Genomic DNA, 72,089 nt, shown 5'->3' on the forward strand with positions numbered 1-72,089 from the left:
TAGGCCTAACACTTCCTAGCTTTAGTAATCATGTCGTTAGTCTCTGGGCTGGTTTTTTGACGAACTCTGTCCTGATGTGCGCAGGGGCCATGCAACCTCTCTAAAGCACAAGCTGTCTTATGTCGGCCTCAGGGTCGGCAGGGACGTCGGGTGCCTTAGCAGAGTCACACGAGGGCCAGTGCACCAGATCCTGTCTGTAAAGACGGGGGAGGGTTGTATGGCCATCTGTACCACGGGGTGACAGAAATGTTCCAGAATCCGGCCCTCTGTCACATTGGGAACGGATTCGTGGTGGCTTGTGGTGACGCCCCTGGCGGGAACTTAGAGAGAGGCTGTCTTCTACCTGGGACCTTTCGTGAAGCTTGCGCATGGCCAATGTATTAAACCTGGTCCTCACGGGAGACGTTGCGACCGGACGACAGCATGTAAGCGTTGAGGACGTCATGATCATGCTACAGTCCCTCGAATGCGTGAGTAAGCGATTGGAAAAGGGTAGTGGTATCGGCAGTTTCTGACGAGTATGCTTTGCATTGTTGTGCGTATGACCGGCGTGGTACCCTTGGGGAAGCGAAGGATCGGACCACCTAGGCTAGACCTAAGGCGTCCCTCGATTACGTGCAGCAGGTGTAGGCTGAGATCGATAAGAGACCTTTGTCCGTAGGCAGTACTCATCTAGGGGGTGGGTAGCAATCCCACTTTATAATCCGAAACCGCTGTCGGGGCGTTCCCGAAAGTTTCTACGCTAGGGGAGCCTCTACACTCAGAGAGATAGAGTCGCCTTCTCTATCTAAGGAGTACGCGAGGGGGGGGACGGGCTGATGTATTTCGGCCCGTTAGCCCCTCGCGTGCGGCGTACGACCCGACGCACAATGCGGGCCCGACCATTCGGAGTGGACAAGCGGAGAGCGTGGCTACTGACCCTTAGGGGCCGGGACACCACTACACCAATGCTGCGGCGGTAACACTTTTCCGTCGTATGCAGAAGTGCGTCAGCTCTCATCTTGAGAATCAAAGCGTCCGATAAGGCCAAATAGGCCAGGTGCGGACGTTAAAGATCCTCTTGTCTTGTTGACGATGAGTAAATCGGGAACGCATGTCCTGATGTGCATTCCCATAGAACCGTGGATTTATTTTTAACCTTGTTTCATGATCTATGTTTTTGGTAGTTTGCTATTCCATAGTGATCAGAAATCATAGTCATGTTCCGCTGCTTCTGAAGCAACTGCTCAATCAAGACAAACTTAAGGTACATAGAGGACCCGGTTACAAAGAATTACAGCAATGGCAGACTAGTTCGTACAAGAAATCTGCAGTGTCCAGTTGGTAAACCAACTATCATCTATTACTGACAAGTCTAGGTTTTAACCCATTGTCTGTTCACTAGGTCACACGCTCGTAGCCTTATGAGCCTTCTCGGAACATTTTATTTTACATTTTATATAATAACATAAAAAATAACATTAAATTAAATTAAATGTCTGTATTCATTTTTATTTAAAAAAAAAAAAAAAGATTTTTGATAAACATATGTTGAATTACACTTTTTGGCTTAGGGCTAGTTAGTTTTCTTTTGAAATTAATTGGTTTGGACGAAGTTAAAAGAGTTTGGTTGTTTCAGCAAAGGAAACGGGTTTTCCGACTCGTCCGGTTTGTGTACACCACTCTGGTTCTAGGAGTTAATGAGCTCGTGGAGGAAGAGTGCATGTCTAAGAGTCGACTGCCGGCTGAATTCGACCGTTAAGGCTACACGAAAACCAAGGTCTTGGCCTTAAGGTCACAATCGGACACACTCGAGATTTGTACGTTTTATTCGATTTTGTTCTTAGGATGAATATTTGATCGCGATTTGTCCCATTTGGCACACTTCTCCATTACAAATCGACGAGACTCAACAAAATTTTTGACAAGAGAACCTTCAGTATCATCAGCCCATGGAAGTGCGTGTTAATTATTCAGCCAATCGATTAGAAATTCGTTTCGAACCAGGTTCGTGTTCGGTTTTCAAACGGCCGACGTCCATTGATGATACCCGAAACGCCATCGTTTACAAATAAACAACCGACGAGATTCGCATCCTGAAAATTATCAGTGTATTTTAAAATTTAATGCGCCACTGTCCGCTTTCGTATTTTAATAAATTACAAGCCCGATTTTCAAACGCAAATCTTTAATCCTGTATAATCAAGAGATACAAAGCGAAAATTTGACGCCTTTTAATAAAGTTTAATCGTTTAATATAACATACGGATCGTGCAGTCTTAACCGTAGTCTGAGAGTTCTACAGGGAGATATTTTAATCCCCTACCTTTTATTCTATCATAATCTAATTTAGACGATCTTTTCAGAAGTTGGAACGCAGAATATACCCCTACCAACTAAAAACATCCTTAGTTTTTGTTGTTCTACCATCAATTTTGACACGTCGGTATAAATAAATGTAAACACTGGATTTCGTCCAGTTTCGAAGCATGCGATGACTCCAGGTACTCATTTAACTCTTCTTGATCACGTTCAAACGGACTATGTTAATGTACCAAAAAAGGAAAGACCGGAATGATATGACGCGACGTTAGGGAAAGAAGCTGGGTGAGGCAAAACCTGCATCATCGTTACGGCTTATGGTAAATGTCGAGATGAAACTAAGAAGAAAGCAACTGTGCTCCATAAAACAGTCCTTCACGAAAATAAAAAATAATGTTTAGCAGGAAAAAACCGCAGTCAGATAGCACGACGTCAGGGTAATAAGCAGGGAGACGCAAGATCCTGTATCTTTGTCATGTCTTACGTTTAGATGAAACTAAGCCGAAAGCCTGTTGTTTCAAATAATTAAGAAATTGATCTCGAGCGAAACATGGCAGTAGGATAACGCGACGTGAGGGAAATAAGTAGGGCGAGGCACAAATGTGCATCCTTGTTAGTGTTTACGCCAAACGTTGAGATAAAACTAAGAGGAAAGCTGGTGCCTGTCATCTAGTGCTCTATGCAACAATCCTTAAAAATAATAGAAAATTAACAATTTACGGGGAAAAGACCGTAGTGAGATGGTGCCTGTCATCTAGTGCTCTATGCAACAATCCTTAAAAATAATAGAAAATTAACAATTTACGGGGAAAAGACCGTAGTGAGATGGTGCTATATCAGGGAAATATGCAGGGCGAGGCAAGAACCGGTGCCGGGTGCCTAGTGGTGCTCTCATCGACAAACTTTCACAAAAACCAACGATTAAAAATTGACAGAAAAAACCGCAGTAAGCTAACGCAACTTCAGGGAAATAAACAGGGCGAGGCGAAAGCCTGCATCCTGCATACCTAAAAAAAACACAAAAGGTTAAGATCAAAGAAAGCGTTATAAATGAAGTTTCAAGAGTGAAACCTGCAGAACCACTCCCGATAAATGTAATAACAGGTCTGTATGATTTCCACAGAGCGCTGTGAGAGCAGAGTAAATGCAAGATAGATTAAGCTGGCTGCATGATGTTATATACAATAATTGATGGTGCATGTTGGCCTGAGGTTGGTGAACACATTTTGTACTAGCAATGGTTCTCTTAATGAGTCTACTCTTCCTCACTGAAGATGACGAGATTTCGAAACGCATGTGATACATTAGCACAGGTAGGATAGGCATTCCACAATGATCAATATCGACCAATGCCTAATCGTTTTTATATAGTAAGCCACCATTTTTAAAAGATTTCCTTCAACGATTAGAGTCGTTTTCTATTTCATATGTGCATACCGGACAGTAAGAATGTGGTGGCGTGTTGGATCGTAATGCACAGGGCTTGGAGGGAAGAGGCTTGGAGGCTTCTGTAAAGTTGCTTTGGAGGATTGGACGCGCTCGTTTTTAAGCGCCGTAAGGCACTGTCGACGGACCGTGACTGTGGCCGGCCAGAAAATATGTACACCGCACGACCCTGATGTGTTTTAATGGTAGGTGAAGAGCAAGGTGGTTTGTCTGGTTTCGATACAATAAAAAATTATTTTTGGAGATAAAATTCGTACCGGACGGCCTTCTGGCTTTGCCGAAGTCTTATGAATGTTGTCAACTTACTCTTCTCCAATCCTTCTTCATTAAAGGAAAAATCTTATCGTATTTCCCGTCTTAATAGATAATAATCAGGAAATCGAGATAATACGCTGTTCTAGTGGGTCAAAAGAAGAATCTCAACGTAAAAGGTGGAGACAAAGGCATTGAAACGAAACCAACGGAAGAAAAACTAGACTACAATGACAATAATAATCCATTAAGCCTCTTGTTATATCATGAAAAAATTCACTAAATTCTAAACCTTCAAAATCTTATCACTAAACACATAAATAAAGAATAATATAATAACTTGACCTTTAAACATTTGAACGTTTTCGATCAGGCTTTTCATAGCTTGGACCTTTGAGATGATACTGGGACAGAAGGTGCTGTATTACTAGAGAGTTTCAACTAAGATTAACAGGCTACAAATCACGGATTATCCGCCATCGATGGGACTTCAAAATCATAAAATTTAATTGGTTCCTTCAATTAAGTCAAGATTAGATCGTTCATGAAGTGTCAGAGGGCAAAGTCGAACACCGAGTCAAAATCTGATCCGAAACTTAAAGGGCAACCGATTTTGGTTAAAAGTGGGTAATAAAAGAAAGTTTTTAGTCTCCATGGTTCGTAAAAAGGAAGCTCTGGTCAAACAGTCGAAATGAGTTTAAATGGAAGTTTTGTGGAAGACAGATGTACTTAATCCTTAAAAGAAGCCTCTCCTCTTTCTGTATTAGAATTTTCCCTTATTTTACATTACGCAGAAACGTTTTCTATAAAAAATTACGTTCAGAGCTTTATCGATCACCCAAATCCACGAACTTTTCGTAAAACGTCGAAACCTTCCATAGAGCCCAGCTGGACATTTTCCAGACCGATAAGACCCCGCAGAAACCCATCCATTCACCTGCTAAACTAACTTAAACTTTCATTTATCTTTATTTTTTAAATATCAGACTTTCTTCTTAGTTTCAACTCGACGTTTGCGTAAGCACTAACCATAGGCTATTGCCTCGCCCTGCTTATTTCCCTCACGTTCCATCTCACTGCTTTTTTCCTGTCACTCCTTAATTTATGGTATCCTGTACGTACGGGGAAATGGTCAAAAATGAAAAAAGTGTGGGATCTGATTTACTTATTTCTTTGGTCAAATCAGAGGGCTATGGAGGGGTGACGCTAATAGTGAGAAATAAGGACCAGAAAGAGAAAATAAGAAAAAGGATTAAAAAAATCTTTAAAATGGCCTCATTATGATGAGAGCAAATGGAAAAAGACAACGGCCTAGTACGTAGGCGAATGAAATGATTCAAGATCTTGCCTCGAAGTGCTTATAACCCTGATTTCGCGCCATCTTAATTTTTTTCTTTGTTTGTGGCATACAATTTATCAAAGTTTAATGAACTTTTCTTATATCTTTCCTACCATTGAACCGAAAACTTATTCTTAACCCATTCAGTGATGGATCTACGTTTTGGGCAGTTTGGCATGGCGCAAAAGGATTCAAGGCAGAACCTCGTCGAACCTTACTTGATCAATTGATCAAACTCCTCGATGCCCTTCTGCCCAGCGTGGTAATCGCTAGAAATATATAATGCTAGAAAGAAAAATCATAGGAATGCTCTTAGGACCGTCGACCCATTATGTTACCATTTACGCGATAATAGGCGGATCCAGGTGTGATGGGATGCGTATGGGCTGAAATCGGTTCTTGGCCGGACGTACAAGAAAAAAAAAGAAAACGTTTTGTCACCGTTCAGAGAATTGTCCTGCGGACGTGAATCACCGTATTGCAGACTATTCTTCCTTAACGTGCGATTTTGCCACTTTTAACTTACCAGTAATCTATGATTGCTCCTCCTACGATATGAAATAAGTTCTCATTAATTAATAGTTAATTTTATTATTATTATTACGTTAACCCCTTATATCTGTGGGAATTGTAGCGTGTTTCTTGCTGCAGGCTTAACTTTGTGCGTGGGGAGCTGCCTCTGCTCACACAATGGCGTATTACTTAAGACCGAATATATGAAACTGTATTTGTTGATTGTTTATTTTCCCCTTCATTTTCTTTGAGTTTCACTTTGACAGTTGTTGTCAGGAGGATGATTTCTAAGCGCGTCGAGTGCAGAGAAAAGGCACGCCTTCCACGAGTAGAATATCGAAACGGAAAAAGAGAAAGAACGGGCAAAATGCCACACGTCGAGGGACTTCTATTAAGATCTCGGAACAAATAAACAATGGCCAGCCGAGTCACTTTCGACAAGGCGAAAGTATTTTCTTTCTTTTTTCTTTTCTTCTCAAATGATGTGCAAATTGTAGCAATGTGACCGATTTTGTTCCACTCTATTGGAACGTGTCGTGCCCAGGAAGTGAACATCCTCATGAAGAAATCCCTCAAGAGATCTGTTTTGTAAGGTTGTAAGGTTTGTAATATATTATATTAATCTACACCCGCAACAATTCATGCAATAAGACGATGCAAGGAAACAACATAAGACCAAGGTGACTAACCAGGAGCTATGACTGCATAACATGAACCCATCTGTCCAAGGATGGATCCTAGGGGCATTAGGAGAGGTAATTTGGGGTGAAATTTGAAGTATCAAGAAGTTAGGCCAGTAATATCAGTGAATGCATCCAAAATCTCCAAAGCCTGAAGAAACACAACAACCTGATGATATCTTGGGTGCCAGGGCACAGAGGAATTTTGGGTAATGAGAAAACAGACTGGCCATTGTAGGACCTGCAAGACCATACATAGCCCCCGAACTTATACTTGGGATAACAAAAACGAATATAGAATCCTCCATCGCACAATGGATCCAAACTAAACAAAAGGAGAAGTGGATAAACTATAGCGGCGCTATACACAATAAATTTATGTTAAAACAACCCTCATCAAGACTTGCAAACTGTTGCCGTTAGAGAGGGCTACACTCAGAGGAGTGATAGGACTATTAACCGGTCACTGGCATTTGAGTAACACAACCGGGCACTGGCATCTACATAACGATGATCCCATCTGCAGATTATGCAATGAGGAGGAGGAAACCGCCACACATTCATATTCGAATGGAGATTTAACCTACCATACACAAAAAACTAGAGAATGGAATTGTAGCAGCGACAGTCCATGAGCTGATACTTCTAAAAAGAAGGATTGAGTCTATTGCACTGAACTAAGGAACTAGTTAGGTAAAATAAGCCAGAAGGCTGCAGTGCCTGGGGGGCACAAACCCCGTTTCCTAGTATCCTCATTACTATACCATATAGGCCAGTAACGTAATTCTAAGTGAAGAGTCTTGTATCTACAGTTCGTCATTTTAACTCGCGAACGTGGATTCCAGGCTGACCTTTTACCTAAAAGTTCCAAATATGCGACGTAATCTGCCTCAGGAAGGGGATTTTGGTTCAGACAAACGGGACGGTAGCCACATATATAGATTTAATTTATAATTATTCTTAATGGTTCTTCTAAACTAAGCAAGTGGTCTTGGCGGGATGGAACTGTTAGAACAGGTTTGCAGAGAGGGTTATTAAGAATAAATTAGAAATATTCCTATTCATTTTTGCGCAGTTTAGATTGAGGGCATATGGCCTTACAGATCCCTTTGGCCAGTTGGCCTGCTTGTTCATCACTGTCATTTTAAGGGAATCGTCTGTAATTGAGCAAATAAATACCTTTAGGTGCAACAACAAGACAATGAACAATTAAAAGTCAGAAGGTTAAAACTGAAGATGAATTTTCGTTGCACAGTTCACAAGAAAAGAATGCTATCGGGTCTCTAATTGTGTCTCGGGCACGGGAATAGGCTTGTTAAGAATCGTCTCTACGAAATTATTCATTTTAACGTTTATCCGAATTACCACATGGCCAAAGTCTACACGTCAAGCGTTTTGCAAGTCTTACAAGACAAGTGACAGGGGTCGAGGTAACATTGCTGACCGGCAAAGAATGGATTATGGCAATGTACGTGTCACAGGCCATTAAAAAATATTGTGTGACGAAACACAATAGATCCTCTATTTCATTTCGACATCTCTAACTTTTATTTGTTATAGTGTGGCCCGTGTTCATTTATATTTTGTAACATATAGGATGAACTATGTCTGCCATAATTAAGCCAACAAAAAAATTTGGACATGTGTCATTAATTGTTGAACAACCCTTTATAAAGCAAACAGACCAATTTTAATTATATGAATTTGAAGGGGATTTTCCTAAGTAGACCGGTTTGGGACTATTTAAACCTTATGTTTACCAACTGTTATATTGAAACTGCAAATGGTCAGACCCCAGAGACACTCGGACCCTGGAAAGGAAAAAAGTGATGAAACCGGTTCCGCGGTACCATCACTGGATGTCTAATGGCTTGTAGGAAAATGACTCAGACGTCATTCCTCCATTTGCAAAATCGCCCTGTGCATAATGGGCTAAATAAACCGTTCGAAACGGGCAACGATCGTTTCCAAGTCGTAACCTTATAACACTAGAAAGTAATCACAATACATAATGTAATTAGCATGAGTCGCGATAACGACTGTTGGACGTAATTTCTTTTCTGTTCCCTTTATCTGATGTAAAGGATTTGCGTTATTAGCCGAGAGTTGTTCTTAGCAATTTAATCTGGTTGCCTTATGCTAGTTTAGTGAAATTCAAAGATGGAGATGATGATACTATTTTGCGCCTTTTGGTTTATTGTACTATTTCTAGTTCCTTAGTTCAATTCAATTGACACGATTTTTCTTTTAAGACGTAGTAGTTAGCTACAATTCTTGGTACCCTAGGTTATTAGGAGAGATACTGAGCGGTTGATCTCACTCGAATATATGGGTGGCAGTTTTTTCCTCGTCATAGCATAACGTACGGGGTCATCGTTGGATATACCCATGTTGTTTAGGTGTTTTTTGCACATTTTTTTTTAAATGTCAGTGACAGGTATATAACCCTATCATTCCTCTATGTTTTACCCTGTCTAGCTGTGTTTGCCAAAGTGGTAAACTGGACTGCTGTGGCTAACTTTTTAGTTATTCAATCAGCTTGCAGCACTTCTGTATAAGTAGGGGCTCAGCCTGCTTAAAGCAGAATCGTCAACAAGATCTCAAACAACCTCACTATCGGAGCAAGCCGCAAGCATTAGCTAAAGTTAGCTAAAGCAACAAAGGTACTTGCAGCATCATCCGGCTCTTTGACACCAGTCTATTAAGAGGACCTGCAGCAAGTGAGGAGAATATGGTGCACCGAGAGAAGAGGACACCAGTTGGAATGCTGTTATGTTTTCTGATGAGTTGCGTTTCTATCTGTATAGTGATAACAGAAGAAACTGGAACTCACAGACAGAAACGCGACTCATCAGAAAACATAACAATAACCAATTAGTGTTCTCTTCTATGTGTTCGGTGCACCATATTCTCCTGACTTGCTAGTGGCAGGCTTTGCTGAAGGTCGTCTCAAAGGGGCATACAGTGTGATGCCAACTTTTACGAATCGTTTGTGTTGATAAGTCCTTGCCTAAACATTTTGTACTTCATTTAGAATCTGGCAGGCACTAAGGCAAAGGTTTCATCTTGAAGTAATGACAATATTTCTGTCTTCCCTAAGCATCGTTGAGATCTACTACTAGGCCTCCTATTGGCACTACCAGGCTAACAGAATCAGGATAAAGCCCGGGAGACCATGCTCAGAGAAACACCATCGGCCTCTGCGATATGTACTTGGTGACCTCAACAGACAAGTTTGATTATCAACAATCTACCAATTGAACAGGTTGACGAGGTGGCATACTTAGGACATTTGATCTAGGAACAAGTCTTCTTAGAAGAATCTCAATAACATAGAAAAATTATAGGGTCCTTAGGAATATATTCAAGTTGGCCAAGTCAAAAAAATATATAATTCAATAATTGCATGCTTGATATATCATATGCAGACCTGATCCGTAACGAAGAATGATAAGGAAGAGCTAAGAGTTGGTAAGCAATGGAGTATGGTAGGTGTAAAATTTAAAGATAAAATAAGAAATGAGCAATTAGGAAAAGGAATCAGTTGACAGGTTCAGCTCTACTCAAACGGAACAATACTGGTTAGTGACTAAATTTTGGTGGTCAAGTTTGGACACAATGTGTGCCAAATTCCAGATGAACAAATTGATGAATAATATTTTTTTTTAAATTGAATGTAATAATTTGGAATAAATGTTACTAGACTGTAACATGAACAAGTTAACGCATTGACCATACCAAACATAATTAAGCATATTTTGTGCAATTGTCATTTTAGACAGGCATTTTGTACAGTAAGTCAAAATGTGCATGAAAGAACCTGAACCATGGTGTGGTGACCACCCTCAGTTATGATGGAATCCACTAGGTTTCATCACCAATTCAGGAATGACCCCGCTCTCCGCTCTGCAGCTAATCAGTTAGGAACAATTCCATACATAAGCAGGGGGGGGGTCACTGCCCCACTGACTTGAGACTCATCTTCTCAATGAACTCTCGCTGTACACAGCAAACCAACACAGCAAGGACTCTCGCAACAACAGCCTCGTTCTCACCTTCTTGACAGCCGACTTGGCTACCTGCTGCACGACTCTCTTCTTCCGCTACCGAGTCAATGGACTCACTATATCTGAACACTGCCCCGGACCTCAACCATCGGCTCTACACACATGCACGCGCGTGCATACACACACACAACACTGACCCTTATCAGGGCCACCAAAACTTCCAGGCACTAAACATGTTATTACCAACAAAATTATAACACTCCTTATTACATTATCCTGGAGAATGATGTACACCAACTCAGATATCAGATCAATACCAGCTGGCACCCCACAAGGAAGTATTCTCAGTCCCATCCTGTATATCATTTATACCACTGATTTTCCTATTTAGCCCAACACCAACATTACCACTTAACAGATGTGCCTTAAACAATGATGTCCTCAGACCTCCTTAATCCCTCATATCGAGTGTTAACATTTGTTGGTTTCTCTTAACACAAGTCCTCCTGGTATACAGCTGACAATAGGTCTGTAAGTTTTTCATTTGGCCCTTTTTTTTGTTGGTGTTTTGTATTGATTGTTATATCTGTAAAACAATTACAATGGTAAAAATGCTGTAAGAACAAAATTGACATTAAAAACATGTGAGGAGAAATCACTCAGTGGGGAGCCTCCTTTAGAATAAATAAACAATTACCACTTTTTCAATTTTTCTTCATCACTACACTACAGCAACATGTGGCCAACAGTGTTTCAGTTGACAGGGATGATGGATGTATGGTAGTGGGACTGAGCTGACGGGCCTGGGCAATGGGACGTGTGGGAAGGAATTTTTTGTATTAGGCTTTTGCTACTTCTGGAACAACGGGAATATTAAGGTCTCAGTGTTTAGTGAGGTTTAATACCTAATAAGAAGGGTTAGCAATTTTTCTTAGGACTTTTGATTGGCATCTTTGGATGCGTTGGGAGTTAGAATGCTTGGCTGACCCCAAGGTTCCATGCAATAAGGCCACATAGGTTTGAGAACCATGATGTATATTAATCTTGTGTAATTAAGTAGAAGTTTGAACCATCTGTTGAGTAATGGTGATAACAGTTTGTAATGTCTGTTTAGTTCGTTTTGTTTTAGTCTTGTGTGTAGATTCCAATTAAGTCATTTGTCCAGGTGGAGTCCCAAGTTGCGAGAATATATTGAAGATGGTTAGCATTAGCCCATTGTAGATTGTTGACAATTCCACCATTAATTGTATAAAAATAAGACTGCAACTAGGTGGTTTACAATGTATGTAAAACTGAAAATCATCTGCATAAAGATGTTTGGAACGAGAAAGCAAGGAAGATATATTCTTTAGGTAGAGTGAAAATAACAATGGCCTAATGACTGAACCTTGAGGAACATCATTAAGCAAAAATCTAGAAGAACAATTACCATGACGACGTATTTAAATCTATTAGAAAAAAAGTAAATAATCGTAGAGCAAACAACTATGTAGAGGTCAGTTTGTTACAAAAAGTACTAGGACTGTTGCAAAGTTCTATGCCTAGAAGGATGTGTTACTTCGAAGAGGCTGATAAGGACCTAGGAGAGAAGACCTGCCACAAAATGACATTTTTTCTTCACTTATTTTTTCTAGTGTTAAGATAATGTGGTAGAGAATGCTGATTTCATGACATTTCTTAAATTGCTGAGAAGTATATAAAATGTCTAATAGTATCGTTTATAATTAATGTTAGATAATAGATGTTTATAAAATAATTTAAGCCTAAAAAATATAAAATTTTATTGATTTATTCAACTCCATTTATTAAGTCACATATAATAACAGTATGACTGAATATACAGTCATAAGTAAATCACTTTAGTAAATTGATCAACAAGGAAAGTTCCATTTCTATAAAACACTCCATCCAAAACTCTGACATTTGTTTGAACAAATGGTTCCTCTTTTTTTAAATGTTTTACCCTGTATTTTGTACCATAAGAGTTATCACAGATGAAGAATTCACCCTCATTATATATAACAGATGGAACAATGATTTTGTACCTTTTTTCTGGGTTATTTTCTTTAACAACAGTCTCAATTTGTGTGGTAGATTTCCACTTGACCAAAGGCCTGGTTGTCGACTTGACCTCCCAGTTTTCAACAGCTGGGGCTAATATGAAAAACTGGTCTGTTTTCACTTCTCTTCCCGTTGCAAATTCTAAAAGAGACCTAATCATATTATCCACAGAAGCACCAATAAAGCAAAATCCTTTTGTAACGATAGTACTGCCATCGTACAGGCTCTTTTTGGATTTAATTTTCTCCGAATCCTGACCAGAAAAGCACAGGAGACAAAACTGTTCCTCTGCATCTAAACCTAGGATGTAAGAATCTTGTTCAATGTAGAATAAATGAATAACTATTAAATTCAAAGCAAGCTCTGGCATCAGCAATTGGCCAATTGCTAGATCAAAAACAGAATTGTTCCCATTGGATTGTAATGTACGAACCATTTTTTTACCAAGATTGTTAATTGCAAAATTATTAACATTAATGGATGAGATTCTGTTCACTCTTTTATCAAAATTTACATTTTCCACCAAATTAATTTTATTGCCTACTAGAGCCAACACATAGTTAAGTGCAGGAGACCACAAGACAGTCACTGGAAAATGTACAATAACGTATTTCATGTTTAACGTTTTTGTAGAAATATCGTTCGCCACAATTATTACTTTTTTCACTTTCAATGAATCAAACGTATTATGAACTGGCTTACAGACTAAATAGTACACATTATCATCAGAATGACTGCTTATCAGTTCTAAAAGTGAGGTCTGCTTGTCTGATAGAGATCTTAAACCGGATTTAACTTCGTGTGTAAAAAGATTATGACTTTTGCGAATTTTTGAAGCCACCTTGTAAGCTTTTTTCAATAAAAGACCTGATTTGGGCTTTTTCTTAAAGTTTGGAGTGTACTTATTTTCGACAATATGGTTTTCATTGTCTATTTTATCGTGTGATGATCCAACCTCAGGAGGCTGAAGTTTTTTAGGGATGGCTTCATCTTCAGTCTGTATGATATTTAAATCACTTTTTTCTTTTGCAAAAAGATTTCTTTTCGGGTTTATTACAGATCTCTGACTTGAACTTATTACAACAGGATCAGATTTATGTTGAATTTTTCTTTCTTCCTTTTCTTTTGGATGTTTAAATTGACTTAAAGAATGTGAAGACTCGATCTTCATATTTTTCATAAAATAATCAGGGAGCATGTCGATGACTTGAGATGCAGGCATGAAAGATCCAGAAAGTAAAGCTTCATCGGGTGTCTGTGAATCTTCTATTTCAAAGTCTTTCATGTTAATACTCTTTGTGGGCGATTCTTCTGTTTCAATTACGTAACGCTGTTCGGTTTTGCTTCCTGGCGAGCTGGGATCATCTATCATTTGATCATCATCTTCAAACGTATAAGAAATCTCAAGTTTATTTTTATTCAAAATTTTTTCTCTGGGATAAGGCGAATTTTCAATCTTTGGGTAGTTCAAATTAAAAGAAGACCTTTCAGGCGTTTCTTCTGTTTCTATTGTATAAAGATTGTTCATTACACTTTCTGGTGAACTTAAATCTTCAATTTTGTGATATGTGGAAGAATTGATTTTCTTTAGATTTAACATTACTTGTTTTGGGGAACTTTCTATCAGAAAGTTTTTCCCAATATAAACTGGCCTTTCAGGTGTTTCTTCTGATTCGATATTATAGGAATAATTATTTTCACTTTCCTGTGAACTTAACTCTTCAATTTTCTGATCTTTATGAGAATTAATTTTATTTGAAGTTAGCAGTACTTCAACTTTTGGTGAACTTTCTATTTGAAAGTCTTTCATACCAAAAACTGGCCTTTCAGGAGTATGTGCCATTTCAATATTATATAAATATGTATTTTCACTTTCTGGCGAACTTAAATCTTCAATCTTCTGATGATTGAAACCGTTAAGTTCCTCTGGATGAAGCAGTACTTCTTCAAGGTTTTGGGAACTTTCTATCTGATAGTTTTTCATATTAAAAACAGGTTTTTCAGGAGTATTCTCTGTTTCAATAGTATATAGATATTTATTTTCACTTTCCTGTGAACTTAAATCCTCAATTTTGTGATCTATGTAAGGATTATTTTTCTTTTGATTTAGCAGTACTTCAACCTTTGGCGAGTTTTCTATTTGAAAGTCTTTCGTATTAAAAACAGGCCTTTCTGGTGTACGTTCCACTTCAATATTATATAAATATTTATTTTCACTTTCTGGTGAACTGAAATCTTCAATTGTATTATGTTTGTGCTTAAAGGAGCAGGCAGAGAGAGACTCTTGTGAATTTTCTATCTGGAATTTTTCCAAGTGCAAGTTTGGTTTTTCAGGTGTTTCTTCTGTTTCAATCACATACTGTCCACCAATTTCACTCTCCGACGAACTGACATCCTCTATGAGACGGCTCTCAAAAGTAACAGATTGTGAAGTTTGAATATTGTCATTATATTCTTCTACATTTTTTATGACTGGTGAATCCCCCTTGCAAATGTTTGATTTATTATTTAATAAAATTGAATTTTTATCAACTTTTTTCTTCCTTCTTGTTCTTATTTCTTGTTCAGCGTTTTGTCTTCCTTGGAATAGTGAAACGTCTTTCCACTGAGCACAGATGTTCTTTAAGTCTTTTGACTTTTTTTGTTTTGGAGGCGTAGGTGGTATCACAGCGTCATCTTCTGCAATTATCGCCAGTCGTTTCTTTGATATGTGCCTTGTTTTTGCACAATATTTTGTCCTATGAGAGACAGTACAATCTAAAGTTGAAGAACTTGAACATATTTTTGTCGGTGTGGTTTCCCATTTGGTCAAATTGTTTTTTAACATATGCTCATCTCTTGGGACTTTGTCGTTTAACTGGTCTGTTTTTAATTCTTGAAAAATGTGTTTTTTCATTGATCTTATCTTCCTGGATTTAACGCTCGGGGGTGTAGCCTCCAATACGGACTGTTCTAGTTCCATCTGTCGACTTCCCTCATTTGTTGTTTTTAACTTGTTTTTACATTTTGTGGCTTTTAAATTGTCTGAACTTAAAGTAAAATCCAAACTTGGTTTTCTTATATGGTCATTTTTATCTAAATGCTTTTTACTTTCAAGTGTTCTAGTCGCAACACTTTTTACGTTTGACTTGTAATAAAGTGGGTTGCAGGTTCTCACAGATGTTGAATTTTCAGTTTTGTCAACGTCATATGAGGTGCAAGGAAAAAGGGTTTTTCGATTTCTACTTTTCGCCTTATTGGAATTTAATAAATCAACTTTATGGAAATCAAAGTAAGAGACTTCTGAATAGTTATTATTTTTAACAGCTGATTCAACAATTTTGTCAGACGAATCGAGACTGTCAATTTTCCTCACCGTATTGCTACAAAATGAAAACTTTTTTTCATCCATTGTACCTACGTCTGGGAACGGCTTCTTGTTGGCAGAACTGGCTACCTTGATGAAATTCGTATCTAGCTTTGGGTAGGAAGACTTTAGCCTCTTTGCTGACTTACGAAGCTGGTTGGACTTTCTCTTTCCGCTTAACTGGACAAGTTCCGGAGTCTGTTGATAAGGCGGTGTACAGAAACTGTAATCACTCGGTCCACTACCATCTCCTTCGCCTGAAAATTCCCCTTGTTTATTCAAGACAATCAATAATAACTTGTGATTATGCCAATTATATAACTTTACCCTTATGCTCCATATTGAAACTATTCTGAGACGATTGTTTTAAACTTGTAATAAAAGGAAGTAGTAACTTTTGAAATAATGAAAATGAAATTCAATATAAACAAATTATAAGAAGGTAAACAAACTTCAATTTGTTATGGGCTCACCTTTTATAACATACAAGTATATAATTTATTTATTAACGTATAAACGTAACAAACAAAAAAACACTAATTTTTTTAAGACTTTATGTCATTACATACAACGGGAAGGTATTATTATCAATGTCTCATCAGAATTCAGATGTTTTCAATACCAGCTGACAACTGATAACGTTACATTTTTCTTAATTTTTTATTTAATTTAATTAATTAATTTATTTTTTTTTTAAATTTGAATACTACTTATTACTTAAGTACATAAATAGTCAGATACCATAAAAATAATAGCATGAAATAAAACTTGAAACATGAAAATACAGAAGAATAAAAAGTCCTTTACTAAACTGCTCAAAATGATTAGGGATATTGCCGATTTTGTATTATTTACTTTCCCTAGAATTTTTATTATATTTTTTATTATCAATTGCATTAAAATTTATTAGAAATTATTATGTTTTTTAATGACGGAAAATGTAATTAAGGGATTTTGACAAATAACAAAAAGATTTTAATTCCATAAATTTTTTTTATTGGACACAATAGTTTTTTTAACAAGTAATACCGTGTGTAATGTCTTTTGTTCACTACAACCTTGGGCACCTTTTAGGTATACTGTTAATAAGGTTGTCACTAATTTCATGAGGAATTTCACTCCTTAGATGTTGCAACGCTGCACTCAGTAGTTGCAGGTCAATTGGCTGCAGATGGTGATCAAAAAGCCTTCCCTGCAACGCATCCCACATGTGATCACTGGGATTGAGGTCTGGAGACAATGGGGGAAGGGGCAGATGGGAAAATCCCAGGTTTTCTAAACATTAGTGAACAACTCTGCCTCTATGAGGTCTGACATTATCATCCAGAAATCGAAAATCCTACCAATGAGATCCCTGACTAGAGGATGAATTCCTCATTAATACCTTGGACATAATGGACTGCAGGGAGGTTGCCTTCAACAATATGGAATCCAGTTCCTCCTCCAGTGTAAATCCCAGCCCAGACCATTACATCACCTCCTCCAAATTGTACTGAAGAGGGCACGAACTGGGGTATTATAAGCATCCCTTGTTCTGTTTGGCATCTGCTGTCACTATATAGACAGAAACACGACTCATCAGTAAACATAACAGCATTCCAATTGGTGTTCTCTTCTAGACGTTCGCTGCACAATATTTTCTTGAGTTGCTGGTGGTGAGCTGTTGCTGCAAATTGTCTCAATGGGGCATACGATGTGAGGCCAACTTCGCACAAACAATTACAAATCATTTGTATTAAGGGGCCTGGTAGTGGATCTCAGCACATTTTGATGCTAATGGAGGACAGAAATATAGTCATTGCTTCAATACGGAACCCTTTCCTTGGGCCTTGCCAAAACATCTTTTTACCTCATTTAGGATCTGACGGGCACTAAAAGTCTATTGGCACTTCCAATGTCTCAGAATTGGGCTAAAGCCTGGGAGACCATGCACTGAGAAACACCACCTGCCTCTGCGATATCATAAATTAGGTTCAATATGATGTCTTTCTGTGGTTAAAGACAACTGGATTAAAATGGAGAAAAGATGTTTGCTTACAAAATGAATAATCTTCATGTTTTTAAATAAATCCGTTACTAAAAATGAGGATTAACATTTGTTTGTATTTTCTACTTTGCTTATCCAGTTAACAAGAGTATTTAGTACCCCATCGACCCTCAAATAGCCAAAATTCCTTTGTATCCTGGTACAGAAAATATCATCAGGTTGTTGTTTCCCCAGGTTTTGAAAATTTTGGATGCATTCACTCACTAATTTTGATGTGGTTTTTGTGGTTCTTTTACATGCTAGTGCTTTAATAGCTGTTTGGCTATATGAGGATTTTTTTTGTCAGTGTAACCTCCTTTTAAGATTTTCTAAGGCACAAGCATTGATGGCATATGCCAGCTTAAAAAACCGAGGTATTTAGGTAGGTACCCTAATGTGTTTCATTGTTCACATTTTAAGCTCATACAAAAAACACCCAATCCTTGCTCATATTGTTAGGGATGGTTAGTTATATATTGTAGTAGTATATTGTCCAAAGCTTATATCGCTCTACCCAAGCACCACACTACACTTTTTGAGCATTCTAGTTTATACTCATTGTCCAAAATTTACTATAAATGTGTGAACCAATTGAAATTATAAACAAAGCAGAATTTTAAAAGAAAATGCCATAACTTGCTTCTTGAGCTCGAGCACTACGATTGATGTCATTTGTGAAATATGTAAATTGAAAATTTATAATTTTTATGTATTGTATATATTTATTTTAACTTATTATGACGCTTTTATGACAAATGTAGACTGTTTTTGCCTTTAAATAGATTTTTGATTTGATTTGTTTTTAGACATCTGGAGTTCAGGTCTGTCAGTATGTGTGTTGATGTCTACTATGGCGAGAATGTCAACGAATCAGCATGTGATGTGTTTTTCCATAATTTTCTGGAAGTATTTCGCTTCTAAGTTTTGTAAAAAATATTTCTTCGAGCATGGCTGAGATCTTACGGTTGAATTTAAATTTATTCGTTCTGTATTACGTTTGATAGTTTTTGTGCATATTATCGGATTTAACGTCTAATATGATCGGTAATTAAATTAGAGGATTATCTCATAATTTTAAGTCTATTGACCATTCTACGATTGAATGGCCCTGTCGACTAATTTCAGAGGGGGCGCCCCAGAATTTGTGTCAGTATTTTTCAGAGGAAAAAATCTATAAACAAAACTAGTCAATTTAAATTGAACAAATATTCAAATATAGTCCCACAGTAGGGACATTTGTTTAAAATTTTATTTGAAGAGAAATAAGAGAAAACGGCAGTGTTACAGTGTTGCCCGAATTGTGCGTGTATCAGTCAAGGTAATCAGTTCTGTTTCAGTTTTCAATTTAATGATCAAACAAGCGAAGCCGGAGGCCTACGCTCGAGATGACCGACGGCTCATTTTGAAGGATATCGAAGGAGAAAAACGGCGGATTTCATGACTGGCCAATCCTGATTTCGACTGTGGCCCCTCTGAAATCAATTCCGTCCCATTTTCATGAATGTGAGTGATTTCGTTTTTGTTCAAACCATTTAAATACGCATCAGTTTGCCTTGCTTTGCTTTTCCTCGGAGTAGGACACTTTTCCGCCCTGGCCGAGGCCGGATTCGATTTCTTACCTTTCCCAGACGAATGGAAATCCAAAAAACAGCACGGGTTTAATTGTTTTAAAATTCTTGGGAAATTCCCTCGTCGTTCGGAAAATCCGTGTTGATTTTTCAAATTGGGTGTATCGTGACATATGCGCTCTAGTCTCGTACACTGCGCGATGTTTTGACATTTTCCATCTCGTTGGATCCCATGGCTTCATGTCGAAAAACACCTTATTAAACTAGTTTATCGTATTGCTAATTAAATTTTTAACAGTTGGAAGTGGAAAATTTCCTGCCTTCCAAGGTGCTCACAAGAAAAAACAATAATACATGCCAGGCCGGGTTTGACAAGTTTTTCACATACCCATCGACATAATCCTTAATCTCCTTAACATAATTCTTAATCCAGCGTAGTGATTGTGCAGAAAATGTTAATTTTGTTTAAAAACCTACAAAAACAAACAGTCTTTAACTTTGTGTAATGCAATATTGTTGTTTCTGATCATCCAGGACTGTCTACCATCCCCTTTTTTTTGACATTCCCGCAGATTTTAGAACATGCATGGCACGGTGACAATATGCACTTTTAATTAGTAAAAGAGTTCCCATTTGCACAAATGTCACAAATCCTCACATAAACAAAGTGTTTTTTGTGCTAGGTCCCAGAGAAGATTGAGCTTTGAAATATGATACACTGTTTCGTTTAAATTCCTTCTACATGAAATCAATAATTATGATGGTACTTTCTCATTGAGTGCACCTTAAAAAAACAAAATAGACTATAAATAATTCTAGTTAGGCCGAGTTTGTCAGGTTTTCCATGTGTTCATCAATATAATTCTTAATCTCCTTAACATAATCCTTAATCCAGCATTGTGATTGTGCAGAAAATGTTAATTTTGTTTAAAAACCTACAAAAACAAACAGTTTTTAAATTTGTGCAACACAATGTGGTTGTTTCTGATCATCCAGGGCTCCATACCATCTGTTGGTTTTTTTGCTTGTCCCGTAGACCTCAGAACAATGAAAAATGACAAGGTGACAATATGAACTTTTAATAAGTAAAAAAGTTCCCATTTGTACAAATGTTATAAATCCTCACATAAACGCCACTGATAGTGTGTTATAGGTGTTTTTTGTGCTAGGCCCCAGAGAAGATTGAGCTATAAAATAGTATTCACTGTTTCATTTAAATTCCTTCTACACAAAATCAATAATTATGATGGTATTTTCTCATTGAGTGGACCTCAAACAACAAAATAGACTAAATATTTCTTGTTAGGCTGAGGTTGTCAGGTTTTCCATGTGTTCATCGACATAATCCTTTATCTCCTTAACATAATCCCTAATCCAGCATAGTGATTGTCCAGAAAATGTTAATTTCGTTTCAAAACTTACAAAAATATACAGTCTTTAAGTTTGTGCAATGCAATATTGTTTTTTGTTTTTTAACATTCTCATACATATTTGTTGATAATGTGTACTTTTACATATAACCAATGAGTTTTAAGATTCATTCATACAATACCATTCCTTGATTTTGTTAATATATACGCATTTGCACAAATATCAGAAATCCTTATATAAACAACACTGACAATGTACTGAAAAGTGTTTTGCTTTTGCTCTCAGAGAAGATTCACTGTACTGTTCAAATTCATAAGTAATGTCCAAACAAATGCCTAATGCAAAATGTCTTCTGTTTTATCAGGTTTTTCAAAGGTTCTCCCATTCAAATTGTCAATACATATAAATATTTAGGCTTAATTTTTATCCCTATACTTTCCTTTATCTTCTACCTTAAAGATCCCCACTGCGAAATATGCTCCGAATTCTATTTGGCCTAATCTCATTGATGTTAGCCGTAAATTCACATTGTTTTAGCTGTACTCATACTGTATCATATGTTATAGCCAGTTTTGGGGCTTTTAACAGTATGATGTAATTGAATACTCATCCCTGTCCTCGGTCGTCCTCATTTTCCTATACTCATTAAATTTATGAGCCTCTTATGTCTACAAGGTTCTAAATCTTACCAACCACCGGCTTCTTAAAATAGCGGAGGTTATTTTACATCTCATGTTTCTGCTGGAATGTTTGGCTCAATAATTTCATCTGAATGCCAATTTCTCTGGATAATCTTATATAACGGCTAGTATTTGCTTTTTAACTTGATAGAAAATATCCATACTCTCTATTATTTGTTCGGTTCAAGAAAATACAAAAATCCCTTCAGATTCTTACTATTACAAGATCACTTTTTTAATCAGACCTATGTTAGAGATTACTAAAATGTCCTCCATTCCTTTTGCTCGTTAGTTTTTAAATATGAGATATGCGTTGCTTCACCTTAAGTTCAACCCTACAAAAGATAATAGCTCCAACCTTATGCCCTTTATGCAACAGACGGACTAGAGAAACACTTCTCGCTTTTTTTTTTTGCAGACTGTCCAATTTTAGATGAATTCAGCTTGAGTAATTTAGGCTCACTCATGATGATAAGAATTTCAAATCGTTTCAGTTTAGTTAATTTTGCAACGGAAGTCTAGTGTTACAAAAAAGTATTAGTTTCCTATTTAAATTATTAAAAAGAAAATCTTCTTCTGTTTTACTAATTTATTTAGCTCTCCCTTTAGGTGTAAAATTAATAGTGAGATCCCCTGAAGAATATTTCAATTTGGTACAAAATTGTATAATTATATTGTAGACTATTCTTATTTGTTTACTTAAATACTTATCATTTAGAGAAGATCCAGCTTTAAAATAATATTCACTGTTTAAATTTCTTCTGCATGAAAATATTAATTATGATGGTACTTTCTCATTGAGCATACATTAAAAAGCACTGGTTATAAATAATTCTAGCCTGGCTGAGTTTGACAGATACCCATTGACATAATCCTTACTTTAATATAATCCTTAATGCATTGTTCTGGCAGAAAATGTTAATTTTGTTTAAAAATCTACAAAAACAAATAAGGTCCGGGACAAAAAAAAAAAAAAAAAAAAATAGTCCACTTAAGTATTTTATTTTTTTAATATAAAATGCAAAGTTTATTTTGCTAAAATTGGAACATTATCTTCATTAAGTGTGTGAAAAATAATTTCTAATATTCAATAAACAATACTTGATTTTTGGGTAGGACGACAAAAAGATAGCACTCTTGTTTATTTCCAAATAAAAACAAATCCCTCAAAGTAAACAAGACTAATCCAGTTCTGTTTCTGCTTTCATTCTGATAACATTTATCTGTGCAAAGGGACGAGCAAAATCTTTAACATCAGTTGAGAGAAATATTTATTCAGAGACGGAAAAAATCGAGGATTTTGCATTTCTGATATCTCAAAAAATACTGGTATGAGTAGAAAAGTGATTTTAAGCTTTTTGAAATCTCCAGAAAGCTGTGAGACAAAGAAATCTCTTGGAAGACTGCCTGCCTTAACAACAAGAAAAAATGGGCAATTTTAAGGACAGCTTCCCATTCTACTTGAACTAAACGTCACAAGAGACAAATTTTAAAAGTGTTCAAAGGGTTATTCATGCAGCTCCTCACATCAGAATGAAAAAAAATTAAAGGGATGCGACCCTTAAGTACAATGCATAAAGAAGGACGGAAGAAGTTTGCAGCGCTCTGAAATCAATACGTGTTAAAAAAATAAAATAAATAACTAGGTCAGCAGTTGATTAACATTTTACCAACAAAAACCTCACATTTATATGTGGAATTATTTTTGTCCAGATTTAGCGTAAATAAAACTAGTGTTGAAAAATTATTTTCGCTTTGTCTGAGGGAAAATTCAACTTTGATATTTTATTCACTGTTTGTTGAATTAAATACCTTAGGTTTGAAAAATGTAACCCAAAAATGCCTTGAGTAAACATCCGGCTGTAGTATAAAATAAATAGTTTTTGTTTGTTTATTTTATCAACAGCCAGTCAAAGCAGTTTTTGTGTGAATTAAAAAAAAAAATCCTGAAGTCATAAACAACTTTTGTAAGGAAGTGGAATTTTTTTTTTTTGTCTAGTATCAGATTTAAATTCAGATGTGAAATGTTAGAATGTTAGTCACTGTTATATTTAAATTTTGGCTGTAGTCTAATTTTTTCCCTCAGGCTGTCAATGTATCTGTATAATTTTCAAAAATCATTATTTTCAGTATTAGAAAGTTTTTGTTATAGGTTTTTTTTTTTTTACAGACAATCTCAAATTTCCTTGAAGACCAACTCAGTCCCGACATAGCCAAGGACTGTAGTACTATGGCAACCTGTAAAACTTAAATATATCAATCTGTAGACATATTTAAGATTGTTTTGCCTTGGTGATGACCTTAAAATAGGTCGAAAGCTTGGCAGTAGCAATTGAATTTACTGTCTTCTTCAAAACAATACCTTGATCCAGAGTGTTCGTGTGTGAAAAATCTTTAATTAGGCCCCAGAGAACATTCAATTTTGAAATGTTTGAATTTTTTATGGCTAGGGAATGTTAACCACTGCTTTATTTAAATTGTGTATACTTGGTATATGAAGAAGCTAAGCCAAGAAAAAGAAAACCTTGAATAAAGATGATTTGAGTTGGAATCCAGCATAGCCCTTGGCGTTTCAAAGTATTGTCAAGTGGTTTAAACCCGCAGTGCGTTTTGGGGCCATCTTCCCAGCTACCCTCTTCATGGCTACATGAATTAACAATAAAATTTATCCATTATGTTTAGTCGTCTTGAGCAAATTGACCAAATTACTTCTTTCAATTAATTATTCTTTTTATATAAGGTCTTGGTTGAAATAAAAAAGTTGGTGCCACGAGCGGGATCCGAACCGAATTAACCGAAGGTTCGAATTCCGCTCGTGACACTTTTTCATTTCAACCAAGGCCTTACATAAAAAGAATAATAAAATTTATGTATATTACATTATTAAAAACATTTTAAATTAAATCTAACATCAGACCACATTGATGTTGGATTTAGTTTAATTTTTTTTAGTGTAATATAAATAAATTAGTTAATTATTGTAGCCATGAAGAGGGGAGCTGGGAAGATGGCCCCGAGATGCATTGTGGACAAATAAAAATAATAGAAAGGAAAAAAGGTTGAGTTCATCATTATGAAAATGAAAAAACAACTAAATAAAAAGAAAAGAAAAACCTTAATTAATCTATAAATTTTGGAGGAGACTGCATGGCCGAGGGGTTGGGGCGAACAACTCTTGTTTGCCATGCTAGTAGTTTTGGGTTCAAATCCGAGCATAGCCCTTGACTTTTTAATTGATCGTAGTATGAAAAAGGAGAAAATCTATGATAGGAATTAACGTTAAAAGGAGTCAGCCTTTTTATGACCAATATTGGACTATTTTGACTAGATATTATCTAGCGCTCTTTGTTAAGCTTAACAAAGCTTTTTTATGGCTTCTGTGTCTTTCAGGCCTTGGCTTTTCCTCTCTTAGGAGGAATCAGCAGCCAGCCTGCCTCCTTTCGCACCAACAGAGAACATGTTCAGCTGTTTCTTCTTCCTGGGCTGCACAGGCTTGTTTCTGCTGCTCTGAGTCTATAGTTCTATTGCTCTGTAGTGCATCCACTCAGCAGACCTATTAGTCTTAGCAGTCCTAGGTTTTGTAGATCTTCCAAAAGTGATGGTCCTTTAATAGACTTTTTTCGCGTGAGTCTGTCCTGGAATACAATCCCATTGAACTGAGGATTTATTCTTAACCTGTTGTTTGATGGGTCTACAGTATTCTGCAAAAGGGTAAGTCTCCTCATCTTTTCCTTGGCCAATTTAACCCCATTCCCCTATATTTTGTGGCTGTCTCTGCCTGGGAAGGCCATGATGAAATCTCAAACGGCTGTGGACTTCAGTACCAATGTGGTTGCCGTTAGTGCCACCTTCTGTCTGAGTTGATGGCTCTTCTTTTATCAATGAAAGACTGAATGACAGGAATACATTACTATGCAGTTCAATTGTAATCTGTTTGTTATCTCAGCCAGCGAAAGTAGCTTTGCACAAATTTTCTCAAAATCACATCATAAACAACACTAATGTGGGTTAAAAAGTGATATTTTACTAGGTAAAAAGATTCAGCTGTGAAATACTATTAAATTTTAATTTTGTATGCCTGGAAATAATAATTACTATCTCTTTCTCTGATTGAGTGTAAAGTAAAAATTCAACCTTAATTGTCTTTCAATAAATTCTTTGAGAATATTCAGCTTTATTTGCTGTTCAGAAGTTCTCCTTAGACCTTTAATACCTTTAATAGCTATAGTCAGAAAAACTAGATAGTAAAACACAATTTAAACATTTTTTTAATGATACCAGTTGATTTTTGCAATTGTATAAAATATTATTGTCACAAATAAAGCTGGTAATATCTGTGCATGATTACACAAAATTCTTTCCCCAGGTCTCAGTGGTTTTTCAGTTTTATTTAAGAATTTTTAAATCCAAGGTTTTGAAAATGGGTGAATAACCGTAATATTATCCTAAAATAAAATGCTTGATGAGATTTTTTGCATGTGAAACTTTCAAAAATCCTGATGTCATAATGTGTCGATGCTATTGCATTTGCAAATATACTTTTTCTTTCTTTAGAAGCTTTGAAAGAGATTCTGCAAACAATTATTCAGCAGTTTTATGATGTTGTGTAACTTTATAAGTTAAAAATCTAAGTCAAAAATTAATTATTAGAAATTTCCTTTCTGATTTAATGTCAAATAAAAATAAAATACATTTTAGCAAATATTAACAGTTTTTTATTGAATTAGTGAAGTTTAAAAACATTTAATGGCTTTACCAGCTTGACTTTGATAAAATTATCAAAACTCCTGACTTTACTTAATAACAAAACTTAATTAAACAAAATAAATGTTCTTGAATTTTTCCAAGCCTCTAATAAAAGTTTTATTGATATTTGAGAACATTCAACTTTGACGTAAGTGTTATTTACTGTTTTATTTAGATTTGATAGATGTATGGTTAATAATTATTAATGTACCATTCTGATTTTGTGTACAGCGAAAAGGATGCAAGTGTGATTAGAGATGAGCCTGATTACAAATAATGTTCCTGTCAAGGTTCAGAAGCGATTCATGTCAAATGTTATTCAGCACTTTTATTTAGATTTTACACAATGACGATATAGAAACACTCAAGCCAAGAAAACCTAATAAATTACAAATATGTCTTCTGATTTAGTGAAAAATAAACACTTAAAATGATATAGTTTTTGAAAACATTTTTATTTTGATGTTAGCTTCAAGCAATAGGATTGCGAAGAAATTCTATAGTTTTGGATAGCTCAGGTCCGAGTAACTAGGGTAAGCATTTACCTAAGTCTCTGATGAATAACTTAACTCTGTTTTGCAAATCAAAATCCATAAACAATGCTGATAAATAAGACTTTTGATTACATATTAATTGACTTTGCACAAGGTCTTAGAGAAGATTCAGATGGGTGTATGTTATAACATTGTGAATTTGCCCTTTAGAATGAAGAAATGAAATGGGGAACCATAGTGTCTGTGTGGTAAGGGGTCTGACTGACTAATTTCTGGTGTAAATAATTAAAATGGAATGTCAGAGACAACATAAACCTTAATGATTATCAAGTTGATATTAATTTTCAAGAATTTTACTAACTGCAGGCTTGGTTCATTTAGAAGAGCTATTAGATTTGAGATTACTGCTCACTCAAGAGTTGCGAATCTCTGGCAGAATGATAAATTTCACCAAAAATGCTTACTATTTTATTTTACTTGTGGCTGCGAACTTGAAAAAGCCAGCGAAGATTTTGTAATTTCAACTCTCTTCCCAGTTTCTCACCCTCCAAATTGAACACACTGATGCTTCGTGTTGTTAAGCTTAATGTTTTTTTTTGTTTTTTTATAAATAATATTAGAAAAGAAAAAGAAAGAAATATTTTTCTACCTGATCATAAGGTAGAAAACCCCCAACTTGACATCCAATGGCAAACAAAACGCTTTTGTATTAGGGCTGAAAGAAGAGCCAGCTACTCCTCTAGCAGGCTGAATAGATTTTCACTATCTTCCAAAATAATGCTAATCAAATACGTTTAAAGAAAATTCACCACTGTTGTTAAGATATTGTTTTTCTATCTGATAAAATTAGGGCAAGAATGACTGAAATATGTTACAATGGTACTTTCTAATTTGGTAAAATAAAATAATACTTTTCGTTGAGAATTAAACTGTACATACTGTACTTCACTCATTGACAGAATATATAAGAAGTAATGTCTAATTAGTAAGAGCAAATACAGTCAGATTTTTTTGTTTGTTTGTTTGTTTGATTTTTGTAAATGACCGTATGAACTCACATATTAGCCAGAGTACACAGTTGATTGTTTCAATGTAGTTGGGGGGGGGGTGTCATGACAAAAGTCCAGGGGCAGCAGTGGGAATCAAACCCACGATCGCAGAGTCTACGAGCCGAGTATCTATCATCTATTTAATAAGGGTTTGCAACAGTGGGGGGTCATATTATCTCTTGAATGTTAGTGTTTTTTTTGAGCTGAAAAAAAGCCCATTTATATATACATTTATGTATTTTGGGTTTGAATGAATGCAGGGCTGCTGGATTTGATCCTGGACGTTTACCTTACAGTGATGTGTGCCGTGTCAACGCCTTAACCATTGTGGCCACCGATGCCCCTTTTCACAATAAATGTACATTAAAAAATTTTTTGACAGTCAGTCCTGGGGAACATGTCTTGAGAAGCCATCCTAGGTTGGCACTCTCACTGTTAAGGGATAAGGGGTAGGTAGGACTCTGGGGATGGGGATAAAAGGCCATATGCACCTCGACCTGAGTAGATCTATTGTGCTCCTGAGGATGGGAGGTAGTAGGGAGGGCTTAAAAGGAAGGGTTAGGGTGAAAGGAAAGGTTAGAGTGGAAATTCATGGAACAAGTCTTGAATGAATGAAGGAAATGTTGAGGTCTATGTGGTGAGGCTAGAAATCAGTAAGGAGCTTGTAGAATTCTTCTGAAGACCATTGATTGGAATGCTTGGTTGCATTGATGAATGACTTCATGGTACCTCACTGTTTTCAACATCCTCCCTCACTCCTACTATCTCGTCCTGAACCAATTACAAACATACCCACACATTCTAATATAAATCACAACCTACACAGATGATTTTTCTCTACTCCGACCCTTCCTAGCAACAAAAACAATCCAAGATCTCTTATTGGTGCATCAAGTTAAAGGAGAAAGAAAGACTTTACAAGATGTCAGATTTGCCTTCAGTTGCGCATAAACAGCGTTAGACTTGTAATAATCTCAAGCTTTACTATGAACAATCCCTTCTTGAATTACTTAAGGTCATTGTAGTGAGGTTAAAGCCAGTATGGAGCTAGGAGAATGCTTCTCAGGACTATTGATTTGAATGCTTGGTTGCTTTGGATATTAAATGACTTTGTAGTTCAGCTCCGTATGCCCACGTAGGTCACATGTTTTGTAAAGTGTTTGTTTGTTACAGTCATATCTGATTTTGGTCCTAGCAGTCTTTTTAGTTGTCCAATTGTCTAAGTCCTCTGTTAAGTTCTTGTCGCTTTAGACTAGTGTGGGATTCCATGTCTGCTGTCAAGGTATAGTCCTAAGTTGAAGATGGGTGTTTGTCTGTGAGTCAGTGAACACATGAACTATGTTGATGTTTCTCACTGAAGATGGCAGAAAATCGAATTGTTTTTGTGTATCATCAAAACCCGTGAGTGTAGACAGACTCAATGCCGGTCAACATAGTCCTAATTATTTTGCTTGTGTTGATGTTGGTAATTCCTTGTTGTTGGCATAAAGTCTAGTGCAAGTCTGCTTTTTTAATGTAAAGTGATTCGGGTGCATTTGTTCTTATTCATTTCCATTTTTTGCACCATTCTTCGAAGAACTCGAGGTGTTCTTAGATATTGGCAGTGGCTAGTATGGGATTCATGTCTGTATGTAATTCACTAATTTCGTGGTCCGCTTGACCAAAAATGGCAAAAAGGTGAGGTGAGATGGGAAATTGGTGTCCGAGTGGATCGAGGTCAAGATAGCTCAAGTGGTAGAGCAGTGGCATATCTATCATGGGTTCAAATCCCACTCGTGCCATTGGCTTTTTTATCTCAACTAAAAACCTTAATTAACTGTACGTAATATTGCGATGTCATTTGACAGCTTGGGTCGGTTTTATCGTAGAGAACCCATTCTTTACTCCTAAGCAGTGATCTGTTAGGTAGAGTAAGATCTATTTTAGTTTGTAGAGAATTCCTGGTCCAGACTCCATTGTATGCTTCTTTCATGTCTAAAACATCCCTAATTAGTACTCTTCTCTAACACGGAGCAAAATAGATAAAACACATGCTTTTAAAGAATACGCTTAATAACATAACCTTTATTCTAATTAATAATTTTTACCTTGTAAAATTTTGATCTCAACTTCTAAAGACAAAATGTCCAACTAAATAGTTGTTTGCTTCAATATTCATTTTAACCCTGTATGTTAATCTCCCGTCTCTATGTGGTGTGCTTACCTTTTAAAATATGAGAACTAATAGTGCTTAAAATACAGGTTTGTAATAACACAATTTCTGGATATTATGGTTTTATATTTAACAAGGAATTTTCTCAAAGACCCAAGGTCACTGTTATATTTTTGAAGCATGGTGGTCACGCTGGGGTCAAACGTGTCATTTTTTTAATTTTAACACACAATTTCAATTGTAAAAACCTCTTTGCCAACTCAGTTAATGGTTTATCTGCTGTTAATACAGAAACTGAATGGGTCTCGCATGTATGAAGATGATATTCGTGGTAGACTTTGTTTGTTTTTTGTCTTTTGAAGAAGGCAAACATAGCTGTACCTAAAAGACGAAACAATAGCATTTGCCAATTATTCTATAAAACTAGAAGGTGAATTCAGGCGAAACTAGGTGTGCATTAACAGTGCCTAACTAGGGCACATAAAAGTCAAAACCATGGCCTTTTTCAATCATTTAAAAGAAAAGAGCAATTATAAGCAAATTTAGACCAATAACCACTGTAAAAAGGTAGTAAACTAATGATGCGGAGAGTCATAAACTAATATTACATCATGCTTTGAAGGGAAAATGAAGAAAATATATGAAAAAAATTATTTAATTCAAGCTGAAAGACAAAAATCACAGTGGGGTCGATTGCGCTACCCCAGCGAAAAAAAAAAAAAGTCACCAGGGGGTAAAAAATGCCCCAGAATGAACTTATAACATTCCATCATGAACTCTGAAGGATCATTTGTTCACAGGTGCAGCAGGACTACTGACTTAATTTATAGGGTACTCTTTTTATTTATTTTTTTTTTTTAATATGCAACAAAACAGAACGTGTGACTTAAAGTTATAAAATTAAGTTAAAAATATTTGTCAGTTTAGTAAGTAATAAATATGAACCTTAAAATTGGAAAAAAACATTTTACCCCTTTCTTGCATTTGTGGTTGAGATAAGGAGATAAATACTGCTACTTACAACTGCTGAGTCAGTTTCATTCTCAATCTTTTAAGTCGATCAGTCGTTCCGTTGACTTAGGCGGAGAAACATTCTATCTCTAAGCTAGCAAATTTTATTTTAATTTATTGTTACATTTATTTCAAAATGGGTGTAACGAGTTAAACTGTTTGTTTTAACAATTGTTTTTGAGATTTTGTTGTTTATTTGGCTTGCGTACTGCTTTGAGTCACTAATCAAACTCCTCTAAGTAAGTTAATTTCCTTATAAATTAAAACTTCTATCTTTGAACTTTTTCCATTTAGATTCTTTTTTATAATCATTTTAAATTACATAGAACTTCCTGCATGATTGTGAAGTAAATTGAAATTGTTATTTCCTGTGAAATATCTCTTTTAATGTATAATGTTTAAATTTATTTAGAAAGCCTTATCTTTTTACAACTTTTTTTTTGTACTTGGGTCATTACAGATCATCCAGGTCTATCTATCCTCACTTGGTCAGTCTGTCAGATGCCAGATTGTTCAAGAAAGTGAATTGCATAAATTGTTCTGTTAAAACATAAGCTAATACAGGGTTGCATGAATACGTCAAAAGGGAATTTTCTCAGCCACTAATTAGAACATTTTGGGTTAATATAGCCTAATATGAAACCCTTAATAATAATTCACTACTTTCGTGGTCCGCTTGACCAATTAATATATCACAATTAATTAAGGTTTTTAGTTGAGATGAAAAAAGGAAAAATGGCAAAAGGAGGGAAAACTCATAAGATGGGGAGTTGATGTCCAAGTGGATCGAGGTCACGATAGCTCAGGTGGTAGAGCAGCGGCGTATAAGGTCGTGGGTTCGAATCCCTCTCGTGCCATTAACTTTTTTTCATCTCAACTAAAAACTTAATAATAATGAAGTGTTTATTTCTTCTAGCGCACAAGTATAATTCATAGTATTCAGTATAAAAACAATTTAACAGCTTATTTATTATAATTTGATCATTACTGATTATCTTGGTCTGCCTGGGTTGGTCTGTCAGAGACGTTTCAGCATGGATCATCGATAAGGATCAAATTATCAGTATAACATTCCGTGTACTACAGGAGTAAATCACACGAGTTCATTTATTCATAACAACATAATTTATGTGTACTTAAATTATTGTAATAATAATACTTAAATTATGTTGAATTGTTTGCATTTGAAGCCAATTATTGGTAAACTCCTTTACAAACTACCCCATCCACGAATCTTCTAATACAATCCCTGACCATCATTTTGGATTTAGGCGTCACCATTCCACTGTTCAACATGTCATTGCATTGTGGACAATTGCACCCTTAAGAAGAAAGAACAACTCGGGAGTCTTTCTTGTTGTCGAACAGGCTTTTGGTTGAGCCTGGCCCCTGGGTTTGCTTTGGAAACTCAAGGGCATACTACACTCTACTCACTTCCTTAAAATCCTATCTGGCTGACAGGTACTTTATAGTGATGAGATCTTCCACTATCCTTTTTACAGGGTTGATGTGGGAGTCTCTCAGAGTATCATCCTTGGCCCACTACTGTACTCAGTATACACTGCTGATACCTCTTCCCATCTCAACACCACTATCTTAACACATTGTTCTTTCCTAATTCCAGCCTCATCGTAGCTCATCAAACCCTACAGACACACCCATATTCCATTGAACAATTATTCAAAGAATGTGAATTAAAGTAAACACCACAAAGTCCCAAAACACAAATTCCTCTTCCCCCAAAAACCTAGTGGTATCTAGATAAACGACTCACCTGGAATCGCCATAGATGACTTAAAAGGACCGACGATAATGATTACTTAAAAGAGTTCTAGACAACAGATCTAAACTCTCCCTTGACAACAAAATACTCATATACAACTCAATACTGAAACTTATTATTATGCTCTGCTGTGTTTCCAGCTCTGTCTGTTATTGCTTGCAATAATTTTTATTTCATTCTTGTATTTCTTATTTGTTTGATACTCCTGTCACTGATGACTCCTCATGATTTCGTGCTTGAAGCTCATTTTCTCTATGCTGCCGAGACAGTTCCTCACTCAAAATGGTACAAAGCCGAAACGCATTTTCGCAGACCCAATGCCGGATCATTCTTGCATCATCCAGTGTTTATAACAGATCTTTCTTATAATATTTATATATTTTTCAGAAGAGTGAATGTTGTTTTTAACACGTCAGTCTCACTTGGGGCAGACCTACTGAAAAGATTCATTCAAGGGTGGCACCTAAATAAACATATTAAAAAAAAGATTTGTTTAAAATTTGAAAACGAAATTAAGTTCATATTTGATGCCTGAATCAGCAGAAATATTTCTCCGGTCTGTTTAGATTTTTTTATCAAGAAAAGACCATATCAAGATAGGCTGAATTTCTATATGAATCATAACAGTATATTAATGGACTCTTTGTTCTACCCTTGGGTACTGGCTGATTTCACTTTAAAATCACAAAGAAATACCATCTTCTGATAATAATGGTTTTATTGGATCAATTTATTGACCACTATAGAATGTTAAAAATTTGTCTTATTCAATATATACAAAGTATTTATTTTTATTAATTCATCCTTTAAAAAGTTGATAAAGTTGAATCTTTAAACTAATTTTTAATGGTTTCTTTAAAGTAATAACTTACGTTTAATGTTTTGTTTTTTCAAATATTTAAAGTTGTTAGCTATTACAAAATTTTTTTTATAGTAGTTTAACATCAAGTATATTTGTAAAATTTCATTGCTGGTGGGGAAATGTTGGCTGGATTGGATCGTTTTACCAAAAAAAAATATATATATATATATATATATCTATATATTAATGTGCTTGGCGGTTTGGTTTATTGTTTCCTTGATTAATTCATTGCCATTTTCAAAATCAACAAACTACGTAGCCCAAGGCTTTTGGTTTTAAAAATATTTATACCTATAGAACATCAACTTTAAAAATCCAAATATCAGATATTTTTATAATTGTAATTTCATAATTTATACTAAAAAATAATTTTTTCATTTGTAGGTGCCAGAGCTTTGGAATGGCAAAGTCGCAGCAGGACCAAACGTGGCCTTTCAGACCCCCTATGAACTTCTACCCTCAGCAAGTTTACAATTTGCCTTATCAGCATCCAGGATTATGTACAGACACTTGCTGCCAACAACCGTCGATACCGAGACAATACAGATCTATTCCTTACCCGCCACTTTCATATTCTCAGAGTAATTCTTTCTCAAGACAAGCATCACAGCCTATATCGCAGTATGTACCTGTCAACCCTTACACAACCTCACGGACTTGTTCTACCCAGCATCAAAGACATTCGTACGTCCATAGACCGATACCGCAAAGTAGGTATGACTATGATTATTACAGGACCGGTAAACCGAGGGTCGCATTGAAAAAGCCGAATACGCATGATTATATGCATGGAAATAATCAGTATCCAAGTAATCAGTTCCCTCCTTGCAACCTTTACCAGACACCAGAAGTTGAATCGGCATTGCCCAATATCGATGTCCGCCAGTTCCTTGCGACATGGCAAGACAAAGATGAAGACGTAGCGGAATCATCAGACCATTTGAGGAATTCAGGCTGTTCCATCAGTTTCAATACAGATCCATATGAACCGTTAGATTGTACCAAAAGAAACGACACCCTGGTACAAAACTGCAACTTCAACAAGCCACTGACAAGTCCGTACTATAATAAAAATGATGCTTCTATGGATGCGACAAACCCTCCTATGACTTACGTGCAGCCTTACATGAATAATTCATCCATAATGTCTGGAATTACTAGCAATGCTAATATCGATCATTTAGGAGACACACAACAGATGGGACAGATGCCTGAAAAAGATGTAAGTTTTATACCTTTTGAAAGAAGCATTGAAAAAATTTGCAACCCTAGGATATTTAAAACCCCACCGGCTGTTAATAGCATGCAGAAAACAATGCCTCCAATTCAATGCGCTATGACGGATAACGTTTGCCAGAATAATTTGAAAGAGTTCAAAACCAACTCTCAGTACCACCTAAGTGCCTCTTTAGAAAATGATGATTTATTTGATGATATAAATAGGAAAAAAGAAGAAAAACAGAAGAACATTGTGCATCCTCTTTCTCATGAAGAGCCTCAGAATGATGATAACTCTGTCATCAATGAAAAATCGGATCTATCTCAAATTGTTATGCCTGTAAATCCGACTTTACAAGATTGCAATGTATCTGAGATGGCTTTCAATGTAGCTGAGAGTTTTCCGGATGAATTGGGTCCTGTAGAGTTGAAAAACGATGAATCTCAGCTGTTAGACAAGACAAAGACCAAATTTGTACAAAATCAAAATGAAATCGACACTAAATCAACACACTCAGGGAAATACAAGTTACAGTTTCAAGCTAAAAACAATTGTGATTCTCAAACACCTGGGCTGGGTTATGATGAACCTTTCAACATGATTCCTTCAACTGATACTTCCATAGATCACACAAGAAAAGACAAAATCGAGCAAGCCGAGTGCGACATGCAGATGTATAACAAGCCTAACATGAACAATAAAGATATTTTAAACTCTTCAACCTTACATACAGTCACTGAACGGATTATAGAAAACAATTTAAAAGAATCTAATTGTTTCGTACAAGGCCTAACCAGTAATGCTGAGAAATTAGAAAATGTCCAACATGATAATATGGAAGTCAGTTCTGAAGACATAGAACTAAGTCTGTCTTCAGGCGATTCATTAATCGATGATGTTTCAATTAACATGAATGAGCTAAATAATTGTGTTAACTCGGCGAATGGAACATCCATTAAAGATCCTACGGTTAAACCTACTGACAACACACTAAACGACCCAGTATTAAAATATTCAAACGAATCTGTAAATAATTTAGATATTTCCAAAATCAATTGTGTACTTAATACCAGTGAGATAAAAACGTATGAAAATGAATTTAGTATGGACAATTTGGTCACTGATCAAAAAGAATCATTTGAAGGGATAAATGAAAACGCCGGAGAGGACAGTGGGTTAAAAATTGAAAAAAACCAAGAAACTGAAGTACAGTTTAATGAAATTCTTATGGAAAATGAACCAAGTGAATCTGAACCTGTTGCAAATCGAAATGATTCTAAACTGGAGAAAAGTAAAGAAAGTAATGGCCTACAAAAGATTGCTTTTAGTTACCAAGATCTGAATTTGTCCGAGGACAGCAGTGATTCGTCACAAGGTGAAGTCAGTGCAGATAACCTTATGAGTATTTCAAGTCAGGAGTCTGAGAAGAATTTAAGTAAGGATGTTAAAATTTTGAATGCCTCTGAGACCAATTTGACGAGAGAGAAAATAAAATCTGAACTGAAAAGCTGCAATAAACGCAAGTTGATTTCTAATTCTAGTCATAATAGCTTTAAGCCAAATGCTCTTCTCTACTGGAAAATCAAACACCATTTGATATTCAAATGTGTTATTAAAAAAAAGAAAAATAAAGAACGGAATACAAAAACTATCTCTAATAAAAGGAAATCTTACAAGAAGGTGGCTTCAGAAAATAATCTGATAGGCTGTCCAAAGACATTGGATATTTTGACAGAGTGTTCAAAAACTAACTGTGAAGTCAATTGTGTTATTTATCAGACAGACAGTCATTCTTATAGACGCTGTGAGGTGAACAGCATATTGGCCGATGAAGTTCATATAAGCGGAAAGTGTCAGGATAACATAAATAACAACTACACCGGGCTGAAGTCTTTGGAAGAGTACAAATCTGTTCAGATGGAATCCTTGGTTTGTGAACAGCTTCAAAGGAGTTGTATCGAAAACGAGCTGTCAGCGTCTTTCATTGTCGAGCCGATAAAGAAAGGAGAAGTTAAAATAAATGAACCATCGCAGGTTCTCGCTGGTGACTCCAGCACCAAGTTGCGTAACATAATTGCCAATTTTTTCACAGCCGGCAAAGCGAAAATTGATCCTGATCTCACTTGCTCGTTCCAAGAACCCGAGATGGTTAAGCAGATAATCATTAAGGGTGCTGAAGAAATCGGCTCGACTAAATGGCATTTTAAAAATATCAAGACAATTTCCCAAAAAGAAAGCATCAAGTGCAGTCTAACATGGGATAACATCTTTAAAACATTATATGAACAGAATGATGTATTCCAAAAGGATTCTTTAGAACTCGGACCTGCGAAAATTCACCTGACACTCTCTCCGAGAAATGGGAAGATGCAAGGGAAATGTAACAACTCTGCAAACTTGAACATTTTCAAAGCTGTTATAAACACAAGAAAATTAATACTGAAAAGAAGTGATGCTTCTGAAGAAAGAATACCAAAAATGGTCATTAAAAAAAGCGAAGGCGAAGGATACAGAAGTTTCATTAAAGATGTCTGCATTAATTCGAACAATTGCCTATTAAAAAAACAACTGTCGACTGATTGCAAAAACAATGGTGATCATCTTGACATCGACGGCACCACATTCTCAAGGAATCAGGTATGCTTTCTTTCCCATAAATAATAATTTATTAGTTTTTAAGCCAAATATAATGTGAAAAACATTTTTTTTATATACACAAATCTTTTGCAATAATTTGATTTATTGGGTCCTACAGCGTTAAAAGAAGGATTTAGTTGTAGCTGTGTCTTCAGCTTGATTGTTTTTTATCCTTCTCGTTCTATCTATCCTCACCATATGTTTTAGTCAGAATTGTATTGCTCATAGCTTTATATTCTTCTTATTCTTTTCCTTCAAATTAATCCTTCTTAACTTCAAATTTACCCCTTTCAACATTAAATTAGTCAATAAGTGGTTGAAGTACTGAGGAGCAATCAGGTTAAATGTATTTCGGAAAAACACTTTTTCATTTCATTGGAGACATTTCAACCTTCATTTGTGTCATCTTCAAGGTCTGGGTAAATTACAAATATGTTGATTATGAAATGAAAATGATTGTAACGATGAGCTAGGTTATCGACCTGCTGGAAACATGAAGTTTTTTGGAGGATCTACGGAAGAGGTCAACACAGAGGAAAAAACTTCCTTTCAGTTTTCGCCGAGCTTTCGACAGTTTTTATACTGTCATCTTCAGGGCCTGTTTTATTATCATATAAAAAACAACAATTAAAAACATGAAAAAACAATTGCACAAAAATTGAAAATTTGATATATCTTACTTTAACCTTAATGGGGAAATAAAAAGGAACATGGTGTACTGGGCACTGAAGTACAGTATGTTTTTTGGTGCTCAGCATCTAAACATTATTTAAAATTTAATAAGTTATAATAAATGATTGTGAAATTTGTTTATAAATTATACAAAAAAAAAATGTAAATGATTATGTTAATATAATGATGAATGTTAGTTTAATAAAAGTATCCATACTCACATAAAGTATAGTGTTTTCCTGTAGTGTCGTGTTTGTTAAGTGTACACATTGTTGTTCCGATTCCACGACATTTAAAAATGGCAAAAAGGAGGGAAAATTCAAAAGGTGCGGTTGAGATTGGAAGTTAGTGTCCGAGTGGATCGAGGTCACGTTAGCTCAAGTGGTAGAGCAGCGGCATATCTAGCCGAAGATCGTGGGTTCGAATCCTGCTCGTGACACTGACTTTTTTATCTCAACTAAAAAAAAACACCTTAATTAAGTGTAATTTATTAATTGGTCAAGCAGACCACGAAATTAGTGAATTTAATGATTTAAAATGAAGTATACTTCACTAATGCTCTCAGTGGCCATTTCATTTGTCGTCAAGAATCCAATCCGATTACATGACATTTTAAAAATGCCAAAAAGGAGGGAAAATTCAAAAGGTAAGGTTGAGATAGGAAGTTAGTGTCCGAGTGGATCGAGGTCATGATAGCTCAAGTTGTTGAGCAGCGGCGTATCAAGCTGAAGATCGTGGGTTCGAATCCCGCTCGTGACACTGACTTTTTTATCTCAACTGAAAAAAACCTTAATTAATTGTAATATATTAATTGGTCAAGCGGACCACGAAATTAATGAATTGTTGTGAAATGTGAATTTATATCCTGCTGTTTTTATAAGGTTGTGGTAGGGTGGAGAAGGTGGTATGGATTGAAAATTTTCTTTGGAAGTGGGCGGCTTTTTTGACTCAAATGGAGTCGTAAATGGGGATTGTCGGGATTTTCTAATTCGGGGCTTATTATTCCAACGTACATGGCTGGAAAATTTATGCAATTAATTTTGTAATTAATTGTATTTACCCAGGCCTTGAAGATGACCCAAATAAAGGTTGAAACATTGGTAATAAAATGAAAAAAAAATTAAATACATATAACCTGACAACTCCTCACTACTTCAACCGTTTATTGAACCACCGGCCGCTGAACCGCATTTAAATTAACCCTTTCTTTAAAGTAATAAAAAAACTTAGAAGATGGTATGAAATATAAACATGAAAAGTAAAATTCCTCTATATTTGTGATTTTTTTAAATATAAAATAAAGGAGCTTTATTTCAGTATTTCTTGTGCACAGATTTCTATTGAATGGATCTCAGCTTGAAAAATTGACGGTGTGGGACTTTGAGAATTTGCGAGGTCAAAATTTGGTCCTTTAGCCCCTGCCTACACGCATTGTTCTCTTTTGGAATCATTTGATCCTTTTTTTGAGTATTTCTGTGGTATGAAGTATTGATCATATAAGACTTACAGGTTTTGCTAGGAACAAATTTATTATTAAGTTATAATATCAGACTTATATACATGATTATTATCAAGAAATAACTTGTACAATTTAAATCTGGGATAATTAATGACATGGTATCTTTTTTATCATCAGGTCGATGCTGAACATGTTTTCCATCCAAAACAAATCCATCACTGTGTCCTTTGTCAGAAAAGTTTCGCTTCTCTGGACGAGTTGCATGACCACGAGACATCAAAAAGCCACCGGCACTTGGACGTCGTGCAACGGAATGCAATTCATAAAGTGTACAAATCCCTATACGGTTGTGATCATCCTAATTGTCGACCGCTTTCAGATCTTGATAAAGAATTCCTCAACTGGAAGCCTTGTTACCCAGGTTTTAATCATAATTACCATAATGCCTTACCGTAAAATGTTTTAGAAAGATATTAATTTGTTTTAGTAGTGACATTTGGATTTAAAATATTTAAAAATAAAAAAAATTGCCTTATCACTTGTAATATTTAAAAAGGGAAATGTTTCCAAAATTTATTATTACATTATATCAACGTTATAGTATGCATATTTTTAATCAGTATTTTTCTATTTAATTTTGTACAAAAGTAGACTTTTAACATCAGGAACTTCAGGTTTCACCCATTAATATACCGCTGTTATATATACATTCCTTGATTTTGTGCATTCGTTGTTTTAAAGACTGAAACAGTACAAATACACTCAGAAAAAAAAGGAAAAAATAAACGGTGAGAAAATTAAAATAAATCATACACATTATGCTTTGGACTTGTAAAGTCTTCATTTTTAAAATTTGTAAACACTTTGCTTGATTAAATAGTTTTTCTATTTTTGTAATTATATCGTAATGCATTTGTTCGATAAATTATATTGTTTATTTGTTTTTTAATTTTATTAAGTGTAATTAAAAAGGTAGTAATGACATGTGACAACACACCATTTGAAAAAGCTATTGTATTTATGTGTATTTATTACATGTTCGTTTCAATTGGTACATTCCATAATTATTTTGATAATTAAAACTGAACATTTTTCGAGTTGATTAAGGTGTTTACAAAGCATAATTAAATAGTATATTTTAAATCAAACTTTTGTACACATATGAGTTAATTTATAGTATAGGTTTCAATATTAAAAATTGAAAAAGTGCAAATTTTTGTTATAAAGTTAACAAAAAAAGTATGGTTTTGTGATATTTGGTTTGTTCTATAATTGTTCCTTGTGGTTTTGTCACCAGTGTTTTGATTCCAGCTTAGTGAGATGATGCATAAATAGAGTTTTTAAAGTTCTTTGAGTAACGTTGATACATACGTTGTTTTATGAAATGTTGTGAGTTGTTTAAGCATATGTTACCTCAGATTTGCAATCATCGCCTAGTTTAAAAAGTTATTCACATTCAAGAGATTGTGCATTTATTTTGTTTGTTAATTTACTATCTATATTGTTTTGTTAAAAAGAAATACTTTATTTTTGATTTGCACATTTTTTTTTCTCCTGGTTTGTTAATGTTTTGAACAAAATTTATTTTGTGTTAATACACTAATGCCAAAAGTGTCTTTTAGTCACTAAGAATAAGGGGACCAACTGTTTTAGTTGACTAAGGCTTAATTATTAATAAGTCTGTTATATTGTAAAGTTGTTTTTTCATGGTTAAAAACCAAAATATTTTTGTTAAATTTATAGATATATTTTATTTTTCATATACCAAGAGAAGTTATAGATTATTGTAAATTGGAAATAAGTTATATATTTTTTATTTCGACAAACTGTTTTATTATTTTCATAGAACAGTGGTTGGAATTGAAACTTTTAGTTACCAGTTACCCAAATAGTCACTGGTTTTTAATCATTGCACATTTTGATTGTTCACAAACTCGTTTCAAAATAGGTGAGATGTGCAGTTCGGTGAATTTTTACAATTGTTTGCACAAGTTGCATTGGTTGTAACAGATCATAGTCATTTGAAGTAAAATGATTGTAATATTATGTTTAATCTATTTTGTTTTTATTCCTTATTTACCTTATTGATTCGGCCTCCAGTTCCTTTTTGACAAAATTTCCCAAAAGTAGCTGTCATTTCACCTCTTTATTAAATTGTTAGGGGACGCGGTAGCTGAGTGCTTAGCATGAGAGACTCACGCCATGGTCGTGGGTTCGATTCCCTCCGTCGCCTCTGGCCCTTTTTTCACGATAAACCCCCCCCATTTGAACACACTTATAAGAATTTGTCACCATGGCTAATATGCATAGATCATAAGGCAAAAAAAAAAAAATTAAATTTTTAAAAGCTATGCTGCTGACTCTAGCAGTAACTGAAGCAATAACAAAACAAAAATGACAATGAATGAAAACAGTGTCATTTTACAAAAAAAAAGTATTGCACAATATAATTACATTTTTTTAGGTTAATTTTTAAAATTATATTCTTTTTTTCTCAGTTTATTAAGAAAGTAATTCTAATAAAATGTTTGAGGCTTCCTCTATAATAAATAAATAAAAAAAATGTGTTCCATTAATAATACTGTAATTATTGAACAGTTTTGCAGCTGACGTGCAGTTTTGGTCTTTTTTATCAAAATGCAAGAAAATATAAATTATAGCCCATGTAAGAATTATGGGAGTTCTTGAAAAATATAAATAACAAAAAGACCACTGGAAGGTATAGAATATAGGAAAACACTGGGAATGTTACTCAAGCTGGGAAACTCACTCCACACTGGTTCCTTACGGCGGTACGATCTTGTCGTACGACCAAGATGCCAAGTTGTCTACTCTGTCGTACCTTTGCTGAGTTAAGTTCTTGAGGGGATCCTAAGCCCCCTGACACTAAAAATGTAATAAAAACCAAGATTACAAGAAAATGGCAGCATTGGTGTGCTGGATCAGCAGAAAAGCTCTCCTGTATCAAGAGCACTGTCAATAGGTGGCCCTCGGATGACCTGATTCGTAGAAGGGTCATCCACACCTGATTAAGAATAGGCCATGTGAGGTTGATGCATAGACACTTTTGGGCCAAAGCCCGCGTATGTATCTGGCATGTAGAAAAAGCTTCGATGCTACCTAATTGAAGGGTGCAATTCCTTGGCTCTATGTAGAGAGTGTGTAGGAATGCCACCCAATATGTGAATCGTGCTCGAGCACGGCAGCGAGCATCTGGGTTCACTGTTCCAATTTTTGGAGGAAACAGGGTTGTTTTATTGCCTATAGTATTGATAGTTTTGCATACAGTACTTGATAGCTCAACATAGTGTGTTGAAAATGGATTTACTAACGTGAATGTGTACTATGAGAGGGCTGGTGGAATATTGAGTACCTCATCGACCCTCAATTAGGTTAGTTGAGAAGGAAAAGGAATAAAGTACAAAAATTGAATTTGTACCGAAGGTCTAAACTTTAAAATTGCAAAACTAAAGGTTGACTTTTTGGACTTATCCAGTTTTTCCCCGAGGGTGCAGAATTGTAGATCTGGTCTGATGGACAGCAAAGTGCAACTTGAACATAAAGCTCAGGGTTAGTAAGCTGCTTTCTGAAGTAAGTTTAAAGTGCAAAACTTTCTTGAGCTTTTTACGAAACAACCTTGGTATAATCCTGATCGAACCATATATATATATTTTTTTAATTCACGCTTTTTCATTACTTGCAATGAACTTTCTCAAATTTGGCCTTTGGATTGTCCAAAGAATTTAATTTGGAGTTTGGTGAATATATAGCACTTTTTTGTTTTCAATTACTTAAACAAGTTCATCCTAATTTTATATCCTCTGGTTTGCAGCCTCTTAGCCAGTTGGTGCGTCAGGGTTATAAGCAGGGTGAGTAACAACTATGACTCATTCCTGCCCTTTTAAGTTCAAGTCATTGAATACAAACCAAGAGTTAATAACCTGCTTTTGGAAATAGCTTAAAATACTAAGCTTTCACATTGTTCCAATGACCTGAACTTTTACAACCTTGGTATAACTGTGATCAAACCACTTTTAATTTGCTTTTTAATTCACGCTTTTTTCATTACTTGCTATGAATCTTCTCAAAATTAGTCTTTGGATAGCTCCAAGAATTTCATTTGGAATTTGGTGAGTATATATAACACTTTTTTGTTTTAGGTAGTTAAACAAGCTCAACTTAATTTCACATCCTCTTGGATATATGGATATTGTCAGGGTTATAAGTAGGGTGAATCATGACATTGGCTCATTCCAGCCCGTTTAAAACTTAGTCACCATTTTCGTGTTACCAACCGAAGGATTAGGTTAGTTAAGGTTAGAAATGGGTTAGAACTGGAGATAGGTTAAATATCCATGATTCCATGTGTTCGTACAAATCATGGAAAATATGTGAATACAGAATTGTAGTTCAGGACTGATGGACCTACACCTTTAGTGAGAGACAGTTAATTCATTTCTTCTAATAGCTTCAAATATGGCAAACATATTAAACCCTGTTATTAATTGTAATTATTATAAAAATTAAGGAAAAACAAAATATTACTGGCGCCTTACAATGCAAAAGAGATTATGTATTTTCTATTTGTATTAATTTATTTTATTAGTACTGTTACTAATTAATTCGTTACCTTTAAATAGGAAACCTACTAGTATACTACTAGGAAACCTCAAAATAAGAGCACGTCCATCACTTCGATGTTGAAAGGACTCTTCGTGAAGAATGTGCTAACCTACAGCAAAGAGACATTTCCAGTTTGGTGGAAAGTATAATCAAGTAGTCTTTAGCTACTAGTAATAAAGGCGCCTTCGAGATATAATTAAGGCAAGAGGAGGAAATAGGCGATATTTAAATATTAATTAAAAAATGAAAACAAATTTTATCTGCCCCTCTTATTTATTTGTTTTTATTTCCATTTACATTTTTATACTTTTTTAGACAAAGACTCAATTATTAAACGTTAAAAAACATGAAACTTGATTAATATATAAAAATATAATCAAATGAAGTTATATTACAAGTGGGTGAAATTTTTTGCCTGTCAATGTATTTATTTTGATCAACCAGACAATTTACGAACGATGTGAAGCCATTTGCTTTTATTCTCCGGCTCGTGTCCCAAAATACATTGATTGGGTTGATAATGTTTATTTTGGCTAAACAATTATGCCATGCTAACTTCTTATGTTTTTTAATAATATAACGGTTTTTTAGTTTCCTTGTTTGTAGGAATGTAGGTTTATTGTTGACGGACTCCGAAGAAATTTCTTGAGGGATTTTTTCTTTTTTTTATACCTCTTTCGCATTCTTCATTCCACCATGACACTGGCCTTTGGTTTGTTCTGTTATTTACATTTATTCTTGGTATGGGAGACAGAGCAGCATCGGTAAGTGTTTGGATGAAGTTTTCCATTATACGTCAACGTTGGTTAAGGTTCAAGTTTGAGAGATCAACGCTCTCTTTGTGTATAGACTAGTCAGCTCTGCTGATGTTCCGTTTAACTGGACGTTGTTTGTCTGGAACTATATGCCTGAATTATGACAGAAAAACGATCACTCAATGAGTGTCTTCTAGAGTGAACCAATTTATTCTGGAGTGCGATGTTGGGCTTATTGGGCTTAGGTCGATGACAGAGAGTTTTCCCGATCTCGCATTTAAGTGAGTTGGGAACCAGTGTTCAGAAATGTTAAGGTTAAACTGAACTATTAGCGATCGACTATGTGACCTACGTGGGAGTTGTCGAATCACATTTTTTAGTTTATTTGCGTCCGCACTTTGCCCTGGGGGGAGATAAATAGAACATATTGTACAATGAAAGTGTACGAAAATTCGAACTGCTACTATTTGTAAATCGTTATTTATTAAGTTTATTAAGAGTGAGAGAGAGAGAGAGAGAGTGAGAGAGAGAGAGAGCGAGAGCGAGCGATAGGGAACGAAAGAGAGATAAAGAGAAAGAGAGAGTGAGAGAAATAGATAGTGAGAGAGAAAGAGAAAGAGAGTGAGAACGAGAGAGATAAAGAGAGAGAGTGAGAGAGAGAAATAGATAGCGAGAGAGAGAGGGAGAGAAAGAGAGAGAGAGCGATAGAGAACGAGAGAGATAAAGAGAGAGAGTGAGAGAGAGAGAAACAGAGAGAGGGGGAGGGAGAGAGAGAGAAAGAGAGAGGAGAGTGAGAAAGGGAGAGAGAGAACGAGAGGTAAAGAGAGAGAGAGTGAGAGAGAGAAATAGATAGCGAAAGAGAAAGAGAGAGCGAGTGAGAGAGAGAGAGAGAGAGAGTGGGAGGGAGGGAGAGAGAGAGAGAGAGAGAAATAGATAGCGAAAGAGAAAGAGAAAGAGAGAGCGAGTGAGAGAGAGAGAGAGAGACAGAGAGAGTGGGAGGGATGGAGGGAGGGAGGGAGAGAGCGGGAGAGAGAGAGAGAGAGAGAGAGAGAGAGAAAGAGAGAGAGAGAGAGATAGAATGACTGAGGGAGAGACAGACTTTTACCCAACACTTTTCTTATATATATATTTTTTTTTGCCTGTGAAATTAACTTCAATTTTCAAGGCATGCATTTATCCCTTTTTTAAATTTAAAATTAACCCTTTTTAAATTCCAATTAGTTTAATTTTAATTCAACCTTTTTAATATAAATGAAATTAAAATTAAAAGAAGAACCCTTGGTCTTTGTATTTAATTTTATACAATTGTAAATTTTAATATGGTCTTTGAAGCGCCCAATTATTTTATATTTAAAAAACCCGCAAATATAGAGGAATTTTACTTTACATGTTTAAATTTTATACTTTTTACTACGTTTTTTATTAAAAAAAATTTTTTTTACGGGAAAAGCTACATATGTAAAGAAAAGTATGCAACCTAGATCGAAATGTAACAGTGCTCTTTATTCCTATTTTAATGAATTTGTGGAGTAAAGTGTGATTGACAGAGTTAAATGTTCTTTTTTAGTCCAAAATGTCTGTATTTGCTCTTTTAGTCTAATCAAGAGCGTTTAAAGTTAGGTCATAGTTAAAGTTACGTTCCTGCTTTCACCTTCTATCTTGTATAAGAAATTAAGGAGGCTGTAAGTGTCAAAAGAAATATTTTAATAACAATATAATGACATTTTTAACAGTTCGTGCGGTCAAGGAACAGAAACGTTTCTCAGGGCTTTAAAAAAGAAAAAAAAATTGAATAGGCCTTATGTGAAAATGTTTGACAATTGGATTTAGAAACCCAACATGGGAAAGGCCAAGGATTGGACCGCTTGATGTGGACAAGAAACTTGAGTGGTGAGGGTGGCCAGTTTTTATTAACGTCAAGTTATAAGTTGTATCTTTTTTTTAAATTCTTAAACGCGCATTTGTTAAATTTTTTTTTTATCGATGTGTCATAGTGTCACAGAACTTCCAGAGTAGAAAGCCGCTTAGCCTAGAGGTTAGTTAGAGTTAATCTGAAGATCTAATAAAATATTTCCTTTTCTAATACTTTAGCTTTATTTTCGGCCAATTTCCAGACAATGTCGAAATTCATTTTGCAATCGGTCCCGAAGTCGGATTAGAAACTTGGTGAGGAAGAAGCGTCCGGTAGTGGGAGGCAGGAACGCGTGGTGGGAGCCGGGAGTGAACGTTAAACTCTCACTTTCCTCCTCGAGTGAAAGTAGTGGCTTTCCCTTTAGGAGAAGAGAGAAAGATTGTTATTGACGAAGTTTCGGTTGCAAACGGAGTACGTCTTCGCACCGAAATGCGGGCCCTCGCAGTCCTCACAGTAAGTACCAACATATTTTCTGTTACAAATCAAAACTCAGGTAGACCGGATAAATGGCACCTGACCTACCTGTTTCAAGATTTCAATACATTGAGAAAATTTCATATTGGCCAATGTGACATACTCAAAGCACTTAAACCACACCCAGTCTGTCTAATTTGAGACTTGTCTAGCAATATTTTGAGACCTGTTGCTGATCTTTTGACAGGTCTTGACGCTGATGGTTGCCATGGTGCGTGCGACTTTACAGCCGAAAGCTCCAAACTTTCAGTATTTCGAAAGGTAAGAAATAATTTTTTAAGCATTTTTTTCTTCTTGTCTTGCACTTTTAACAAGTGTCTGTATTGTACATTATAAAATATGGTTCAGTTTGATTTTATTCTTAGAACGTCGCCTTTTTTAATCAAAAGCTATAGAAAATGTATAAAATTTGATATACAAAAACGGATAAATGGCTCAATGAAAAACTAGCTTTCTTAGTAAATAAATATAAATATATTCATATTTTAAGTGTTTACAGTAAGTCACCCTATTATATACTTTTTTCCAATCAATATGTTTAAATTTTGCCGCCTTTTTGCTGAAAAATCACATAATTTCTGTCGAATTTTTTCATGCGGAAAATTCTCATGGACTTAACAGTGAGAAAATGTATTTTGCCAGTTGGTTTGAATATATTCAGTATTTTAGTAGTAGTAGGGGAAAAAATTGACAATGTCCGATAAATAAATTGTCTGCTTTGGCTAAACAAAATGGTAACATTTAAAGGAATTTGAACTGATGCATACTCGACCGACGATATACAATAAAAATGCCCAAATTAAATATTACACAATATTCTTTCAAAGTGTGATATACACTGGGCCGTGCGTGAAAGAGTCATTTCCGCCTCTGCCCTCTACCGCTGTCCTCCTTTCGCTCAAATCTTCACGGTAAGTGATTTTCGAAAGTTTCTTTATCGTAAAAATTCGCATCGAAGGGTCCTTAAGAGTCCTTAGAGAAAAAAAGACCCTAAAAAAAGAAGAAAATATATAGAAATCGAATCTTTTCACCCGATTGTTATAGTTTTAGTGTTTAGTTTTTCCTTCAACACTCGGTCTTTTCGTGATGTTTGTACGCGTGCATAAAAATATTTCTCTTTTTGGCTGATTCTCCAGTTTCTCAAGGTTCTTAGAACTTCCATCATCTTTAATCAAACACCTGATTACCTTAAAGAAAAAAAATCGCAATGTTTTTCTGTATTCTACAGACTAATTTTATAAGGTACTTTGTGAGAGAAAAATTGATTAATGACGTCTTATCCTTCGGGTTCGATCTAAACTAGCAATTTAGCATAACGGCTTGATATGAAAGAGCTCATTCAGTACAGTAAAATATAACTGCGATATAACTTCAACTCGCCCAATTCAGGCTTTTAAACAAATTTAATATTTCTCAATAACTTGTTGCAGATTCTAACTAGAAGCTTAGGAAGAATGTGAGGAAAAAGTACAGCATTTATTGGCATTTAAAAGCAGGCACAACATAGAACTTTACTGTAAACGATCTTAACGTCAGCACAATAAAGATTATAAAGTTTTAGAAGAGCACATCGTCTTACCTTCTATCTCACAAAATTTCAATTTCGCCTATCTGTCCAATTCTAGCAGGTGTCTCACAGGGTACCTTCCTCGCTCCCCTGTTTTTCTCACTTTGTTCGACTTAACTACCCACACAACACACCCTCTTATCTTCTTCTATCGCACAAAATTTCAATTTCGACTATCTGTCCAATTCTAGTAGGTGTCTCACAGGGTATCTTCCTCGCTTCCCTGCTTTTCTCACTTTATTCGACTTAACTACCCACACAATACACCCTCTTACCTTCTATCTCACAAAATTTCAATTTCGACCATCTGTCCTATTCTAGCAGATGTCTCACAGGGTATCTTCCTCGCTTCCCTCTTTTTCTCACTTTATTCGACTTAACTACCCACACAACACACCCTCTTACCTTCTATTTCACAAAATTTCAGTTTCGACTATCTGTCCAATTCTAGCAGGTGTCTCACAGGGTACCTTCCTCGCTCCCCTGCTTTTCTCACTTTATTAGACTTAACTACCCACACAACACACCCTTTTATCTTCTTCTATCGCACAGAATTTCAATTTCGACTATCTGTCCTATTCTAGCAGGTGTCTCACAGGGTATCTTCCTCGCTTCCCTGCTTTTCTCACTTTATTCGACTTAACTACCCGCACAACACACTATCTTTCCTTCTATTGCACAAAATTTCAATTTTGACTATCTGTTTTATTCTAGCAGGTGTCTCACAGGGTACCTTCCTCGCTTCCCTGTTTTTCTCACTTTATTCGACTTAACTACCCGCACAACACACTATCTTTCCTTCTATTGCACAAAATTTCAATTTCGACTATCTGTTTTATTCTAGCAGGTGTCTCACAGGGTACCTTCCTCGCTCCCCTGCTTTTCTCACTTTATACAACCTGAAGTAACACCTTCCTCCATTGGAATGGTAGATGGATTCTATTCCTGTTTACATGCCATATATCAATACCAAACAGGAAAAAAAGATATGACTGGAGAAATTATTTATAGACTGAAGTAACTTTGCAAAATTGGAGGATCATTAAGGTTTGCTAAATTGGCAAATCTCTGGGAGAGAACTGAAAAATTTAAGGTTCTCGTTTTATTTGCAAACACGAGGATGTCCTAAACCTATTATTCCACTGTCTAAATAATTTACTTTCTGGTCTTGATTATTATTGTATTACATAAGTTACATGTATACATGTACGACTCGGTTATCTGTTTACTTACATGCTCTTCGTTTTAATTATTATTTGCTGTAAAAAATCTGATCCAATTGCCAACTGTTCAATTCAACCGACGATAAAGTGAACTTAGACCACTTTCAAAATCAATTTTAAAAATATTCAGTACAAAATTTATTGTTATGGAAAACTTGAACTACTTGGGTATTTTTATTTTAAATTATAGTTCTTGCGGGTTGTATGAAAACCATTTAGTGTAAATCAAATAACATATTGTACGTTCAAAACAAGTAAATCTACTCTTCAATGCTCTTGGGCCAGTTTGGAATCTTTCCAAGTAAACTTTTTCTTCTCGTATATCTCAACACATATTTACATTAAAAAAGAAGTTTATTATTTTATTATAGCTTGTCCTTTAGTTGTTTGACTGTTGTTTACAATGTACAAGTGTCCTCTGGAGTCTAATAGAGAAAAGATTTAATAAACGCTGTTATTTTTATACAAGGGTGAAAGTTTTTTGTGTGATATTATTGTTTTATTTAGCATATAAAAAACACAAATTATCTTCTTTATTATGTGTATAAAAAGTTGACATTTTGAATATTTTCAGACCGAGATACAGATATCCGTACTACGATGAGAATGGAAAAGGAAAGCTGCTTTATGGATATGGAGGGGATCAGTTGTTCGAATACACAAAATATTCACCCCTTGAAGGTGTCCATTAATGTAAAAAAAAAAGCAACTAGTGTAATATATTTTTCAGGTATTATAGGGAATATTCAGGCTTAAAAAATGGTTAAATTTACTAATAATATAAGTATTGCATTGACAATAAAAGGTGGAGTAAAGTTACCATGACTTTGAAGTATAAAGTATGTTTCACCTGCATAAAATCATTTTGAATTTATGTAGCATAAAATTACATATTTTAAAGTTTTAAATGTATCGTATTTTTTTCTTTTTCTTATTATTCATTTTCTCTTCTTCTTTTCAAAAGCCTCTATAATACCATATGTTAACAAAAAATTGTGATTAGTTTACTTTCTTATAATTTGTATATATATATTATAAATATACACTACAATTATATATTTATGGAGTAAATTATAAAATGTATAAAGGTATATTTTCTTAAATAAAAGAGAACAAAGGTAATTAGAATTATTGGTTTCAAGAAAAAAAATGTTCTAGGTTAAATTGTGTTTATTTTCCTTTTATGTAAAATTTATCTTTTACCTACTTTAATGTATTTGTTTGGTTTTTAAATGTATTTTGAAATAACTGAGTACAACACTCAGACAACTCAAGGTTAGAACTACTGCTTTGATTTTTATGTAAGGTGTTGTTTATTTCAGTTTTAATTATTTATGACTAATGAGATTAGTATTTTTGTAATGAAAGCTTTTGCTGTGTTTTATATTGTATTATGTTCAGACTCTTTTCTTGTAGAAATTTGAAGTAGGGGAGACTTTTGAAGAGATGGCAGCACTCGTCATTTTTTCTGCTTTGTACTATGATGTGATTGTTGGATTTTTCCATAAAATAATTGTTATTTAAAAAATTTTTCATTGGAATTAATAGGAAAAATGCAGCCTTATATGACAATTATCCAAGTTACTTAGGAGGAAGTTATTTCTTGTTCAAACCTCAAGATTTGGCCACTTTGGCAAGAGTGGGCAAGGCATAAATTAAAATTGTGAGAAATTAAGCCTACTGGGAAATTATAGGTCAATGAGAAAGTCCAGAAAAATGGTAATAACTATACTGAGCATAGGCCAGTGCAGGATCACATAAATCATGTAATAGCAACAGAAGGCAAATATTTAACACAATTAATTTTAATCTTTTTTCACACTATCTGAAATTCTAAATAATGCAAACATAAATAGTTTATACCTGATGGCATTGGTGAAGAGGACTGATTGTAGTGTCAGATCACCTAGGCTCGTCGAGAGAACTGCTTGGGGGGGGGTCTTGAGACTTGAGTCTTGAGAGTCATGAAGGAGAGAAAAATTAAGAAGTGAGCTTATAAAAAAAAAAAAAAAAAAATGGAATCAATGAAAATTACGCCTCAAGAGCACAAAGAATCACTCATCTAACTCTCCCTTGCTCTTATCAGATCTATCTTTCGCTGTGGTTTTATCTTAAGATTAAAATTTGAAAAGGAGCCAGACATTTTAAGACCTGCACACTATGACCGGTATTGGTTGTCTTGAGCTCCTCATTAAGGCTTTTTACTATACCGAAGCTTTTACAAGGACTCCTGTGTGGCTTTTCCTCTGTCACAAGTAGGAATCTCAGTCTACATAAGCCTTCGCACAAACAGAGGACATGTTCCACTGCCTCTTCTTCTTCCTGGCAATATGTGCACAGGCTTGTTTCAACTGAGTCTGTATATATGCCTCGGTGTCTACAGAATCCAGTTATCATTCCAACTATTATTCTAGCCTTACATGTCCTGGGTTTAATAGTTCTGCCGTTAGTTTAGTCCTTTGATGAACTTTTTCACGTGCCTCTGTCATGGGCTTCCCATTGCGTAGAGGATTTATTTTTAATCCATTGTCTGATGGATACACTTGACTTGTATGCCACAATAAGGTTTAGGGCCAGTAGGTGTCCTCATCAAACTTTCATTGGCCAATTTGTCGGCCTCTTCATTGATCCTTGTCCTGTATACCACGGTGGTCCTGGTGTGGCCCAGACAAAGTTAATTTTGTTGTTTTCCTTAATATCTGACAAGACCGTAATGGAATTCCAAAGGACTTTGTACTTTACTACCTTATTGGTCAGTGCTGCCTTACTATCCAAATAGATGGCTATTCATCTGTTAATAATACCTAGCCTTTTAATTTCCTTGGCACAGTGTTCAACAGCCACTGTCTCCACTTGAAAGACAATGGAATATTGCCTTATTTCCATAAATACCTGCCCCTGACCCATACCAACATTAACTGGGATCCTTTTCTCCCACTCTGCTACTGGGAGAATTTAGGGGTCATGGCATCAACAGGCATCCGCAGAACCCTGTCTGCCTGATGCTCCCCCAAGCTTTATTTGCTTCTTGTTATGCGAGTAGGCCTGGACCTGCTTTAACCTATGAATTCTGTCTCTGTACTCTCCTGGATGAAGATATGTGATGGTAGGTTCAGAAAGACTTCCAGAGCAGCCGTCGGGCTCGTTCTCATTGCCTGGTTTTGTGTTATCACATTCTCTTTTTGCCTACCTCGTTCCCTTTCTCTTCAAATTCGCCCTCCATCTATCTATCTTCGTCCCTTCTGTTTTATCTTAATTTCTATTGTAATCTCTTTCATGTACGCCCTCTTTTATCTTTTTGTTTCTCTCCTCATTTCTATCCACTTTACCTTTCGTTCTCAATTATTATCCTTTTTTTCCTTACTCTATCACAATTTCTCTGTGTCTTTCTCATTTATTACTCTTTCTATCTCTTTCTTGCAACAATCCTGAAATTTACAACTAAATTTTTTTGAGGATTTTTTGCACCAGGATATTTCATTGATCATCAAAGACGATAAAAAAAAAGTGAAGAAAGCTGACACGGCTATGACACATCATGACTTCATGGCTATCAACTTCACGTCCTCTTTCAAACTTTTTGACGCCTGCCTTAGACGCGCGTGAAAAAGTCGATGACAGTCATATGCAAGGTTGAGAAGAAAGAAGTTTGAGAATGGTCGGTACACCGCGATCCTTTCTTTCTTCTTCTAGCTGGGCACCATTGATGATGATGAGGCAACTAAGAAGCGAGGGTTTTGTGCCTTCTGGCTTATTGTAAATTTCCAAATTACTTAGATCAGTTTTTAGGGATAAAATGCTAGAGGTATGTGGACGATATAGTCCTGATTGCGAGAGAAAAATTCGAAAAAACACTCTGTCATCATCCAAGAATGTTTAAAACTCACGGCTTAATGGTGCAAAACAGCGAGTTTGGGATTAACCCTAACAAAGCAGCTATGGTGACCACCTGGGATATCAATTTATCCACTAGGGTCACCACTGCTTCAATAATGGTCTCGCTGTGCACGCAGCCAATGAGTTTGCTTATTTCAGACGCGTAGACGAGGTCTTAGCTCTCACTAATGGAGCAACCAGTCAGCACTAGCAACAGCAACAGGGGTATTCGCAGCATCATGTGGCTGTCTGCTGCACGAGTCCCCTTGTTCACTAATGACTCCCGCTTCATCAATGTCCGGCTATTCGATATCAGTCCACGGATTTCAACCAACGGCTCCACCCGTAATACCGGGCTTTCTCAGCCACCAAAAGCCTTGGTCACTAAACCAGTTTCGTGAGGGTTATCATGAGTTTACTGGGTCTGGCATCTCTGAAGGTCTTCCATTTCTTTCTTTGTTTGGATCCTTTTTGAGATGGAGGCGTCTATGTTTGAGCTTTTTTATCCTGATAATAGATTCAAGGCAGTTTCTCTGGAGTAAGAAGTCTTGCAGATTCTTCTTTGGACAGTTTGTGTGCTTGTTCATTATCTACCCAAAAATCATTTGTGCTCTGGCACCCAAGATGATGTCAGGTTGTTGTTTTTCATGCATTAGTTTGTCAGTGTATCCTCTTTTAACCTTTATATATATATATATGAATGTACGAATATATTCATGTTGTTTAGGTGTTTTCTCATATGCCAGTGATTGATGTATAACTCACTCTCCTGAGTCCTGAGTGCTAAAGTTGAGGGTTTATTAATCCGTGTTTACTGTGTCTGACACCTCTGGAGTTTGTCCATTTCTCCTTTTATTTTGTGTGGACCCATTCTGTGATGAAGGAGATAGATCTTGTTATCCCAATTATAGGTTCTGGGCACATATATAGTCTTACAGATCCTCCTTTGGCCAGTTCTTCTGCTTGTTCATTACACAAAATTACTTTATTCCCTGACAGACATCCAAGATATTACCAGGTTGTTATGGTTTCCTAGGTTTTTAAAATTTTAGATGCTTTCATTGACTATTTTGGAAATGACCTTGTTAAAAACTGATGCTTTTTGGGCTGCTGGTCTGCCTGATCTTAGTTGTTTTGTCAGTGTGACCTTTTTAACCTCTCTTTGGGACTAGAATGATAGTTGGACTGATGACTGGATACTGCAGACCCCAAAGGCATATGTATAGACTACAAGGGTGTGCCAGGAAGAAGGAGAAACAACGGAACATGCCCTCTGTTAGTGCACCACTGCAGACTGAGATCCTACTGGAAGAGGACGCATCAACGAGTTAATCAAGCAAGGGGCAAACACTAGCCCTAGCAGCAAGGGCACTCTAAATAGCACTCATCTTTTTCATCGGCCCTTGTAAGGGCCAGTAGTCACTAAATAGATGTTGAGCTCTGGACGTGTCTAACATCGCAGGCAAGTCATACCATGGCAATTGAGATGAGTTATCATGTTGGTGCAGTTTCATTTTACCTTATTAAGTTCTCCCAGCCGACGATGATGATGAACTTGATAAAAGGGGAGACGGAAAAAATGATTGAAGAAGGGAAATAAGTAGACACAAAAGTGTGAGGGTGTCTTTTAAATAAATCATAAAACACAGGTTGTCTTTTTTTATATTTAGTTATTTACAGTGTATTACAACTACCCTCAATTGGGTACCAAGTAACAATGAGTATATAAAACAATTAAATAAAGACGAGTGGAAAAAACTGCAGCAGCACTCCTATGACTTATAAGTGTTCTCTATTTAATCGAGGTTAGTGTCACTATCACTGGAAAGTAAATCTCTCGGCCATCGTCTTTTTAATCGTCGAGGAAGGTTGAAGGGAATTCATCGGGATGAAAGTTTTTGTATTTGAGGATTTACGGTGGTTGGGAGGTTTGTATGAAATTTTCTCATAACGGGAGTGGATTACATCTTGGACAAATGAATATTTAGGTCTGTAGGGTAGTTTCATTGTTGGACACATAAACGGGAGCATCAAGGATTTTTCTGAGGATTATGAATTGGGCTCTTTGGATGCGGAGGATATTGGAATGTTTGGCTGAACTCCACACTTCCAGTCCGTAAGTCCTTATATCGCTTCACATTGGTGTCATAAAGCAGTTTTTTGTTTGTCAGAGGTAAGTTAGAGCGTTTATGAAGAAGTCGTGAAAATGCTCTGCAGCGTTTCATAACTTCTTGTCGTTTCAGTTGTGTATGAGGATTGCACGTCAGACTATATAGTCTTAGATACCGGACTTTGCCCGCAGTTGGGAGGGGTACTTGGTGGACTCTTCTTGCTGAGACTGGAAGGTAAATGAGTGGATTTTTCTGGACTAAATTTTATTCGTTTTTTACACTGTTCCTGAAGGTTTCGAGTGGACTGGATCAGAGTTCTTGAAAGGATCGCTGTATCGTCTTGCAAAGGTCAAAGTAGTGATTTGAGGATTGGATGGGAGTTCAACCGGGTATGTACTGTACCTGGTAGAGTACGGGGCCCAAAACACAGCCCTGAGAAGTACATAGCGTGGAGAAGGTAATTTTGGGAAAACGCCGACCCTTCAATGACTCAGAAGTATCGGTCAGTGAGGTAACTTCTCAGGATAAGGTAGTATGTAGAGGGAAGGATGTCCTTGAGCAAAAACATCAAGCCCGGGTGCCAAACTCGATCAAATGCCTGGGAATTAGGAATTCTTCGACCTGTAGGACATAATCAAAATCTATGTTGATGGTGAGTTGGGTAATGATAGTGGAAAGGTAAACTGCAAAGTGATTGGCTTTCTCTTCATCCGATTTGGACCAAGATCGGTCTGCGAAGAGGAGAGGATGCCTTGTTGTAAGACAGGATTTTCCTAGTAGCCACTCAGAGCGACTTATTTTGTTTTGTTAGTTGTTGTTTCTACTGTCTGAATTTGGCCGAGCAGTAAGCTCTTAGTTCTGTGTTTAGGTGATGAGTTAGTCTGTTTGCCCGAAGGGTAGCGGGTCCTATGCCATTTTTGCCGAGCATGTCTTTCAGGTGGTCGAAACAATATTAAGCATTGTGTTAAATTGCTGACAATGTGTTGTTATAATGATGAAAGGAGTATCTGTTGGCAAATAAATGGGATAAACTCCAAAGGGTCACTTGCTTTAACTTAAGCATTCGATGGGTTATTTTTAAATATTTCACCAATTGGAAAGCCAGAAAAATGACGAAGTGAGAGTGAAGTTTAGGGGAGGGTATCGTGTGATGCGAATGAAACGGTCATGAAAGCGAATTGGATGTCTCACGGCACGTGTCGTCTGGGAGGAGGGGCACGTAAAGGAAAACCGTACGGTAATGTTTCCGCCGTTGGTACGTCCGCTATTTGGCCAACGTACGTTCACGTCAATAACCACGATTCAGTGGGAAAAGCTATTTGAGTTAGCATGTAGCCAGGAAGTCATATATCGGCCGGGCTCCTCGCCCACCGGCGGATGCAGGCCGGCATTACGCGTTTCCTCCAGATTATCCGGAAATTTGTGAAGAAATTAATAAGTAATAACTCCTCGGGTTTTTTAATTTATTGCCGTTCGGAAGGACACAGGATCCCTCGGATAAACGGGCCGGTTCCTGTTCTGCCCCTCTCCGTGACCTATCAGTGGACCTACACGCATTTAACTATGGGAATGGCATATTGATCGGACACTGTATGACTTCCATAATTTTTATTTATTGCTCATCCTTCTTTCGTGACGATTTCAATTCCGACTCTTTCCGCCCCGCAATTCAGTTTGATTCTGATTCCGAGCCAAGCCAAAGTCATTATGACCTTCTGACACGATAGTTATAATGTTTCATTTTTAAAGCTGAAGGACATTACAAATTAAAAGGAGTTAAAGAAGAACAACCACAGATTCTCGCTTATAATAAATTATTCTGCTATTAAGCTTTAATATGTAGCTTAAACTCCTCGGAAGAAAGGAGAAGGACCTGTTTTTGATCCTTACCTTCTTGATCTATTCTAGCTGGGTTGGTCAAGCGAGTTTCGGAATTCCCCCATCTTCAACGTGTCTGTGTGATAAATCAAGTAAGTATCTTTTTTAAGGTCGTCAGTCTTTTTTGTTTTATTTTTCCAAGTAGAGGAGAAAGTGAGGCGAAAAGAAAAGGGAAAGGCAAAGAAGGGAAATTCCCTCCATCATGTTACCCCTAGATAGCATAGCCGATGTCTTACCGAAGCCCACAGTTAAGATAGCCTATGTGATCTCACGAGATATTAAATAAATCGATTATAATATTATAAAACGAATATATTGTAGTTTTCTTTCAAAAATCAAAACAGGCTACCTAATCTCTCGCAGCAATGGCCACGGTCTTCATATCCCTACTCGTTTCCTATAAGGAATAATGTTTGGCTCTTTTGACATACATTGAATTGCGTAAGTGAGCAAGACTTTGACAAAGATTTACATCGGTGTACTCAGCTAGACCGACCACATAGTCAAAAAACTTTCCTTTATGAAGTTATGTCTTAAAAGGGTCATACAGGAGGAATAAGCCGAATTAATCTCTTATAAAATTTCATGGATTGTGTCGCGATTCGAACGCAGAACCCGTAGTGTGGGAGATAGTCGGATCTAAGACAGTGGCTGATCCAAGGGGGTGTAAAAGGGGAATTAACCCCCCCTCCCCGGAGCCAAGTGAAGATATTTTGTGTTATATGTAATAAGTCTTAGTTTAGCCTTAATTAAGCGAAGAGGCTTAAGAGGCTTATATTTCAGAATTATAAAACCGTGATCTGTTACCTGTGATAAAACCTTCCAGAAATTAAATCTGTTTCCTTTTCACTGGTCACGCTTTAACTTTGTTGTCCCCCAGTTCGATACTTCGATCACTCCATTTGATATCAAGAAACCGATATGTTTAACTTTAGGTAGATTTCTTTCAAGAATCTAGCTCTCTCTCTCTAACTGTAGCATTTTTGATCGAATCGCAATGAAATTTGGCAGGGTGGGAAAGAATCCCATAAGGACGGTTGGGATTGATTTTCAGCCAAATCGATGGGGGTCGCAGAGTTATAGGCAATGAAAGAAAAAAATCCAATCAAAATTTTGGCCATTTTTGCGTTTTCCCCCGTATAACAACCAGGTCGGTTTGTTTAACTTCACTCCTTCCTAGCTAAGCCACTCTATTTTCACATTTTTGGTACCGTTTTTAAGCTGGATTCTTCCTGTAACTTTTAAGCCCGGGTTGGATCCAGTATTTTAAAAGGTATCATAATTTGAAAAATCCCATTTTCTCAAATACGGTGCTTTCAAACTTAAATTCTTTCGTTTAAAAGTTAAAATTAATTTCTTTTTTATAATAAAATGAAACCGAAGGTGTTTCTTAATTTTTTGTTACCAAATATGCCGAGATTTCTTTTAAATTGACAGAGAAATCACGGTAAAAAGTAAAAGTTCTTAAAATTGTGTATATTATTGAAAAATATGGTTTGGCCATCAAACGTCTTTTTCCGTAAATCTCACATTGTTACCAAAATGTAATAGTGAGGTAACGCGAGAAAATCATTAATTAAATAGCTTAAATAAAATTTCAAATTAGGTAGTTAACTATTGTAGTAACACATTATTTTATTTTCATTATTTTCAGTGGTCTAGGAAAAAATGACCCCAATCTAATTTAATTTAACGCCAGCTGTTAATAAGAAACAAAAACATTTGATTAATTTTTTTATCCTATTGCAATATGTTTATGATGTTATGTTTTGTATAAAATAAATAATAATATATACTCGTGGTTTTCCAATTATTTTATAATTTTTAAAGTAGCAAACTTTTAACACCGCTGGATTAATTCCGCAAAGGAAAGAAATCTACCTCTCACTCCTTATTGTCATGAGGATTTTTTTTGTTCGTTTATGTTTTCTGCTAAAAAATTAAATTGCAGGCCATGATTTTTTTCGTGATTAGACATGTCCTTGTGGTGCTTTTCTGCTTATTCGATCTCTCGATGTGATAACCTCTAATTTGGTGATTAATTTTTTATATTCGTTAATGTTGGTGACTAAAAACATTTACCTTGCAGACTATGACGGAAAAACATTTTGGAAATGTATGAAAAATATGTTCCTTTTTGAAATTAAACTGAAGATATTTAAAACAAGTTTTGTTCAGTTTTTACCATTGAAGGAGGAGAAAGTATTGCGTTGGGAAAAACTATGAGTAGCGTTTTCTCTCGATTTCCACGTTTTTAGGTTCCCTATGCCATAAAAAAATCGAAAATCCCCCCCCCCCCTTGGTACCCAACCGCAGGAATGTTTCTGAAAGGGAAAAACAGCGAGACGGGGACAGACCGTCGTTCCGATTTTCATTGGTGTCCCTTTTTCTGATGATGATAAATTTAGTTTTTGCACCATTTTTTGGGTTTCATTGAACAGTTGGTGTGACGTTTCCCCATGAGCGGGTTTGGGTGTTTCAGCCCAGTAAATCCTTCTCAGCAAGTGTTAAGAGATTACTTATTTAAAAACGTTGTTAACGGATTAAAAACAATCGGATTTCCTTCTTAATAATCTCTATTAGCATCGGGCCCTTATTGAGAAAGAAGTGAGCTTAAAGATTGCGGTCAGTTGGTAGGGCCCATTTGTTGTGTAGGGGGTTCGAGACTCGGGGTGAAAGAGGGTGAGGAGCAGATGCACTCTCCCTCTGACGTCATACAGGAAAATAATACTCAGCTAAAAGCATATCTGTGTATAGCCTAAGTGAATTTGTGTTTAGGGGTTGTTACTTGACACCCCCTTCCCCTACGGCCCACCCTTATTGTTTATTTAAATATTGTCAATCTTTCTGAGACGGGGAAAAATCGAAAGGGGAAAACCGTGGACGGTCGGGGTCCTCGCGGGGTGGGATCTCGCAGTCTCGATCATTTGATCAATTGAATCGAGCCCAAGAAAAACAATGATATCTAATTTAAAAAAATGACTGAAACGTTTATTTCGGGGGCGGCTGGCCTCGTGCCCGATGAAAGACACGTGTCAAACGCTCTCACAATCATATGCGGTTCCTTCGCACACCGACTTTTCACATTAGTATTTTAGTAATTAATAAACAACGATATTAACTGACGAGGTCATTTTTCAAAAATGAACAAGCTCATAAGGTTTTTCTTTCACTTGCCTATGCTGATCACCTCTGTACCTAGATTAACGAACTAATGACCGAACTTTTCATTCTAATCAATTTGCCCTTGATTGAAATATTGCCAACCAGAACTATTTGTTTTCTCCCATTTGTACACTTCATGGCTAGGGAACATATTAACCATCCAATAAAGGCCATAAGGGTCATTATACATCTCTCCAAAATCCATTGCGCCCACAAAGTCTACAAAATCTTCAGTGAAGTCTGAAACAAGAATGGATAGTTTTTACCTGTCACGTCTACTTTTCTAATCATGTTGAATCTCAGTGCGCATTAAGGAATCTGGTAACTGCAGTTGAGATGAACGTCCATCATGTGTTGGGATTTATAGTAATTCCATAAATTCACTAGTTTCGTGGTCCGCTTGACCAATTAATATCTTACAATTAATTAAGGTTTTCAGTTGAGATAAAAAGTCAATGGCACGAGCGGGATTCGAACCTACGATCTTCGGCTAGATACGCAGCTGCTCTACCACTTGAGCTATCGTGACCTCGATCCACTCGGACACCAACCTCCCATCTCGACCACGCCTTTTTGAATTTTCCCTTCTTTTTGCCATTTTTCAAATGTCGTGTAATCAATTTGATTCTCGGCGACAAATGAAATGGCCACGGAAAACTTTAGTGAAGTATACTTCATTTTAAACTTATTAAATTCACTAGTTTCGTGGTCCGCTTGACCAATTAATATCTTACACGTAATTAAGGTTTTCAGTTCATACTAAATTTTATCAGCTTCTATTAAATATATAAATACTCAATTAATTATACACAATTTTTTTTCGATGGTCACAGGCGGGATTCGAACCCACGACTTTCGGCTAAATTCGCCGCTGCTTTACCACTTGAGCTACCGTGACTTCGATCGCTCATGCCACAAACTTCTCATTTCGACTACCCGATTTTATTCTAATTGTAAGCAAATCGCGGCTTCATATAGAAACACTTCAGAAACAGCCGAAAGTCGTGGGTTCGAATCCCACCTGTGACACAAATTTTTTATTTCGAAAAGAATTGTGTATAATTAATTGAGTTTTCAGTTGAGATAAAAAAGTCAATGTCCGAGTGGATCGTGGTCACGATAGCTCAAGTGGTAGAGCAGCGGCGTATCAAGCCGAAGATCGTGGGTTCGAATCCCGCTCGTGCCATTGCATTTCTTATCTCAATTGAAAACCTTAATTAATTGTAAGATTTTAATTGGTCAAGCGTACCACGAAACTAGTGAATTTAATAAGTTTAAAATTAAGTATACTTCACTAAAGCTCTCCGTGGCCATTTCATTTGTCGCCGAGAATCAAATTGATTACACGACATTTGAAAAATGGCAAAAAGAAGGGAAAATTCAAAAAGGCGTGGTCGAGATGGGAGGTTGGTGTCCGAGTGGATCGAGGTCACGATAGCTCAAGTGGTAGAGCAGCGGCGTATCAAGCCGAAGATCGTGGGTTCGAATCCCGCTTGTGCCATTGACTTTTTTATCTCAACTGACGACCTTAATTATTTATAGTAATGTTAGCAGCATAAATAGTAAAGAAATGATGAAACTAAGAACGTACCCTTGTGGGATTCCGACTTGTATCGCTCGGAAATCTGAGCACTTTTTATCCTAAGTATCTGACTTGAATGAAACGTTTAAATTTTATTGGGGTATTTGATCCTTTGAGACTGGCAGCTGCACTTTTCATTGTTGATGATTTTTGCTGTACCCCGTGTCCTCTCAAGACTTGGGTTATCTCAGAGGTTTTTGGGAGATACGCTTTTATCCTTATTTTAATCTTTGGGAAGAACAGTTTGGTGTAAGACCAGTTGCTTCAATGCACATATTTTCCCATTCAGTTATTCGACCCATTGCTTGGCATATGGTAGTGGGACTTTTGAGAAGGACGTTAGAAGCGTTTCGCTTTACAATCACATTTCGTTTCCTACGAATCAAATGTACTTTCGTCAAGGATTTGCATATTTTCTTATTTGTTGTATTGCGATCTGTCTGTCCATAGTAAACTCCTTTCTGTTTGCTACTTTGACAGAATTTATCCAACGTTCACGTTCCAGTACTTTATGAATCGCGGGAATCTCTTGATTTTAACAACACCGTGCGGAAAGTTTAAATATCATTTTACTTACTTGGCTGTCTTTCCAGACATGCCTGCCCGGGCAGGTAAGTCCTCAGCCGAAGTCTTGCTTGACCCAGTTTGGCCGGATGGTTCTTTCTTCCGCAGGCAACTTGAGGAGTTCTAGGATGTTCTTGGCGTCTCTTACCCTTCTCTTCAGCTCATACAGACATTTCAAGATAGATAAAACCAACCGTAACTTTCACCTTCCTAATTAAATAGTTAATAGGCACTGGATGACCCGAAAGCTACGCGATCCTTTAAGAGCTCTAAGCCAGGGTGTGATTATCCTGCTCGATGGGACTCGACTAAACAGAAATCACAAACTTAGCACTGAAGGTGGCGTGTAAAGGCAGACCGAAATGATCGGAAACGACCGAACTTTACCCCAGACCTGAGGAGGAAACCTTATAAAATATTACAGGTTGTCATTTACGGAAATTAATTGATATTTCCTACGTTTATCCCTCCGACTACCAACCAATAAAAGCCGAGAATTCCTGGAATATTAAAAAAATGAAGGGGGCTTTCCACAGTTTGAATTGGGATGCATAAAACATTATGCAAATGAGTTCCATATGGCTACCCGGAAGAGGGATAGAAGTGTACTGATTCGAAGAGAAGATCAATACCATCCCAGTTAACCGGTATTAACTCGGCATTCGTGACGACAGGTTGACGCAATCGAAGCTTTTCCATAAACGAATATTATAATAAAAAAAAAGACTTTATTTATAATAGAAAGTAGTCCAAGTAGAAAAATTTATATTCTGCCAATCTATACAGATGTTAAACATAGCCCAGACTTTTTGCACTTTCACCATCAATCATGCAAGGGCACATGGCGTGGGGGCCAAGAGATGTAATCTATAATAATAAAACTTAATATCTTGGGTAAACCATGACTTCATTTATAATCTGCCCCCTTCTCAAACCCTCTCTTACTCTTCTTACACAACAATCACACAGTCTAGTCTTCTTTCTTTTGTTCATATAGGCATTCTTCTTATTGTAATTTGGCCGTTTTGGATGATTTTAGTCTGCCTATCGTCGCTAGGTTGGTCTACGAGGGTTTTGCCATTTGGACCAACACAGCGAAAATAGGCAGACCGAAATGATCAGTAACGACCAAATTACAGGTTCATCATCCCCCTAGACCATAGGAGGAAACCTTAAGAAAAGAAGGTAAACATAGAATAAAAGAAAAGATATACAAAGCTCAAAATAATGAAGTTAAAAGACCGAATTCAGTAGAAAGAATAATCGTCCTATTCACGTTGTTTAGGTCTACTAGACGCGTTGCGTTTTTCGTCGTCTTTGTCTGTCATCGAATCATGGAAAAGGCCATGGAAGCATGTCACTTTGGGAGGTTTCCTCTTAAGGTATACGGGAGTGAGACGCGTTTCGTCTTTTCGCCGTCTTTGTCTATCATCGAACCATGTAACTCGTCATGGAATCCAGACCCGACACTGAAAATACCTAAAATAAAGAGAAGCCGAAACCCGTCTGATATACCATAACAGTGAGGACAGTCAAACCAAATAGGGAATTGAGGTCGACTTGTGGTGTAACCGATCTAGTAGCAATCATTGAGGCAACCCAAAAAAAGAACATGAGGAAAAAGCCAAATTAAAAATAGAAAAATAATCAATGATGAAAGGAAAATTAAGCACAGTCCCAGTTATTAATTTCGAAGGACAATCGATCAAACCAAAACGTGAAATACCGCTGGGATAATAGCTACGCCTGACTAAGCCATGTTATACTTATCAGAGAAAAGAACAAGAAAAACAAAGTGAACTAAGGAACAAGGAAAAGACACAAGGCTGTAGAGAGTAGGTAATACTAATACTAATAATAGGTGAGGTGTCGGTGGCCGCAAGGTTTAGTCTTTGACTCGGCGCCCATCACTATAAGGTAAAGGTCCCGGGTTCGAATCCAGCGGCCCTGCATTCGAACCCGACATACTTACAAATGGGCTTTTTTTCAAAAACACCAGCACTTTATTATTTTTTATATGACCTCTGCAGTTGCGAACCCTCGTAAAAAAAAATAAAAAAATAAAAAAAGGTAATACCAAACACCTAGTGTCCTTACTATCTGATACGCTATTCTATTCTAAGATTCTAAGAGACATTTTTAAATTTACGAAAAATACGTTTCACTGACTGGGCTTTTTGGTTGCCGGTGTTCAGAGGAGCTGTTAGANGGATCGAGGTCACGATAGCTCAGGTGGTAGAGCAGCGGCGTATCTAGCCGATGGTCGTGGGTTCGAATCCCTCTCGTGCCATTAACTTTTTTCATCTCAACTAAAAAACCTTAATTGATTGACATTTTTTAATTTCAAATTTCTCAAACCACTCTAGTTCCATCCCTTTGTTGGAACTGTGTAACATTGTTGTATTCAAAATTAAATTGAAATTGTGTTTTTTTTCCATTTAGATGGTCCTTAAATTCCGAAATTTAAAATTTTAAAAGTTAGTTGCTTTCGATCAACCTGGTTCTATTTTCGCAGATTGTTTACCAGACAATTAACACAGTGACAACCCTTATCGATTTTTCCTTCCTTTTAATACATTAGTAAAGGTGTAGTATTTTAAACTAAATATACAAAATTATTGAGGTTTATTTTTTAATAACTGAAAGTTTTAAGATCGGTTTCCTGTTCAATGATGGGTCGGCAATATTGATTTATGAACCGCCCCTACTAAAAAAAAAGAAAGAGGTCCGAGATTATTGCAGTTTGGAGGAATTATGCTTGAACCGACCACCGCCCCACTCTCGGATAACCATCCAAAACCCCCTTTAGAGCAATGTTTACTTCAGATTTACATTTTATTGGATAAGGTGAGTCAGAGGGAACAATCAGTATAATATCCGCTTGGGGATGATAATGCTTCGGAAATGACTGGCGGAACACACCTGGCTCCCTTTATTAACAATAAAATTGTATTTGCATTCTCAAATTACGTGTACAATTTCCGCCTTTTAAAAACTGCCCCGGCGCGGATTAATCACGCCCCATCGGTTTCACTGGACTACGCGCCCGGGGCAAATCTGAAACTGATTAAAATCATAAACCTGTTTCAAACGATCATCCCTTGTCTTTCAGACACAGTGTCTTACGCACAACCGTGTACCAAAACTCGATTTCCTTGGAGAATTTCTAGATTCGCGTAAAATGGTTCCTTCTTATCAGATTCGACGAAATCATTCCACAGTCTAGCAAGACGTTGATTCGATTTCCTCTGCTCCAAAGAACAAAGACGGTTGGATGTCGCCCAGGCTTTTGATAGGGCACCCAGGCATCTTTCTTAGACTTTCCTTCCCACCCATTCTCAACTTATCCTGGAATCCTATCTAAATAACTACTACTTCAGAGTACGGTGAGGCAACGAATAGTCAGATAACAGACTAAAACAAACCAGTGTCACACAAGGTGTTCGGTCCCTTTCTCTTTATCATTTATACTACTGACATTCCTGCACATAACAACACCATCTTTACCACCGGACCGGATGATACCGCAATTCTGCCTTCTAACTTGAATCCATGGGCACATTGAGCTAATCAAAGACTGGTACAAAAAACAAGACTAAATTAGGAAAAATGTACAGAGTGCATAGAGTTTTGCCTTCCAATTTGTATCACCAACGAAGAGGCTAATCTAGACAGCAGACTGACGTAGGATCCCCTCACAAGATCTGAGAGACAACAAGTTAACAGTAGGCAGAACGTCCAAGATATTCGAGGTGATATATTACTGAAAAAAGGTAATATTGCTGGTGCTCGTGTATCTTATTCGGACTTGAATCAAGAATTATGAAAACAACATTAAAAATAAAACTTAATAGCTTGCTAAACTAAGATGAATATTGACATGCACAATGACAACTGCAAAATTTTTGACGTACGGAGTTAAACTGGGGTTCCGCCAATCCATCCAATATTCAAAGCATCTAACCAAACAAAAGTCCCCAGACAAATGCTATCCTAAAGCTTCACATTAAGATTTCGATCTATCCTAACTTACTGCCCAAGTCTTACCCACACTTTCCCGTCTTGTGAACTTTTTATGTCTACTTAAACTAGGATAGCCTCGCGACCTCACAACCCTTAATATCTCATACGGAGTACCAAGGCCGTTTGGTTTCTAACGGTCGCATTACGTCCCAACCAAGCTTCAATAATTTCTGCCGAGTGGTGAGGTTTGCCAATTCTTGATGTTTCTCTTAAACTCTTTGTCATTTTGTAACCGTTAAACCGTTTGTAATGGTTTAATTAACAGATAACATCGACAACTAGTGATGATAGAGGGGAGCCGAAACGTGTCTTACAGACGAAAACAATGGTGATAGAAAGACCAAATTTATAGGAAACGACCAACCTTCTGGTTCATCCCTCTTCCAGGCCCAAGAGGAATCCTCTCAAATTGATATGCCTGATCTATCTGTTTGTCCGACAGCTTTTCGTGACTTTTCCTTCCTGTTTGTTCTTTTTGTGTGATTAATGGTTCAATGTTAGGACAAATACCCCACGTGGAAACTGAAAGTCCCGATGTGTCGTAACAGGAAAGCAACAAATGAACTTCACACTTTCCTAATTTTTGACACCTCTCTTAGACAATAAGGGCGAAGACGGCCGAAACTCTTCTCTAACTGCACCCCCTTCGGTTTTCGATCGGTTCAGCACACAATGGGAAAATAAAGGCCGATAAAAAAAAAAAGAAGCGGAAGCACTTGTTATATTGGTGGGACAAGTGGCAGGGAAAAAATTCTCATGATCCCTGAATATGAACTTTGCGTGCACGCGTTCAAGTCGTTCCGCCTCCCTCGCCCTTCCCACGCGTCGTCCCCGATAAATAATTAGCCTGAGAGAGAGACAGAGAGAGCGAGAGAGAGAGGACGTGGATGAAACGAACTAGACAGAGCGAGACGGGACGAGGTGGCGATCCCAGCTGTTGCGCGTGCATGATGCGGTGACGCGTGCTCAGCCCACAGCGGCTAATCAATTTAGTCGGATGACTCTTTCTGTCTATAATACGTACATACACAGCCATACAACATACGACATGAATGTTAAACCGCATCCACGCATTCATCCCTTCACCGAGCATACGACCGCTGATTACCCGTGAACTCGGCAAAACCCTGCACACACTTCTTTATCCAAATATATTACGAAATGTCCGATTTCGTCCGGTCAATTATTTTCTAATCATTATTTATGGAAAAGGAATAACACATCATAAAACAAATGTACATAAAAAATACAACCGGTCAAATGATTAGCTCAAAAAAATGGTTAGTGGACTCAAAAAAATTAAGATAAATTATGAACTTATTGTTCATCAGTGAGTCGAGTTAAGTGTTAAAGTTATAAAACGTGGCCAAATCTTCGACAGAGGAGAGCTATTCTACGTCTCCAATTCTGCAGCCTCCGCTTGAGATATCTGCCAACAACAAGGGTCTCCTACAACATACGAAATTATCGACTTATTCACCAAACAACCCCTTAAAGCGAAAGAAACTAAAGGTTTCCCAGTTTAGAAGGGCAGCCACGGAGCAAACATTCGCATTATGAAGAAAATGCTCTTTTGTGTAATAAATTCTTAATGTATAAACAATACTGCTGTTAACGTGAATCGTGTATTGACGTTGTAGCATTGCTGTCGACAGTGATTTAACAATGGTACACGGAAGAGGTATTACATAACAATCGCTCAGGACAACATTAATTAGTATTAATTTAACGTAAACGTCAATAGTCTCCTGTCAGTGGTAATATGGTTGAGGGGTGTTCGTGGGTGTCGGAGCTGTCTGTTTAAATATAGCAGAAGAAGAAATCCTTCGAAAAAACAATTTGTTCACCCATCGCCGGCCCGTCCGAGCGAGCGGCTCTGTGTTTTTAGGGATTTTGTATTTAACTTAAAGGATTAAAGGGTTGGGCCGGTGGTCGAATTAATTGTCCCGCGGTAATCAGGTGAAAGATAATAAAACGCAGAAAGGGAAAGCAGTGGATGGGCCCGGGGTATCGGTCGAGGGTGGGGCCTGATAGGATTAAATACGAAAGCCGACCTTTTTCCTATTGTCATGTAAATTTTCTTAGTTACCAATTATATCGGCGAAGCTAACCAAACACAAAGTAATGCTCCGACTTTCAAGTTAATTGAAACAAAACATGGAGATTGGGAGAAATACGTATGTGTCGAGAGGGGTCGCGATTTGCGTTGGGGTGGCAGGAATTTTACCCCCAGTCGGTCCTGATTCGAGATTCGTGCATCTGTGAGGATTGCACTCGCCGCCGGAATGTTGACGGATAACAAACAGAAGGCGATATTATCACGTCCCTCACTAATGCTATTACATAATTCATGAAATGCCCGGTTTAAGTCAAGATACAAACATGTGTACGACACAGAATTAGGGAGTATTATCAATTTTGGTACGCCCGTCGTAATCCTCGTCCATCAATACATTAGCCGGCGTCATTTTACAACCGAAAACATGGATTCAGTCACACAAATCTATCCGAATTTTCAACCATGTACGAATGTTTCAAGACGCATACAATCATCGAGGAATTGCCAAGTTATATTGAATAAAGTTCTTATTATTTGCTTCTGCAACCATATTAGTGGTAAGTACATTTGCTAATAAATAACATTCGACAGACATGACCGAGACTAGTGACACAACTTACACCACTGAGGCAAATCCCTAGAACATTGCTTTTTTAACAGATATGGAGGATTTCCAAGTAGTGATGAGTGGGTCTGGAGGTGAGGGAAGCCAGGTTGGTCCGAATAAAGACAGACGGACTAATACAAACATGATGAACTTCTGTCATTAGTCAGATCAACATAGCGATGATACCTACCTGATGAACCTCTGTCGTTAAACAGGTCAACCTAGCGAGGATTCCAACGTGCTGAACCTCTCTCTTTAGTCAGATCAATTAGTGAGGGTTCAAACCTGCTGATCCTCCCTCATTAGTCTGCATTAGTCTGATCACTCTAGCGAGGGTTTAAACCTGTTGAACCTTTTTCATTACCCAGCTCTACTTAGCGAGGATTCAAACCTGATGAATCTCTGTCATTATTCAGATCGATCTAGCGTGGATTCAAACCTGATTTTCTTTCATTAGTCAGATCAACCTAGCGAGGATTCAAACCTGATGAACCTCTGTCATTAGTCAGATCAACGAGGATCCACACCTGATGAATCTCTTTCATTAGTCAGATCAATCTAGCAAGGATTCAAACTTGATGAACTTCTGTCATTAGTCAAATCGATCTAGCGTGGATTCAAACCTGATTTTCTTTCATTAGTCACATCAATCTAGCGTGGATTCAAACTTGATGAACCTCTCTCATTAATCAGATCACCTAGTGAGGATTCAAACCTGCTGATCCTCCCTCATTAGTCTGTTCACTCTAGACTCTCTGATCACTCTAGGGTTTAAACCTGATGAACCTTTGTCATTACCCATCTCTACATAGCGAGGATTCAAACCTGATGAATCTCTGTCATTAGTCTGATCACTCTAGGAAGGATTCAAACTTGATAAACTTCAGTCGTTAGTTAGATCAACCTAGCGAGGATACAAATGGTATGAAATATGTCGTAAATGTGCAATTTTTGTAAATCAGGCAGGGGATTTTTCCTTTGGATAGTTAAACTAAGATGATGTGCGACGGCTAAAATTGACAAAACTGAGACCTAGTCGAGTCGAGAATGTCATACCCTCTGATTCAGATCGAGTTTAGCGTCATTCGACGCTTTTATTAAACAATAGACAATCATCGAGGGTGGTAAGGACACGGAAACGAAGGTGTTATTGTTAGTCATTGCCTGGCACACGGCGGAATTGAAATATGCAAGTGTGGCGAGATAATGGACTCGTGGAATAAAGCCTTTCTTTCGAGCGAGCGGATGATAGCATAAACAGACCGCCTTATTCAACAATTGCGCTGCACCCGCCGGCCACGTGCCACCTACATTACGTCCACGGAAATAACCTTACTCACTAATTTACCAATTTATTTATTGTTCACATTCACCATGACTCTTTTTTTTACAGTCGCTACTCTGGGGGTTGCTTTGTCGCGATGTGTACCCCTTATTTCACGATTGAGAACTCTGTAATCGCTTTTTCGGGACACAACGTATGTCTGGGTTATCTAAATTTGATGTGTTTAAAGACGGGCACTGTTAGTAACACAGTTTATTGTTTCGTTTTACACCGCATAAAGAAATTGTGGATGCAGTTTTGTGAAGGCATATTAGTAACTTGCAATGTTTGCCAATCATCATTCTACGGGTCTCGTTGGTTCGATCTGCCAGGCATTTCTCTATCTTCAGGCAACATCAGGACGAACATATAAAAAGCAGCTGAGTGAACTAAAAACCACACAGACCGGGCACTAAATGTGTCGAAAAGCTGAAATACATCTGACATCGAAATCATTTTTCATCCAAGGTGAAGGTTCATCACCGAACGTCGCAACCGACCCACTATGATGCCGAAAAGCCGAAACGCTCCTGATAGACAAATCCTGCGAGGAAAAGCAGACCAAAACGAACGGAAACTGCAACTACAGCTTTACCGACATTCAAAAGTTTGCATAAAAAGACAAAATGCACTGGCAAGAGGTTAAAATAGTACATAAAATGTGGTGAATGT

At 36.6% G+C, this 72,089-nt stretch overlaps 3 protein-coding genes across 4 annotated transcripts; 2 read left to right on the top strand and 1 right to left on the bottom strand.

The window, feature by feature from the left end:
- Positions 1-12,302: 12,302 nt before the first annotated feature.
- LOC106666652 lies at positions 12,303-16,513 on the bottom strand. Its single transcript, XM_014393991.2, has 3 exons — positions 16,419-16,513; positions 16,273-16,339; positions 12,303-16,202 (listed from the first exon to the last, which is right to left on the bottom strand). Exons 2-3 carry the CDS (start codon positions 16,283-16,285, stop codon positions 12,382-12,384), a joined length of 3,834 nt encoding a protein of 1,277 aa, XP_014249477.1. The 5' UTR covers positions 16,286-16,339; positions 16,419-16,513; the 3' UTR covers positions 12,303-12,381.
- A 2,775-nt stretch (positions 16,514-19,288) lies between these two features.
- LOC106666625 lies at positions 19,289-41,727 on the top strand. 2 transcript variants are annotated; one of them, XM_024226260.1, is made up of 3 exons: positions 19,289-19,474; positions 34,072-37,543; positions 39,549-39,826. In XM_024226260.1, coding segments are annotated over exons 1-3 (3,501 nt in total). In that variant the 5' UTR covers positions 19,289-19,472; the 3' UTR covers positions 39,576-39,826. The 2 variants fall into 2 exon arrangements, with proteins under 2 accessions (XP_024082028.1, XP_014249427.1); XM_014393941.2 differs by lacking the exon at positions 39,549-39,826 and adding an exon at positions 39,852-41,727 and having other exon boundaries at positions 19,291-19,474.
- Positions 41,728-46,805: 5,078 nt separating this feature from the next.
- On the top strand, positions 46,806-50,933 carry LOC106666589. The gene is made up of 5 exons (XM_014393876.2): positions 46,806-46,942; positions 47,047-47,087; positions 47,167-47,417; positions 47,626-47,699; positions 50,803-50,933. The coding sequence occupies exons 3-5, from the start codon at positions 47,394-47,396 to the stop codon at positions 50,918-50,920; spliced, it is 216 nt and encodes a 71-aa protein (XP_014249362.1). The 5' UTR covers positions 46,806-46,942; positions 47,047-47,087; positions 47,167-47,393; the 3' UTR covers positions 50,921-50,933.
- The last annotated feature ends 21,156 nt before the right edge of the window (positions 50,934-72,089 follow it).

The sequence above is a fragment of the Cimex lectularius genome, unplaced genomic scaffold (assembly GCF_000648675.2).
Source record: "Cimex lectularius strain Harlan isolate CLEC.00 unplaced genomic scaffold, Clec_2.1 scaffold117, whole genome shotgun sequence".
NCBI classification, from domain to species: Eukaryota; Metazoa; Arthropoda; class Insecta; order Hemiptera; family Cimicidae; genus Cimex; species Cimex lectularius.

What these genes read in the sequence shown, in the direction of transcription:
- LOC106666589 (XM_014393876.2), top strand. Translation starts at nt 47,394, where the DNA reads ATGCGGGCCCTCGCAGTCCTCACA. An exon ending in GGGCCCTCGCAGTCCTCACA is followed by an intron (nt 47,418 to 47,625) that starts GTAAGTACCAAC and finishes ATCTTTTGACAG; the next exon opens with GTCTTGACGCTGATGGTTGC. An exon ending in AACTTTCAGTATTTCGAAAG is followed by an intron (nt 47,700 to 50,802) that starts GTAAGAAATAAT and finishes GAATATTTTCAG; the next exon opens with ACCGAGATACAGATATCCGT.
- LOC106666625 (XM_014393941.2), top strand. An exon ending in CCACATTCTCAAGGAATCAG is followed by an intron (nt 37,544 to 39,851) that starts GTATGCTTTCTT and finishes TTTTATCATCAG; the next exon opens with GTCGATGCTGAACATGTTTT.